At 43.4% G+C, this 71,584-nt stretch overlaps 2 protein-coding genes across 4 annotated transcripts; both read right to left on the reverse strand.

Moving 5' to 3' along the window:
- Positions 1–5,759: 5,759 nt before the first annotated feature.
- On the reverse strand, positions 5,760–25,527 carry CSRP3 (cysteine and glycine rich protein 3). Its single transcript, XM_084895508.1, has 6 exons — positions 25,425–25,527; positions 14,875–15,014; positions 10,393–10,561; positions 8,627–8,759; positions 7,436–7,529; positions 5,760–6,062 (listed from the first exon to the last, which is right to left on the reverse strand). Exons 2-6 carry the CDS (start codon positions 14,984–14,986, stop codon positions 5,986–5,988), a joined length of 585 nt encoding a protein of 194 aa, XP_084751634.1. The 5' UTR covers positions 14,987–15,014; positions 25,425–25,527; the 3' UTR covers positions 5,760–5,985.
- Positions 25,528–41,984: 16,457 nt separating this feature from the next.
- Positions 41,985–58,661, reverse strand: E2F8 (E2F transcription factor 8). Of its 3 annotated transcripts, none has more exons than XM_084895495.1 (13): positions 58,406–58,661; positions 57,089–57,217; positions 54,952–55,230; positions 54,413–54,569; positions 52,395–52,709; positions 52,037–52,198; positions 50,190–50,327; positions 48,401–48,598; positions 47,998–48,085; positions 47,234–47,750; positions 44,306–44,438; positions 43,154–43,548; positions 41,985–42,757 (listed from the first exon to the last, which is right to left on the reverse strand). In XM_084895495.1, the coding sequence occupies exons 2-13, from the start codon at positions 57,101–57,103 to the stop codon at positions 42,575–42,577; spliced, it is 2,580 nt and encodes an 859-aa protein (XP_084751621.1). In that variant the 5' UTR covers positions 57,104–57,217; positions 58,406–58,661; the 3' UTR covers positions 41,985–42,574. The 3 variants fall into 3 exon arrangements, with proteins under 3 accessions (XP_084751621.1, XP_084751620.1, XP_084751622.1); XM_084895494.1 differs by having other exon boundaries at positions 58,394–58,661; XM_084895496.1 differs by lacking the exon at positions 58,406–58,661 and adding an exon at positions 57,473–57,968.
- Between the last annotated feature and the right edge of the window lie 12,923 nt (positions 58,662–71,584).

Genomic DNA, 71,584 nt, shown 5'->3' on the forward strand with positions numbered 1-71,584 from the left:
CCTGAAAATATTAGACTGGTGTGATTATAATCGCTAATTTCCCTTGTTTTGGAGGAAATACTGACTTTAATTCTTGGTATTGTATGTAATATACCTTTGGGTATGCCACTTTCCTGCTGAAAACCCTGCCATAGGTTCCCATTGCCCTTAGGGTAAAAGCTAAAATCCTCATGTAACCTGTGAGGCTCTGAATAAACAACAGAACATTATTGTGTTTACCGTACTCACTCTGGACCAAGCTTTGTACTCTAACCAGATTCACTCTTTCTCCTACAGAGCCTTTGCAGGTAAGGAAATCAAAACCTAAAGAAGTTGCATCTTTTCCAAGGTTACATAGATAATAAGTGGGATGGCCACTAAAGTCCCGTCACTTAGAATACTGACAGACACATATGTGTTCAATAAATATTTGAGTTAATCTGTGGAATAAGCTTGTTGAATGAATTGAAGGATTTTTAAGCAGGACATGATGTGATCAATTCTCAATTTACCTTTTACCCCAAGAGCAATGGGAACCTATGGAAGGATTTTTTCAAGTTAAATTCTTCTCTTTTTCTCTTATCAGCCGCTGCCAGGTAAGTTTTCTCAACTTGTGGTCCAAAGACAGTTTACATTAGAATCATAGGCTGGGCATGGGTTGGGGTGTGGCATCCCGGATCAAGTGTTCAGAGTTTAAATTCCTCATCTCAGACCTCCCAAATTAGTGTTTGAGAAGTGAATTCTGGAATCCAAATTTTCTCAAAGTTCCTTTGTGGTTCTTATGTGCACATGCTGTAGTTTGAGAACTATTTTTACTTAAGGAATCTTACTTTCCACCATTCTATTTTGGCTTTTCCCTCAGGTACACAGTGTGAAAGTTAAAATATATATATATATGAATCAGTGTTTTATAGTTAGACACCTTGGGTTTGACTCCTAGATCTACTGGTTACAAGCTACTTGTACTCTGGGCAAATGACATAATATCCTCGTGCCGTGGTATCTTCGTGTGTATTATGTGGATACTAATAGTATATACCTCTAAATGTGGTTAAGAGGATTAAATACATGTAAAGTGGTTGGAATTGTAACAGGCACATAGTAAATGATCAATAAATGCTGGCTACTTAGAAATATTTGGGAAATAGACTGGAGAGAGAGATAGAGAGAAGGGAGAGAGCGGGAGGGGAGAGTACGGGGGGTGGGGGTGGGGGGGGGGGATGAGCCAGCTATTCCTCTCAGTGTTATTTGAAAAATGGCTCTTCACCCTAGTGATAGTGACAGCTGAAAATCAGTGTCTAGCTTTGCTCTCCAAAACAGACCCATTATATCTCTTAGAAGCACCAGCAGTAACCAGGCAAGGCTCTCTCCTCAGAGGTCTGACTTCTAGTCCCTGGGGGACTTCTCCTTGAGGCATCCAAACTAGGATTCCTTCACCTGTTTTTTGTCTCCCCACTCCAGAGGTGGTAGCTGCTTTCTATTGATAGTTTATCTCTGTGTTAAGTCAATGTGTTCCTCCTTACATTTTAAAAAATATTAGCTGCTATTTAGCCAATTCCCTCTATTATTTTCTTTCTCTTAAAAAACAACAACAACTGGTGTGGTTTCTGTTTTTCTGACTGGACTCAAACCAAAAGTGTCTGATAAGCTTTTAATAATGGATCCAGGCTAGAAGTAATAAAGGCACAGAAGCAACCGGCAGACCCAGATTACTGAGTGAATGTTGGGGAGAGGGGAAGGAATCACAGGTGACTGAGGTGTTGAACCCAGTGAATGAGAGGCTGGCAGTCGTATGCTAAGAGGCAAGGAAAACAGATGGAGAGACAGGGGAAGAGTTTGGTGGTTGGTGCCTGCTGTTTGAGATACTTGCTGGCTAACCAGTAGAAAAGTCTAGAAGGCAGCCAGAAAGAGACCAGCATCATCTGCACAGTTGATAAGATTGTCACAGGGAGAAGTGAGAACATCGATTTGAAAAGGAGACCAAAGGTGACAATGCAAACAAACAAAATGTGTGAGAGAGAAGGGCAGGAATGGGACCTTATGGAAGAATATGGATTATGGAGGCCATAATTTGGAGGTGGATAAGAAAGGTTTTGTTTTAATTTTTTTTTTTTTTAGCTAAGAAATTTGATCATGTTATTTGGAGCCTGAGGAATGTGACTGTTATATTATTTTGCCCCAACTTCATTTCTTTTCCCAAAAGTCTGTATAGCCACATCAGAAATAGCACATTTGAATCAGCTTCACAAATATTGGGCAAAATCCTGACGCTGCTCCCTGTGATTTAAATGGACAGGATGGACATGGAGCAGTGAGATATACACATCTCAGGTGTAAAACATCCAATGTTTGAGGTGGGTATTGGTCAAGGTAGTTAATGCTGTAATATATATCCCCTAAATCTCAGTGGCTTAATACAACAAGGCATATTTCTCCCTTTCACATCAGTCCATTTAGCTGTTAGCAGGTGTTCTTCCTTGCAGGGACCTAGGCTCCTTCCCAACCTATTGGCTCCACCCTTGCCCAGGGCCTCAGTGCCCACTGGCCTTCTACATCTACAGGATGGAGAGAATGGAGACTCCCCCAGAGGTTTTGGAGGTTAGACCTCCATTGGCCAACTGAGCCCCAAGTCCCATTTTCTGGCAGGGGACCATGGGAGACGTAATAGAACAGTGTGCCCTAAGGCAGAGGAGAAATAGGAAGACTGCTGATCCACAATAATGTTCTCATTGTTTTGTTTTGTTTTCCAATACCAAGGCCCTTTACTCTAGTACAGTGTTTTTCAACCTTTTTTGGGCAAAGGCACACTTGTTTCATGAAAAAAATCACGAGGCACACCACCATTAGAAAATGTTAAAAAATTTAACTCTGTGCCTATATTGACTATATATAAAGTAATTCTCTTGAATAGGAATCAAATAAACACAAAGTATTTTATAATTACTTTATTATGAAATATTAAGTAAACAAAATAGTGAAAAATTATAAAATTCTTGTCTTGTCTGCACCGCGGAACAGCGGTTGAAAAACGCTGCTCTAGTAGATAGTACTAGTAAACTCTTTTGAAATTCTTGCAGCATTTGCATTTAGTCTAGCCTGCACTCTTCCATTTCACTCACTCAACAAATGTTTGTTAAGTGCCTGCTATTTGTCAAGCACTGTGAAGGCAAGCCTGCCACATTCTAACAAGAAGACAGGTCAGAATTCAGGGTTTCAAGTGCCAGATTATATCTGGCTGTGAAAACAGCTGGATTAATTCTCAAGTAGTTTAGCAGAGGTTTTGCAGAGGAAATGGCACTGGACCTGTGATTTGGAGTTCACCAGGCTCAGGAGTTGGGTGAGGGGGTAAAGATGGGAGGGAGTTCCATCTTCCAGACATTCCAGGCAACAGGAATAGCATTGGCAAAAGCATTTTGGCATGAGGCTATTTGGCATATTTGGAAAGCTTCAAGTCTTCAAGTACAGGTGGAGCTTCCTTACATGGAACAGATTGTCTAAAGTAAGTTGAGGAGGTAAGTGCAAGGCCAATTCATGAAAATCCTTATATGACATGCTGTTATGGTCCAAATTGTACCCATCCGCTCAAATTTATATGTTGAAGTTCCATCTCCTCCTTGCTCCTTCCTTGCTGACACCACTCTTCAGAATGTGATTATGCTTGGATATAGGGTCTTTACAGAGGTAATTATATTAAAATGAGGTCATTCAAGTTCTCCCCAATCCTACCTGACTGGTGTTCTCAGAAGAATATATCAGGACACACATGCACACAAGACTACAGGGAGAAGGTAGTCATTTACAAGCCAAGGAGAGAGGCCTCGGAAGAAATCAGCTCTGCCGACACCTTGGTCTCAGACTTCTAGCTGCTAAAACTAAAAAATGTCATTTCTGTTGTGTAAGTCACCCAATCCATGGTACTTTGGTATGTATATTAGCCTAGCAGACTAAAACACATACCAAAGAATAGGAATGGAGGGGTATGTTCTAGAGATGTTTTGGAGTCAGAATCAGGGAGGCTTAGAGAATGAGGCAAGGAAGGATGAAGGTGAGAGCAATGCTAAGGGTGACAGAAGTTTTCAGCCTCAGCCTGCAAGTCTCCAATGTGGGGACTTCCTCCTGAAGGGCCAGGGTAGCGTACTGCTTTCAAAGTCAGCCAGGTTAAAGGGAACTGGATTTAGTTCAATTAATCGCTGATATTACTAATTATTTATTGACAGTGATGGAAATATATAATAATGAAAGGGTAATATGCTAATTAGACCAGACAGCTGAAAGACCTCTGGACATCCTTCTGGAAATCCTTCCGGATGAGGCCCGGGCTGCGAGGGCCGAGCCCCTTGCACAAATTTTGTGCATCGAGCCTTTAGTCTCTCATAAAGCTCTGGCAAAAAAAGGTTAACAAATTAACACTACATGGTCCTGTACTTGTTTCTGAAGAGAATGTAAAATGTATATATATCCTCAGGCTGTTTTGATGGAATTCAGTGGCTAAATGACCCCAGTGAGAGTTCCTGGACAAGTGAAGCGTACATCAATGTGAGAGAGTTATCGATAGTTTTTGTCTCCTGAATACACCCTAACCAGGGATCTAACCCACAACCTAGGCATGTGCCCTGACTGGGCATTGTACTCATGAACTTTCGGTTTATGGGCCAACGCTGCAACTAATGGAGCCACACTGGCTAGGGTTGCGTTTTCTCTTTGAAAGTGGAATGGGAAACAACCTCTGCTAGCTATTTTTTCTTCCTATTAATGCCATTCTATTAATGCCAATCAATTGCAGAAAGTGATCAAGTAATTGCATTTTAAGCATCAAAAAGTAAGTAAGTAATAAATGCAGTGCAGGGCCTTGACCATGACAACACATAAGTAGCCCTGAATAACTGCTCATTTTAAAGAAAGCATTCTTGGAATTTGAGCATAGAAAAGCCCATTGTTTAGTTGAGTGCTTCATAATTTTTATAAATTTTTAAAATAAGTTATTAATTTGAGAGAGAGAGAAATGGAGAGGGAGAGAGAGAAATATCTATAGGGTGCCTCCTGCACACCCCTTACTGGGGATCAAGCCCTCAATCTGGGCATGTCCTTGACTAGGGATCAAACTGGTGACCATTTGGTGCATGGGATGACACTCAACCAGCTATAGCCAGAGCTATCCACATATTTTTATTTGTTTCCATTTACTCAAATAATTCAGAATTGCATGGTGGTGGGGGTAAAGCTTTGGTGGTTAAAAGTGGAGGTTGAAGACACATACTTGAGCCACAGAGAACTTGCTGAGGAGGCAGACAGACATTTTTAATTGTCTGCATTTCATTCGCAGGGCTGGCAATTTGATGTAAGGGATGTTTTAAGAAATTGCTAAACCCTCAGGAATTGTGCCAGAATAAAAGAAAATCATCCTCATATCATTTATGACGCAGATGCCAATGCCACATTTCATTCCTTTTCTGAGTTTTCACAAAATGTAACGTTGTCAAGCCTATGATGGGACAAAAGGACCTCCTCTTCAGCAGTTTTGTTAGTCATGATTCCCTTTTCAAATCTGCTGTCGAGCTGTCTGTTTTTTTGTGGGGACCCTGTTTTCTTCTCCGTTAGCTGAGACTACGGGAAGCTCAGCTGAAGATTCTGGAAGACTGCTCTCCTCTGGCCTGTGTGCCCTCCTCCTCACTCCTTCCACATGGACACCGACATGTATTATGTTCTTTGCAGCTAGTTTGTCCAGCTACCTCTCTTTTTAAAAACTCCCCTCTATTTGAAAGAAAAGATCCAGAGACATATAAGTTACCGATAAAGTATTTATTGCCTTTCCCATCCCAGGAGTCAGATTAAACTTAATAATTTGCTTCCAAAAGTCTCTTCTAACTTTGGGTGAAGACTATGATCACTTCTGAAGAGAAGTCCTGCCTACTACCGATGAGAGGATATTTGGGGAGGGTGTCCATCTGGACAAGATCACTGGGAAATGTTTCAGGCCGATGAAAGATCTGAGAATGGGTACACTTTTCACTCCTTCTTTTCCACTTGTTGTGTGAGACCTCCAAACCCAATACCTGTTGGGCCAAAATTTTTGGCATAGCAAACTGGGAACGAAAACAGGGTGGGGGAGAGAGAAGGGTTGGTTAGCACCATTATTTCAGTTACTTGTCTGCCTACAGTTTTCACCCGTAAGAAGCATCCTTTTAATAAATTCTTTTGTAAGATAATTTGTAAGTAAAATGAACACTTTAGATCTTATAATAAAAAATGCTTATACTTCTTTGAGCTTCTCTATGTTCACAGACATTTTCTCATTGGAGTTGACACAGTCTGGCCCCTGGCTGCTTACCCAGCCCTGTCCCCCGCTGCTTCCTGCCTTCCCAGGCACATAGAACGATGCCCCAAGCTTGGGGCCTTTGACTCACTGCTTCCTGTGCCTGGAATGCCCCTTCTCAAACCCACACTCATCCTTCAAGACCAGAGGAAACTTGTCCTCTAAGAAGTATCCCTAACATCCCACACTGACCACTAGCCTCTCTGTATGTCACTGCCTTGTGTCGGTCTCTGCTGTTAGAGCTTTTTTCACTTGCACATGCAATTATTTGTCTGCATGTTGATCTCCCTGCTGCTCACAGCACCATGTTAGGGTTTTATGGCTTATGAATGCTGAGGACACTATCCTCTACTGCCAGGAGAAGCCCACCATTGTGTCTCATGGGAAAAGCCTTGGCAACCTACAAATCTTGATTAGTAATGTCCTCCCTCTGTCCCCCTCTCAGTGTTCTCTCTCTCAATGTTCCCCTCACCCAACTCCAGCACAGCTCCTGGGGTCTAGGAAAGGTTGAGGATGCATTACCTTGGCCCTAATGCAGCCCTCTCCTTTTGTAGCATCAGGGAAGAGCTATGCCTCTATTACCTCTGTGCAAGACAAAGGGATCATGGAGGCAGCTAGGGGCAGAGCTGCGAGGATCAGAAGGAAAACCCACTTGTCAGTTTTATCTCTTCTATTAGTAAAGTGGTGTGCAACATCAATAATAGTAATGTCAGGAAGGAAAGAGGGAAAGAGCAATGGAGGGATGGAGGAAAGGGGGGAAGAAGGAAGAGAGGGAGAGGAAGGGAGGGAGGGAAAGATATGTCTTGATGAACTGAAGAGAGGATAAACTGAGTTCATCCTCCCCAGTCACTCAGGTGCACAGAGGGCTTTTGGGTTTTTAGAAGAGAATGTGATGCTATTTGTCTAGGCCTGTGGTTTCTTCCTTCTCATCTTTTCTCCTCTGGGCACCACCCCTGAGCATTTGCAAGCATCATCTCCTATATGCTCCAATGGAGAGGACCAGAGCTAGGTTAGGCAGATTTCTTTTTTAGGTGGTCTTCCCATCCTGAGATCCCAAACCCTGCTCAGGCTGAGCAGCCGTGCATCCTACAGACACAACTCTCCTCAGGAAAACATCTCAGGAGAGTCTCCGGAACCACTCACCTTTGCAATAAAGTTCTCCATCTTTGTCGGTGACGTTTGTGGACTCCAGGCTCTTCCCACAGATGGCGCAGCGAAAACATGTCTTGTGCCAAGGCTGAGGAGCACAGGAGAGTTACATACTTAATGCAGTGGGCAGCGCATTCTGCTTCCGTGTTCACTACCCTGACCAGCACATCTAAAGAAGTGCCACTGCCTTAACCATTCCTGTACCTAATCAGCCTCTGAAACAAATTTTCCAGGGATTTGAAGAAAATGAGATGTTATGGACTTGGCCAGCAATTCTCAGAGCCCCTAAAAAATAAACTTATCATTGTGATTTCCATGTGTATCCCTTCAGAACAGGCTAGAAGACCAAGAAACTGGAGAGGGGAGCTTGGATTTGGGACAGTGGATAACATTTACATGGAATATAAAGTTAAAAAAGAAAAGAGAATAAGACAATTATCCAGGTAACTCAACCTCATTTAACTCTGTATTTCCGGTCAGGAGAGTGCATGGCTTGGGTCATCCAGATCACCTGCCTTCTGCACATCCGCATGTCTACCAGGCATCGGCCAGGGGTTCTCATGTGTCTTCAAATGGCCACTCTGGGGTGGACATCTGGGGTGCCCTGATATTTGAAGTCAGTCACTGCTCTCCATGGCCCTTCCACCCCTCAGTTAGTGTAAGCAGGATGTTTTCCTTTTGTCCGGCCCAGATCCTTTGGTGAGGAGCCTGTGGTCAGGCCTGAAATAGGAGCTTGTAGAGCGAGTGTGTGTTGCTGTCTCAGACATTTAATCACTCTCCCGATTGCCAGGACATTTGAAGGAGGTTGTGTCTTGCTGCTGTGAGATGTTTGCTCTGCCAGCCGCAGACTAGATTATATAGTGGTGGCACCTCTAGAAGCACTGTGGACCCTGAAGGGCAGCAAGGCTTGAACATCTTTATCTCTGGAGCTTCTACTGAGTACCTCACAGCTAGTGGGCTAATACTTGTTGCACTGGAGTCACCAATTCTGGTTTCCAAGGGCACTGCAGGGGACAGCCTCAGTGTGGGAAAGCGGGTGAGGATGGATGGCTCCTAAAGTGGTCCCTCAGAGCTAAAGGGGAAGAAGGGTCTGGCTCCCACCACAGTTCTACTTGCTTCTCTCATTCCTCCCAGCTGATCAGTGGAGATAAGCAGCTCCCACTTGGCTCATATAGAAGTCCTTACCTTGCCCCCTGCCATCACCTTCTCAGCAGCATAGACTGACTTTCCGCATCGAGGGCACTTCTCTGATTCTCCAAACTTGGCAGTGAACTTGGAAGGGTTGCTAGTGGTGGCTGGTCGTGCTTGCTTTGGGGACCTGATAGAAATAGACAGGTGAGTGAAACCTATCCACCTCCCTTGCTCTGTGACCTTGAGCAAGTTAGTTAATTTCTCTGTGCCTCAGACTCCTTATCTAGAAAATGGGGACAGTCATAGAGCCTTCCTCACAGAGTTGTTGAGAGGGTTAAATGAGGTGACATGCACAAAACTTTTAGAACAGTGCCTGCCTGGTACAAATAAAGGCTCTTAAATGTCAGCTATGATTAGTTTAAACCTTTCCTTTCTATGGTAAAGCACTTCAGAAATGTTCCATGTATGTTAGCTTTTATTAATGTCATTTTGTTACAGTGTTGTTATTATTGCTGTGACTGTAGAGATTTTTCTGTTCCATCTGGAAGCCCATTGGTCTACTTTCCAAAATGAGTTGTGAAAATATTATAGGGCAAGATGGGATCTTTATGGTTAATATAATACTAAACAAACCATAGTCCATTCCTTGTCCGCATGAGAACAACGTACAAAACAGAGGCACAACAACCACCCCCGTGTTGTCGTATCTTTTGGTGTTTTCTTGTCCACTCATCCCTTAGTCTCACCATAACTTCTAAAGAAGGCAGGGCTAGTTGGAGGAAAGTGAGGGTGGAGGGGCCACTCATGAGCAATGGAGATCATAAGCAGTGGGACAAAGTCTCCAGACTCTTGTCCCTCTTTGTGCAGTATCATAAGATAATCCTAACATAGAAGGAAGAGCCTTGGGAAGTGTATGGCAGAGAATCCAGTTGTTATCATCTTTAAATATAGTGTCTGGTTGGGATTGAGTAATGAGAAAAATTAAAATTAATCACACATCCTTGGCGCTGGCTCAGGCTCTGCCGTGGGCTCTTTTCTTTGGAAGGGATCAGGTGACTCTTCTGATGGTCTGACTGTTCTGTGGGGCAGTCCCTCCCTGGGACATTGCCTTTCTACCCAGTCCCGCCTCAGCGCCGAGCCCAGCCACCAGCTGGCCAGACAGCAGCTGCAGGTGTGTGGCTGCCAGTCCAAGCTCAGTTCTGGGCTGGAGGTCAGCGAGGTCAAGACAGACTGGCAGACTGAAGAGGCACAGTGTGAAGTCCCAGCTCCCGTAGGATAATGTTGGGGAAAACCTCAGCACTGTGTTGGCAACACGCAGCAGGGGGCACCCACGGGATAGTTGTAATTGATTGTTTACTCCTGAGGCACAGCCCCACCCCGCAGAACCACTCCTCCTGTGAACATTAGTTATCTTACAACCCAAGCGAGGAAATCTTTTAGTGACACACACACAGCAAACGGCCATTGCTTCCCTGCCATATTTATGTGATTTACACAGAAAAGCTCAAAGGGAAGAAATGAGACTCCATGCAGTTTTATAAAAGTCAAACAAAGGAACATCTATACTTTGTGGGTTTTCTCTTGACATAAGAACCAAGAGCCATGGTGCAAAAGTAATTGCCCTTTAGAAAAGCAGATAATTTAAAGAGACTTTGGGGAGATGGCCCATTAGTAACACTTGGCCAAACTGAGGATTCCTATGGTTGGCAAGTCAACAATGGTTCATTCTCCCACTTCCAGGAAATGTTGCTATGGGAACAGAAAGAACTGTCCTGACAACTGGGGCTGTGCAGGCCGGGAGAAGCAGGACAGTCACTCACTCTTGGAACTGGAGGCCCAGGTGTTCGCCTGTGTCGGTGCTGAGGCAGCCGGCGCCTTGTCCAAACCCGATCCCCTTGGGGCCATACTTGCGCCCATAGCAGGCCTTACAGTAGATCTCCGACTCGTGAGCTGCGACCGTGGTGCTGTCCAGAGCCTTCCTACAGGCCACTGCCAAAGAGAGGAAGGTCATGAGGTTGGGGTTAGACTCCTCCCCACTTCCCTGCACCTCCAAAGCCATGCTTGGGGCCAAGAGACCGAGCAGAGGGGCCCTCGGCCAAGAACACTTTGATTCCTGACTGGTGCACCTGTCCTGGGGCACAGAGAGGGTAGCAATGTATTCAGTGGTGCCCAGCAAGAAAGAGGTGGAAGTGGAAACAAGAATATTGTCCCTGAATCAGAAGAACCTGAATTACAGAGTGACTTCCTAAATGACATCAGGGTAGTGCGTGTGTGTGTGTGTGTGTGTGTGTGTGTGTGTCTGTGTGTGTGTAAGTAGAAAGAAGGTAAGGGGCTGAGGCAGGAAAGGAACTTATTTTTTCTTAATCAGATAAAAATTAGGATTGAACAGTTTCTCTACTTATCATGGCCTTAGGAGGGCACTGTGACATTCAAGGAGACAGTTACCATGGAGGCTTTTTCTGATCCAGTCTGGAAGCCTAGAGGAGGTGAGGAGGGCAGACCTGCTTGAGACCCTTAGGGCTTATCTTGGCTCAAGCCCCCTGGTCACTGTATGTTACTTAATGTAACCCATAATAAAAAGTGTACAATGCAAACCCCCATTTTCCCAGAGAGAGGATTTATAGGAAGATTTATTTTTCCAATTTAAAAGAAAAACTTTTAAGATATGAATGAAAGCGTCAAATCCCTACTTTATAGTATTTTATTTAATGACATAATTCAATCACATATTGATTTGGAGATGTTATTTTTCTTTTCCTAATTGCACACAAATTCAGGAAACAATGGCAGCCAGATTGTTTCTCTGCAGCAGCAGTGTCTCTGAGACACCTGGCCCAGCCTCTGGGCAGCTCTTCTCCACTCTCTGCAGCCCCATTTGCACCTGGTGGGAGGCTGTCACCTGGAAATTGTGACTCAATCAGAAGTACCTATTAACATGACATTAGGGCAGCTTTTAAAAATATGTAGGATCTCCACAAAGTAACAACGGGCTCAATTGTTTTGTAGCAGTGATTCTTCAAGGTTGTTCATGGTGGTGCTCAGTGATTATTAGAGGGAGCTCACAGCCCCAGGAATAAGAATACACATATATTCAGTTTACTTGCCTCCTTTTTTATTTTTAAAGCAGTTCCATCAAATGTCCTCTGTAAGCAATTCAGCATTGAATGAGGTTGTTTCAGGCTCAATGCCTTCCTCAAATGGTATTTTATTTTTAAAAATGAAGTAACTGAATAAAAGTGTGTGTAGAGTCTACACTGTAGACGATAAAGATGTAGATGAGGTAGGACTGGCCAGAGGCTGGTGGCTGTGTGATTGGGGAAAGAGAAGTTTATGAAACAATTATGTCAACGTTATGGGTATTAAAAATTCTGTTAAAAACTTAAAAAAATGAATAATAAAATAATTGAGAGTGTCTTATGGCATGGGAGACTTTATAAAGCTTTGAAAACAAGGGAAACCCTTATGAAGGATAATTTTGGGAGGAAAATGCTTTATGTTTGTACACATAAGGTGTATGTATATCTGTCTCTGCCCTTGTTGCTCTCAGTTACCAATTAAAACAATTTTTAAAATATTGATAGATGTTCTAGATTCTGACTTCCTTAAGGGCAAGACTTTCATGTTAATATCACCAGGACATAGCATGGAGTCTGGCCCAGAATTAGTCCTCTGTAAACATTTGTTGAATGGGAAGATGGATGGATAGATAGGTGGATGAATAAGTGGATGAATGGATGCATGCATGCGTGAATGAAGACGAGCAACTTGTCCATGATTATACAACTGAGCCATGCCTGGTTTCAGAGATTTGACTCCTCCATTGCTCATTCCTGTCACTGCAGGACTGGTGATACACTGGCATACCCTGGCCCATTCGATACCACTCCCGTGCTTGACCCACTCTCAAGCATAGACACAGTGAGCTGTGCTGTCCAATACCCCAGACACTCGCCTGCCATGTGAAATACTGTAACTGAAAAGTGTGCACTGAATTTTAAAAACTCAATACAGACAAAATAAGAATATAAAAATAATTTGTTCATAATTTGTGTATTGATTACACATAAATTATAATCCTATATAGTAAAAGGCTAATATGCAAATCAACTGAACAGCTCACTGACTGGTCGCTATGATGCGACACAGGATGCTCAAAACAGGAGATGCCCCCTGATGGACAGTGTACTCCTCCAGGGGAGTGGGCCTAAGATGTCAGTCAGACATCCCCCATGAGCTCCCAGACTACAGGTCAGGCTGAGGGACCCGCCCCCTCACTGCTGAGTGCATAAATTTTGTGCACTGGGCCTCTAGTTTTATATATATTATGTTAACTAAAGTGTTTTACAATTCATTTCACCTGCTTCTTTGTATCTTTTAAAAATATAAATTTAAACTAGAAAACTTAAATTTAATATGTGACTTATATGTCTTTTGGACAGCACTGGTATAGAAGATTGATTTGTCTAGAAGTTGGCAAACACTGGTGGGGACAGGCTTAGGTAGACTGTGCTTCTCTGAACCCTATTTCCAGGGATTATAGGGTTGCCTGTGGACAGGCAAGTCTTTCAAAGTGTGCTTCTCTCTAGGACCTTTCTGTTTACCACTTTAGGAACATATACTGCTCAGATCCTCATCCATCCCACCTACAAGTTCCAAGGAAAACATCAAGGGTGGAAAGGAATGCACTGCCACATGCTCATATCCCTTCTGCCACAGCTCCGTTGAACAGGGGCATCCTCCTGCTGATTGGGAAACACAAGACACCCTACCACGGAGAGCGTCACTACCATTTTCCATCCCCACTCAGGTATCAAAGTTGATAAAAGGAGAATAAAGGCCCAGAAAGCTGAATTTCCATATCAAGAACTCCAGCTTCCTTCTTACAACAACCTGTACGGTAGGTATGACCATCTCCATTTATAGATGGGAGACTGAGGCCTGATGGAGAAATGACTTGCCCAAGGTCTCACAGTATATGGCAGAACCCAGTCTCAAACTCTTATCATTTTTACTCCAATGCCAGTGTCCTTTCCAATATACCCCACTCCCGCTCTTTATTAAGAGCATGAGCTGTGTTTAGACAAAAGCCAGAGGGTTATGGGATAAACTCTCTTGAGCAACGACTTTTGGATAACTGTAATAATAATAATGAATCTGATGGAGTTGTCCGATGACTTAAAAGAATTACCCATTGTTAAAAACTCAAAGCACCAATAAATCTGCCAACCCAATCACTCAGATCGGTATTTCCCCCTGTTCTTAGGCGATATTTATGTTTGCTGCGGGAGGTTAGAGATAATGGAAACGCCTGCAGCAGATAAAACGTTACTGTTTCTGGCAGTTTAAGGATGGAATGTCTCCTGCCGCAACAGATGGAACCCACCCCTTGAAGTTCTGTTTGAAACAGTGTGAAGCCTTGGACAGGGAGGTGGGGTGGGGGGTTGTGGGGGGAGGGGAACCTGCCAAATGTCCAGTAAAGCTGACCCTTAAGTCAGATCTCCTGGAGGGAAGCAAAGAAGGAAAGTGGCCAAAACAGACTGTTCTCCCAAAACAGGGCTAGCTACTAAGAAATTCCAGAATGCATGCATGTCAAAGTGTTCATTTGTCTAGAGAGAGTCAAAGATGCAGGTGCTATTCCCGGCTCTGCTTTGGATGCCTACAGCCTGGCTCACGGGTGAGAAATGACTTGTCCAAAGCCACAGGAGTCCGGCAGAGCCAGACTCCCAGGTGGACCACGAGGTCTTAAAATTGCCCCAGCTTCAACATTTGTGAACCTGCGTCTGGCAGGTGATGCTAAAAATTCCCTTTGTCAAGTGACTGGTGCCTAGGCCCAGAACCACTTCCTTTTCTGACTCTAAAACAGAACTGGCACGTGTTCCCCTGTCTGACACAAGTTCTTTCTTAGGAAAAGTCAGTTGCAGCTGACTTCAGTGACAGCTGGCCAGTGGGAAAGACACCTAGCACCAAATCCATCCTACCCAGATAACTAATGGCCGTGTTTCTCTGCCAAGTCACACCTTGCAAATGTCACGCCTGGGTTAAAGCTTTCGTCACTGAGGCCAGCTTGCTCTGACTTTGAGCTGCAGGGAAATGGCCTCTGAGCTGGACAAGTGGTTGGAGAGAGAGAGTGCTCAGGAGAGCACTGACCCTTCCTAAGGTGGGAGCCACCAATTCCCAAGTGATGCTGATGTGGCTGGTCCCAGGACCACTCTGAGAACCACGGATATGTACTGGCAGCTAAATGTGAGCTTTGAAACGGCCCCTGGATGCTGAGGGGCCCTTGTGGTGTTCACCCAACTCACTGCAGAGGAAACAGGTCTTGTGAAAACTCCTTCCATTGCACTGGATTTCTTCCGCGTGATAGACGGTCTTTTCACAGGCTCCACATTTTGCACCACCACCCAAGTTCGGCATCTTGAAGACTTTCTGACCAAGGTCAAGTCTAACAAGATATAAAGCAAATACCCCAAATTAGGCAGCTTTGAGAGTGAACCATCATTGACAGTGCAATAGTCTGAAGACCAGGATTCTGCCCCATTTTGTTTGGTGGTTCATTCATTCATTCATTCATTCATTCATTCATTCATTCGTTGCTGTATGCAAGTCATTGACTAAGGCTTCGAGCAAGTCACTTCACTACATTGGGGCTCAGTTTCCTCTTCTGTTAAATTTCAAAAGCACCTGCGCCTAGGGACCTCTCAGTATTCTTGGAGGGAATGAATGAGCTAATTTTGTGTCTATAAAATTATATATAAATATTAAGTGTCATCATATTTTCCATCTAGGGTTTTAAGAAATAATCCATCAGAAGTGGCAATTCAAAAGAAGATGTGGCAATAACCTATTAAAGTGGCATTATCTTCTGATCTAGTCCAGTGCTTCTCCATTTACCTTGGATCTTGCTAATAATATGCAGATTCTGGGAGACACAGGAAATTCTGCATTTCTAAGAATCCAGGCAGTGCTGATACTACTAGTAATGGACCACCCTCTGGGTAGCAAAGCCTTAGCTAGTCTTGCTGGGGGATAAAAGTATATACTCTATAAAATATCCTGTTCAGATTTATTCCTCCTATTCATTAATTCCTTTTTAAGGAAACATCCCAGCCCAGGCAATAAGCTATACTGGCACTATCCTAGGTCAGTGGGCTGGAAACCTACCTTCTGCTTTTGGGGCTACCCACACCTCGCTGTGGCAATCAAGATGAACAACTGCGTAGCTTTTCTTACATCTGTCTTCTGGCTATGCTAAAAAGAGAGTTATTCTTTTCCTTGCTGCTTCACAGTGTTGTTTAGAGAACCAAGTGATATGATGTGCAAGAAGGTACGTGACAGAATTCCCAGTGCCAGGTGTGGTCACAAGAGCCAGTGAGGATGCTGTGTGTCTACCCACACCCTTTGAGCATATCCTGCTGCAAGGAGCTGCTGATACCCACAGCCCTGGGCCATCATTGTCTCCTCACTAAGAGATACTAGACAGCCCTAGACGGTTTGGTTCAATGGATAGAGCGCTGGCCTGCTGACTGAAGGGTGCCCAGGTTTGATTCCGGTCAGGCGCATGTACCTCAGTTGCAGGCTCCTCCCTGGATGGAGCCCTGGTCAGGAGGCAATCAATGTGTTTCTCTTACATTAATATTTCTCTCTGTCTTTCTCTCTCTCGCCCACTGTCTTTAAAAAATCAATGGGAAAATATCCTCAGGTGAGGATTTAAAGAGAGAGAGAGAGAGAGAGAGAGAGAGAGAGAGAGAGAGAGAGAGAGAGAGAAAGAGAGAGAGAGAGAGAGAGAGAGAGAGAGGGGGAGAGAGAGAGAGAGAGAGAGGGAGAGAGAGAGAGAGAGAGAGACACTAGGTAAGGAGGAGCATCAGAAAAATTGTTTTTCTTTCTGTGTCTGTGCATAAGTATGAATCCAGTTTTCAGTTTCTCCAGAGCAAAACTAAAATAAATCACCAATACTCAGTGAAATTTCTGAAATCCTGCCAGACCCACGGGCCTGAATTTTATTGGGATCCTTTGGTTTGTCAAAGCCTGGTGTGTCATCTTGTCATCGACACCAAACACTATCAGCTCATTCCAAGTGGCTGCTTCTGACCTTCTCTTTCCCTCCTGGGAAGCTAGTCACCTTCTTATAATAGTTGGCCATTGCCACTAAGCCCTCCTGGAATGTGTCTCCCAGGATCATGGCAAGGACAGGTTTTGCTAAGAAACAGAAGGTAAATAGCAAACAGAACACTGAACCTGATACTCAGACCAAAGGGAACATCCCTACCTGAATGTCCCTGCAAGGAGCTTTTTCCACTTACAAAAACAGTGTGAGGTTAGCCAGGAGCATCCTATCCTTCCTCTTGTAGAAGCAGGCTCTTTAATTCAGTATAATTTAGAAAAGCTTTTTTTTTTTTTCTTCTTAAAGGAAACATTTAATGCTTCTATTTCTAAAGTTCAAGTTGTTTGGTTAGTGGAAAGAAGAGTGAATTTTGAGTCAAAAGGCTTGGGAATCACGTCTTCATTCATTGATTCATTGATTCATTCATTCATTCATTTATTCGCTGACTATGCATTTACTACCTATCATGTGTCAAGCACTGCATCAGGTACTGGTGAGGGACCCAAGGGAGGAAAACATAAAAATAATAAATGAATTGTGTCCCCCAGATTTGGGAAGTCCACATTCTATTGAGGAAGACAGGCAGCAGAGAAGAGTCTTGTGAGAGATGTCATGCAAACTCAGAGGAAATGGCTACCCATGTTTAGATTAGAAATGAAAGCAGAGGTGTTGAAGGATCATAGAAGATGGCACATCCACGTGGGGTTTTGAAGGGTGACTTCAGAGAAAGAGGAAGAACACTTCAGGCAGAGAAAAGAGCACCCAGAAAGGCATAGAAGCCTTAATATTCCCCCAGAAAGTTTATTTACTTTACTCCATTAAAATTTTAGGATTTTTATGATTAGAATAGATTTTTCACAATTCACCAATCCCTTCATTTATAAACAAGGTGAGGCATAAGTAAACACTTAGTGTAGTAATTTCTTAGCTAACCTCCTTTTCTTAGAGCCATCTTTCCCTAATTAAAGATGATATATTATTTGGAAAAAGAATAGAATCACATAATTTTGCCCATGTTCATTTTGATCTGGAATTTCAATATGATATAAAATAAAGAAGAAATGTAATATATCTCCAGGAATATGACAGTGATACTTGTGAAATTAATGATGTGGAAATTTTCAAGGAAAAATACCTGAGGTCAAATTTCTCACTTCAGATCTCCATTGGAGATTTCATTGGCATGTACTGCAAGTTAATGGGAGAGAGATATGCCTCTTGGATGTGTGTGTGTGTGTGTGTGTGTGTGCAGCAATCGCCTACACAGGATACTTTTCAAAGAGGATAAGATTATAGATAATAACTCCTTCACAAAGTAACCTAGCCTAGTACAGGTTTTTAAAAAGAGATCATAAATATCTGACATATATATGTCAGGATTTAAAACCCAAAATAAAAATCCGTAAAGGTTCTATCAAACAGGTGCCCAGTTTTATTTCTAAAGATGGAATTGTAGAGCAGTGGAGGCCAAACACAGCAAACACCTCAGATTTTTTTTTTTTCCTTTCAATGCTTAAAGTCCCAAAGATAAGGGTGTTGGAAAGCATCCTGAATTGGAAGGCATGGATTCTATTCTTGACCTTGTGACCTTGAACTTGGGTGAAACATGGCGATAATACTATCTCCTGCACTTTCCTCGCAGGACTACTGTGAAGGTCATGGACAGACGGAATTTACAGGAGTGCAGTAGCATCCCTGGAGGGATATGCTCTAAGACCAGGCATCAATCATAGTGAACCCTATGCATACGGCTTCATTCACAGGAACCGCTTCACGGCTTCTCTTGGGCATATCTGCATCGCCAGCATTGCTATTCCTGCAGTTTGGGGCCATTATTAAGTAAAATGAGGGTGACTTGAGCACAGCCCTGGGACAGCACAGGAGTTGACCTGAAAACCAACCCGGCTACAAAGTTGACGGGCGGGGGCAGGAACCCGAGATTCACGTCTTGGGTGACGCATCGCGAGATTTCATCTCTACGTAGACCTGCGCCGTTTCATCACACGGCACAGAACGGCGTGCAATTTAAAACACGAGTTGTGTACTTCTTGGAATTTTCCATTTAATATTTTTGGACCGAGGCTGACCACTGGTAACTGGAACCGCGGGAAATCAGAACCTCGGGTAAGGGGGACTTTATTGAGAAACTATTGAAAGGCAACGGATATGCAAACAGCACCAGTTGGCCCAGTAAGTCGCTATGGGCTGGAAGCACATCTAGGCCCTGGCTTCCATGCCTAACCTCTTTAGCCTCCTGCATTACTGTGGAATTCCTGTGTCTCCACACTCCGCTGGCCAGGCCCACAGTGTGAGTTCACGCTGGCAAGACACCACGGGATGGGCCATTTGTTTATCAGTGTTGCCCGGCACAGGCGAGGGCCATTAGAGGTGGGACACCAAATATAGGCTTGCCTGTCACTCAGCCCCATTTGTCCCCTGGGTCACAATCTCCGTCCCATGTCCTGGGCCTGGTGCAGAGATGGCTGTGTTGTCCCTGAGGAAGTTGCTCAGGATTGAAATGGGGGGCGGTCTGGGATTTATGGGGATGAGACAGAAGGCAGGGCCCTGCTACGTCAGCGGGTGAGAGGGGGACTGCAGACTTCTGGATACCAGGTCCCAGTGAGGGACAACTTGTTCAACTTCTGCATGAATAATGCTGTGGCAGAGATCACACTGGGAAGGTGCCGCAGTGGGGGCTGGGAAAGCCTGGTGAAATGCAGATCAGAGTCCCAGTTCTGTCTTGCCTCTTCAAATTATATGATCGGGGGAAAAGCCTTTAGCGCTCTGAACCTCAATATTCTCTCTAAAACGGGCATCATAATCCTGTCTGTTTCACTATTGCTGGGAGGACTGTAGCAGTTCAAGTATGTCAAATAGCTTTGTCAACTGTAGCGTATTATAAAATGTAAGAGCCCATTAGTTCAGTACTAACTCAAAGTGGCCATGCATCAACTGAATTTTTAAAAATATATATATATTTTATTGATTTTAAAAAATATATATTTTATTGATTTTTTACAGAGAGGAAGAGAGAGGGATAGAGAGCTAGAAATGTCGATGAGAGAGAAACATCGACCAGCTGCCTCCTGCACACCCCCTACCGGGGATGTGCCTGCAACCAACGTACATGTCCTTGACCGGAATCGAATCTGGGACCTTTCAGTCCGCAGACCGACGCTCTACCACTGAGCCAAACCAGTTTCTGCTATTTTGATTTTTTACAGAGAGGAAGAGGGAGGGATAGAGAGCTAGAAACATCAATGAGAGAGAATCATCGATCAGCTGCCTCTTGCACACTCCCTACTGGGGATGTGCCCGCAACCAAGGTACATGCCCTTGACCGGAATCGAACCCCGGACCTTTCAGTCCGCAGGCCAACGCTCTATCCACTGAGCCAAACTGGTTTTGGCTCAACTGAATTTTTAAAAGAAAAACCAACTGTGTATCTTAGGCACATTCTTCCTAATCCAACACTTTGTTTCTTTGGTTTTTAAATACCAACTATGGAGTGGAAAGGTGATATACCCTAGGGCAACAGTGAGTGGGGTGAATAAAATGGGCACTGAGTGATTCAGTTTCCTCTTTGTCCATTAAAGTACCTGGGAAGGAATCTTAGGCCCTGACGGAGCAGAGACCTCAATCGAAAATGCCATTTTTAGCTCAGTGTTGGTTCATTTAGTCATCCTTTTAGAAGCCTGATAATCTTACAGGTAGTTAAATTGTCTGCACTGGCTGAGACAAAGATTTTGGATCTTAAAAACTTTTATCTGGAACCTAAGAGATAATAATTGTTGCAAATATAATAACACTAGAGGTCTGATGCATGAAATTCATGCACTGGTAGGTTCCCTAGTGGCTGCCAGCTGCCAGCTGGGTTCTCCCTCTCTTCCCCTGGTCGCCTGCTGCTACCGCTGGCTGGGGCCTCCCTCCCTTCTCCCAGCTGGCCCTTCCCCCTGGTCAAACTCCCAGACAACTCTTGGTGGAGGGGACAATTTGCATACTACGTTTTTATTATATAGGGTTATTATTGAAGCTAATGTGTGTCTGAGGACCTGCCCTTGGGCCTGTGTCATATCTCATTTAATCTTTACAGCAACCCTTCAAGCTAGGTAATATTATAAAATTTAGAGATGGGGAAATGGAGTCTGAGGGAAATTACATTGCCCAAGGTCACATGGCTACCTGGAACTTGGGTTTCTCTGACCCCAAAGCTGTGTTTTTATATTAACGTTAACTATTACTTATTGTTAACCATGCATCAGCTGCCTTTATATAAACTATTTTTAGTGTAACAGTCCTATCGAGCTAAGTTTGTTATTCCCATTTTGCAGATAAATAAAACAGACTTAGAGCTTAAGTGACTTGTCTGAGGTCACATGGCTGGTAAATGGCAGAGCTTCAATTGAAACCTCAGTTAAGCTGGTTCTGTGTCCCATGTCCCTGCTCACAACCCACTGGAGAGGGGTCAAGACTCAGCACCTCCATTAACCAAACGCCCCAGACAATCTAGTTAACCCATTGTCTCTCCGTGGGACAGAGTACTCATGGGTGGGAATAACAGGGAGACTGTATTCAATTCAGTAACATAAAGGACTTTCTAAGGCCAGTGCTATTCAAACAGAAAGGACTCCTTTGGAGCTGAAGAGTTCTCTCTCACTATTGATTTTACCTCCAATGGGGATGGATGTCCAAGTGATGCAATGTTGTGAGGCTCCTTCAAGGGTCCTCCAAGCCCTGAGACAGGTTTAGGGATCTGAATGGCAGCTGGAGCCTCATCTTACAGAAATGCTGCCCCAGTTGCATCCCTCTCAAACACTGCCTCCTCTCTAGGCTCTTAATCCAGGTAACAGAAATGATGTGGCATAGTGGACACTCAGGCTTTGGAAAGAATGGCTGGAGTTCAAATGACATAATCAGTGGCTTATCACTCAACATCGAATTGCTAATTGCTCAACATCTTTGAGCCCAGTGTCCTCATGCAGAGACAGGATGGGGAGGCTTGAATTAGAAGGTTGTTTTAGGTTAAATAAGATAATAATAATAGCAAAGATACTATATATAGATCCTTAATACATAGCAGGTGTTTAATAATTTGTGTTGCTATTATTATTTTACCACTATTTTAAAGTACATTTTATTTTTAAATTTTTATTTATTGATTTTTAGAGAGAGAGAGAGAGAAACATTGACTTATTGTTTCACTTATTTATGCATTCACTGGTTGTTTCTTTACATGCCCTGACTGGAAATTGAACCCACAACTTTGGTGTATCAGGATGATGCTCTAACCAACTGAGCTATCCAGCCAGGGTCTAAATCCATTTTCTTAAAACAAGCAAATTTCTCCTTATTTCTGCTCTGTGGCCCTTCTGGTCCAGACTGTGAAGCAATTTTGTTTCTCAGCCTTCAGCGTGTGCTGCACCCAGGAAGAGACACAGCCAGGCAAGGGAGAGAGGCAACCCCTTGGGGCAGGGGTCCTCAAACTTTTTAAAGTGGGGGCCAGATCACGGTCCCTCAGAGAGCTGGAGGGCCGGACTATATGAACTACTAATTCCTACTGTAACACCTTGGCTGCGCTCACTGCCCAAAAAACCTGGCGGGCAGGATCAGACTCCCCTGGGGGCTGCATGTGGCCCGCGGGCCGTAGTTTGAAGACCCCTGCCTTGGGGGATCAGGGTGCCTGGTGTCCCAGGGCAGCCACTTCCTTGCTTTGGCAGCTCTGTTGGCTAACACCAGCTGACTTCTCTGGTGGCCTGTGCTTTGAAAGGAAACAGCAGAGTCCTTCCCTGTGGCTCAGGGAGACAGTGCCCTTCAGTTCCCACATGTAGGACACTCAAGGTCAATAGCTTTCTCCTAAGCTTCTTCCCTGTGAAGAGGCCCTTTAAAACTTAGACACAGTACACACGCCTGCCCATTACTCTTAGGCTGTAACATGGGGGTCATATTACATCTTTTCTGACATTATCTCTGAAGGAGGGCCAACTTTCACTCTCAGAAACTCACTTTATTCTACTTTGACCTTTGTAATAAAAAAAAATGCTTTTATTAATTTTAGAAGCAGAGGAAGGGAGAGAGAGATAGAAGCATCAATGGGAGTGAATCAACATTGATCAGCTGCCTCCTGCATGCCCCCCAATAGGGATCAAGTCTGTAATCTGGGCATGTGCCCTGACTGGGAATCAAACCAGTGACCTTCTGGTTCATGGGATGACACTCAACCACTGAGCCACACCTGCTGGGCTGTGATTTGTTTTTAAAAACCATGTAGCACTGGCTCTGTCATTTTCTAGCCATGTAATTCTGTAATGACTTTGCTTCCTTAAACTTGTTTTCCTTCTTGAAGAATGACTTCTTGCAGGACTTGTTGTGCCAGTTCAAGAAGCTACTATTGTCTCCCCTTCCTACACCCCCTTACCCCCCCCCCCCAAATAAACAACCAGCAAATCATGACCAACCCTTTCCCGTGATGAGAATCTTATTGAGACTCAGAAGAGTCTCCCATCCTCTGTGGCCCTTAAGACAATCCAATCATAGTCTTCCTCCTTCTCTTTACTGCGATTGAGATCTAGTTTTTTATATTTAAAAGCATCACATTTCTCCTTGGCCATGAAGCCCCACCCTGGACACAGTATGCCAGATATCCGAGCCCTACGCTTGTAACTGGATGTCTGCCTGCTCAGGGTTGTATTTCCTGTGTGTTATATTCCTATCCCGGGTCCATCCTCTTGTAAAATAAATCAATCATCTTCTAACTCCCGCTCAGCTTATCATTCACGTTGACCTCTGGACTTTTGTCATCACACTTGCACTTAGCAGGAAATCCTCCTGCAGCCCATGGGGTTTGGCCCTGCGCCTTTTGAGAAAGGTCTCGAGTATTGTGCAGCTTTATTAAGCTTTGTAGACTACTCTCCTATACTTCATCTCATTGGAATCTAGCAAATCCCTTTGGCCTCACCTTAATTTTCCTGCTCAGAAAATGGAAACTCAGAGAAGTGATGTTCAGGCTGCCTCCCCGTTCTCTGATGAATGGCTTGCCCATGTGGGCTGCAGAGCAGCTGTCTGCTTGGGCTGGAGAGGATGCCAAGCCCTGAGGGCCAGCTGCACTCCCTGTCAACAGTCAGGGCTCATTTTAATGACTAAGTTGATCAAAATGGAACCAAAGGCCTAGCCAGGGTGGCTCAGTGGTTGGGTGTCTACCTATGAACCAGGAGGTCAAGGTTGCGGCGGGCTCAATCCCCAGCAGGGGGTGTGCAGGAGGCAGCCGATCAATGATTCTCTTTCATTATTGATGTTTCTATCTTTCTCTCCCTCTCACTTACTCTCTGAAATCAATAAAAATACTTTTTTTTTTTTTAAATGGAACCAAAGCCAAACCAGAGAATCCCTTACATTTTCTGGGTCATAAAGCAGTTTTACATACACTGTGATGAATTGGATATAACCAACCTTGAGATTCAGCCCCAAAAGTAAACTGAGGACACAGGCTCTTCCTACTTCGCCCTTTCTGCTGTTCCATCCCACCCTTCCCTGCATTAGTGCTTCCTCTACCTCCCCAGCCCTAGAACAGGACTTGATCAATATAAGCTCATTAAGTTTGCATTGAATTGCACTGCAGAGAGACAAAGTTTCTCCTACCAGTTCACCAACTACTCCTCTTTGGAGGAGTCAGAGTCCCAGCTCAGGGATGGGAACAGAAATTAGAGGTGGCAGCTTTGTTCTTTGTTTAGCGTCTCCACTCAGACCATTGCTTAAAACCACTCCTCATTCTCAGTCACACTCATGCCTGTCATTCACTGGGATGTAAAAAAAAAAAGGAGAGGGTAGAAGTAGGGAGAGGAGAAGAAAATAAAACATTCTTGACAGAAGCCTAGAGGAAACACTGGGAATCACCCCCTCACTCCTGGTTAGGAATTATCCTCCTACTAAATAGAGCCCTCAATGGATTTTCAACATAGCAATACCTTTTCCAGATACTGTTGTGGTTAATTTAAAATTATTAAAAGCAAGCCTGTTGCTAAACATCCTTGGGATAGGAAAATCTATTTTAAACTAACAAATGTCACCAAGTATTTCCTATATGCAAGACAGGGTTTGGTGAAGAATAAAAATCTCAATCACTCACCCCTTAGGAATACCACAATTCCTTGTATTTGGAGCACTGGAAAGTTGGTTTCTGCTCTACTATTCCTATCACACCAGTTTATAACTGTGCAGAATTTTACAGTCTAGAAAATGTCACTACATCCATACTGATCCTTGCAGAGAAGACCTGAGGGCAGGAGCTTCTCAAAGCCACACATCCATTCATTATGTGGTTCTCGGACTGGAATTCAGGTCTTTAGACTAAGGCAGTGGTCGGCAAACTCATTAGCCAACAGCACGGCAAACCATGAGCCACATGTGGCTCGCGAGCCGCAGTTTGCCCACCACTGGGCTAAGACAATAGGAAACATTATTCCACCATGAAAATAGTTTTAGACCAAAAATAACACCTTATTCATTTATCTGTCTGTAAGGTTCTCTTAGGCCCCCAAATGTTAATCGCCCTTTTTAGGAATTTTCTGAACAACTGTTAGGTCCACACCAGAGTCGAGCATAAATAACGGAATCTCCTGACACAGGACCACCAGAGTGGCTGCTCCTACTTGGGATGTGAAACACATCCTTACTCTGTGGGACTTTCCATAGTCCCAACCAGCCACCGAGCGGGGAGCCCACCTCCAGCCCAAACACTTGCTTTTCTCTACTCACCTGCCTGTTCGGTCTCTGTCAGCTCTACTGAGTAAGGAGGGGCTAACGTCCTTTTAAATATATGGAGGCCTTCACCAGCCTTGGCCTTCAGAGGGAAGGGCGGGAGGGAGGCCGAGGGGAGACATGAGTAACACAACTGCTATCAGAGGCTGAAAATAGCCTGTGACCACAGCCCTGCGTTTTGTTTCCCCCACACCAGCTGTGGGGCCCTGGAAGAACGATATTGTGCTTCTGTTTTCATTGCCAGTTGCCTATAGCACCTAAGGGATCAATTTGTGGAGTGTAAAATTCTGATCAATTGGTTGGACCAGGAGCAAAAGCAAAGAAGGAATTTTATGTCCAAAATCATTTTTCCAGGCTTCTTCTCCTCTGACCTTTCTGGAAATCAATGCGAGGTACCTGCAAATGAATCATGAGCCATATCTGGGAGCCCTCTTGAACTCCAAGGCACAGGTCGGTACACTCGTGAAGAGAACTCAGAGCTAAAAATAGGAGTGATGGGTGTCTGTAACGATCCTTAGACACACTCTTCAAAGAAACTTGTGGGGGAAGCTCAGTCATCATCAGGGTCCTGTCCCTCCATGGCCCACCATTCTAGAAAAAAAGTTTTCTCTCAAAAATGTTGAGTTACTTTGTGCACCATCCCTTCTACTTAAGAATTTAACCCGACAGGCATCATATTTATGACCCAGTTTTTATAAGTCTCTGTAAATCCAAATTTTCATTGGAGGTTTAATTTCTTTTTGCCTGGTATGTACATATTTTTACTTTGATCAAGCCTCAAGGACTCACATGAATTGTAGAATTTGATAGCTGACATGAAGTTTAGAGTCTTAATAAACTAATTTTTCATATTGTATCTGAGGTAACTGAGGAAACTACTTCCTCAAGGCCAGACGATGAGCCATTGGCAGGTTCCATATTGCAATTCAGGTCATTTGTCTCTCAGGTGAAGGCACTTTCCACTAATGTTGACCGGGATGTTGAGATTAGATGTAGGTAGTTCCTAACAGAAAGGTGTATGTATACTAGTATAATTCATATTAGTTCACATCAGTCATGTTAGCCCTTTAGTTAAAAGCCCACACGCACAAAAAAAAATTGGTTGAGTGATAGAATATTTCACTGTAAAAATGTTGTGTTAATTTCCTTGGCTTATAGACGATCATATTCTCCATATGTTTTCATAAGGTCTTCCTTCGTGTGTGTCTATGTCCTAATCACCTCTTCTTATAAGGACACCAGTCATGTTGGATTGTGACCCACTCATATGACTTCATTTTATTTTAAAAAGGACTGTCTTCAAATATTGTACAATCACATTCTGAGGTATTGAGGGCAGGACTTCAACATATGAATTTTGGGGAAATACAATTCAGTCGATAACAGCCTTAATTTTGCCTTATACTTGGATGTTAGTTCAACAGTCTCTAGAGTTGTTCTGTTCAATAAAACAGCCAGTAGTCATGTGTGGCTATTTACATAGAAATTATTTAAAACTTTAAAAAATAAAAAAATTCAGTTTCCAGTCACAGTAGCTGTATTCCAAGTGTTTAATGCCCACACTTGGCTAGTGCCTACAAATTGAACAGCCTAGATAGAGCATGTTTCCATTATTGCAGACATTCCCTTGAACAGAACTGCTGAGCATCTTCATCTGACAAATGAAGCAAATCCCTTTGGATTCTATGAGGAGCAGATAATAGTAAGCACGTGTTAGATACATAGCAGAGTGCTCAATCAATAGTAGCTGAATGTTGATTCAGCAGTAAGTGAATGGTAAGATTAGGACTATAACCCACTCTTCTCTGTCCCATTGTTTCCCCAGAACAACCATAAATGAGTAAGCCATTGAGAAATGTAGGACGTGAAGAAGATCAGGCAAAAGGGTGAGGTGGGACAATGAGGACAATCTTAAGTACATGCCTTAAAGCATGACTTTTATACCCCAAGTCAGAATAAACATTCTTCTATTTAACCCTCATGAAACTTTGTAAAGAAGGTATTATACCCATTGTCTGAATGATAAATAAAATAAATGCAGCTCTGGAGGGCTAAGTAACTTCTCCAAGGCCACACAGTGAGTAAACAGTAAGCTAGTGGCAATGTCAGGCCTCAGATCCACTTCTTTCGCTTCATTCCCCTAAAATCACTAAAAACTGGTAATCATTTGGAAACAGATCACTAAGGAGACAGAGAAATTTAAACTCAGATAGAACCCCTTCTGCAACAGAGGTTCCCCAAATTGTTTGATCATGGTCCCCTCAGTTTACATGTTTGAACAATACACACACATACATGAATATGTACATACTAGTATGTGTACATATATTTATAAATTATAAAAGTTACTGTAATATCATATATAATAAAAGGCCAGAGGTGCCAGGACCGGTTTGGCTCAGTGGCTAGAGTGTCAGCCTGCGGACTGAGAGGTCCCGAGTTCGATTCTGGGCAAGGGCATGTACCTTGGTTGCGGACACATTCCCAGTGGGGGGGGGTGCAAGAGGCAGCTGGTCGATGATTCTCTCTCATCGATGTTTCTAGCTATCCTTCTCTCTTCCTCTCTGTGAAAAATCAATAAAATATATTTAAAAAAAAAATAAAGTAGGGTGGTGACTTCACCTTTTTTTTTTTTAAAAAAAAAAAGGCCAGAGGCATCACGACCAAAACAACCAGAGACCAGACCACCATGGCCCTTTGTGGGCTGGCCCCACGCCCAAGCAAGTGGTTAGGGGCAATCAGGCAGGCAGTGTCATTAGGGGTGATCAGGTAGGCAGACCAATTGTTAGGGTGATCAGGTAGGCAGGTAAGTAGTTAGGGATGATCAGGTAGGCAGGCCAGCAGTTAGGGGTAATCAAGTAGGCAGGTAAGCAGTTAGGGGCGATCAGGTAGGCTTTGATCAGATCTGTCTCTGTCGGCTCAACTGAGTAATGGCCCCTTGCCAGGCTGGCCCTGCCCTCAAGCCAGCAGTTAGGGACAATCAGGCAGGCAGGTAGAGTGGTTAGGGGTGATCAGGTAGGCAGGCAAGTGGTTAGGGGCAGTCAGGTAGGCAGATGAAAGAAGGAGGTTCAGGCCAGCCAAGCCATAAAGCCCTGATAGGCCCTGATCTCAGGCCAGGCCTAGGGACCTTACCTGAGGGGTCCTGGATTGTGAGAGGGTGCAGGCCAGGCTGAGGGACACCCCGCCCCCCATCCCGAGTGCATGAATTTTTGCACACTGGGCCTCTAGTTTTATATATATATAATAAAACACACTCAAAAGGAAATACTAAAAATATAGAAATAATTATAATAAAAATTTCAATTTATTTTCTCATACTCCAGTATTGTTTCACATGCTCCTTCAGGTGCTGGTCCTCTTACACTTTGGAAACCACTGCTGTAAACCATGCTATACAAAGAAGGAACAGGCTGTCGGTCACAGAGGCCTGAAAATCTCAGCTTCTATCTGCTCATCCAAACCACTCTGAAAGGAAACAGGATTGGATCTTAATGTATTCAACATCAGCCACATTCTTAGTGTTACTAGCGCTTTTCAGTATTTCTGTGCACCATGAGTATGATATTTGCCACTGGTTCTTATTGCAAAGTCAACATTAATTTAAAACTATCATTCCAAGTTTGCTCCTGGCCCTGTGTCCCATCCATGAAAGGCAGAAAAATGGGTAAAGCAACACCTAAACGTATTAAGATGATCCCCCCCCCCCCAAGAGATAAAAATAAATATTGCCATCTTCACTAAAATGAAGTGAGGACTTGATGAAACAAATAGCTGAGTTTACATGCATCATCCAGATTTTTAAAGTTTTTCTTGTGGTTTTTTTTTTTTTTTTTTTTAATGGCCATTCATCACTTGCTGATTATAGTGATAACGCGTTCTTTCATAATGCTTTCGGCTTAAAAGCATGACCATGTGTTTCCTCCTCAGGTGTGATTTCTTTCCTTTCTCTGTCCAAGTCCGTTTCTGTTTTTCTCTCAAGCAGGGGAGGACATAGGTGTTATTAGTCCCTTTTTATAGATAGAGAACCTGACTTTAGAGGGCAGGTTACACAGCTAGTGAAGTTGGGGGTTGAACCAGGTTCTCTGCTCCAGAGGCACTATTATGAGGGCAATTCTAACAGACCTGGTTGGCATCAGGAGAGAGGACAGTGTAGATCTCAGAACCACTGTGGGTATGAGCACCGCCATAGCCAAAGTTCAACCTGAACTGAGAGATTGGCAGAGCTGTACATCGGTGGTCCCATGGGTTCAGTAGAGACTATTCTTACATTTGTTATTTGGCCGGTACATAGCGTTTAGGAGAAGCCCGAAGCAGTTCAAGCCCCTGACCCGTGCAAGGCCAGCAAATTGACAAATGCAGTGAACTCACAGAGGTTCAGAAGTGGATCAATGAGATTGTTTTCTTAGAAGGTCTTTCCATGGGTTGAGTAGAGTCCATGACAGTTCACCTGTGTCAGCAACAGATACTTCAACAGTTCTTCGAATCCAGCCCTTCTTTTTAGTCTTGTTCCTCTTATTGCTCTGGCTCGAATATCTGCCTAGACGTTTTCTGGAGCCTCCTGTGCAGTTTTCCCCACCTCCCTCCGTGTCTTATGCTTCTACCAGAGACCACATTCCAAACACAGGTCTGATGATGGCACCCTTCAGCTTGAAGAGCACTGTTGACACCCCATTACTATGAGATCAGATTAAAAATCTTTGATACAGGCCAGGCCGGAGTGGTTCAGTTGCTTGGATCATCGTCCTGTACACGGAAAGGTTGCAGAGGCAACCAACTGATCAATGTTTTTCTCTTTGTATCTATGTCCCCCCCTCCCCTCTCTCCAATAAAAACGTATCTTTGGATGAGGATTAAAAACAAAAAACATTTCACTTGGTATTCAAATTTCTTCATCTTTCCCCAAATTAACTTTCCAACGTTTTCTCTCAGCACCCCACTTTCCCTTATCCTATCTTTCAGCCTCTCCAGTCTAATCACTGTTCTCTAAAAATAGCGAGCTGCTCATGCCTCTCTGCTTTGCTCATGATCCATCCTCTGCCTGGAATGTCCTTTGCCTCCTGAACCAGCCCCCTCTGGTGGAATCTTCTTCATCCTTCCACGAGCAGCTCAGATGCTGCCTCTTCAGCGCAGACCTTCACCCCCACCCCCACTAGGTAGAATGTGCCACTCTCTGTGCCAGGCCCCCAAGCGCTCCCTTCACACTTCACATCACAAGAAACTGTGGCTGGTTGTTCACATGCTATTTTGGCTCACGAGATGGTGAACGCTTAGGGAACAGAGAGCACCTGGATTATCTTTGTCTTTGGAGTTGGCACCTGGTTGGCAAGCTGAAAATTTTGGGTTGAATTTATTAATATGTCCGAGAGGTCTTGAAATACTAAATTCCTACTAGATCTGAGTTAAGCAGCAAAAGAGAAAGCACAAACTTAGCAAGAAAGAAATTATTTAAGCATATAGTCACTCTACCTAAACTGTTAAAGTAAGAATTGGGTGCATTTTTTGAACAGTTAGAAGACTTTTTATTGGCTCCCCCCAAAAGTCTGTGCTGTGGCTAAAGCAGAAAGAGCACCAGGTTGGAATGGACAGATGTGGGTTACTTTTAGCTCTGTTGTTAGCTTAGCTGTGCGCCTTTGACATGTCGGCTCCCCTTTCTGTTTTGTATTTAAAAACGTTCACGCTGGGTAAAATGACTTTTAAGTTGTCTTCTAATTCTAAAATTTGATGATTCTTCTTTTCTAGTTAGAAATGCTAAGGGTATTTTTCTTTGAGTGTGATGACCCCTTAGTAATAAGAGCAGACATTCTATCTTGTCATAAAAGCACCTTTGTCCTACCATGGCCCCATTACATAAAATCTGAGTATTAGAAAGAGTACAACATATTTTATGAAATGAGAGTTCATTAGAGAGGGAAACAAGCAAACAAACAAATTGACAAAAACAAACAAACAAACAAAAAAACTCCTTACTATCAAAACATCAGGGCCCTGTTCCTTTAAAATTGAAAGGCTATGTATTAGGCAAGCAATAACCTCAACAATAATAGTTGCTTCATTGGGTTCATAAAGATAAAGGAGAGAATAAAGTGGAAAGGTCATACATGAAAACAGTTTGGAGAGGAAGGAGAGATGCTTGGCTGTTGAGTTTTAAGCTCAGGATGTTAGGGAAGGCATTCTTACAATATGTCACGGATACAAAGGAAACTGGGAATCCTCAAGACGGTGAGTGGACCTGTGTCACTGGCTCGTGCTGGATGCTGTGGCAGTTTCCTTTTGCACAACGAGAAAGCATCCTCCACCCTCCAATATTCTGAAATGCTGTTTTATCCATTTAAAAAAGCTTTATTTTTTAGAGCAATTTCAGGTTCACAGCAACATTAATGTGATATTTGCCCTCAGTATATCTTCTTCGGTGAGGTGTCTTTTCAGGACTTTTTCCCATTAAATAATATTTTTAACTAATTTTAAAGAAAGAGGAAGGAGGAAAGAGAGAGAGAAAAAGAGAGAGTTGGCTGACTCCTACATGCCCCCTATTGGAGATCAAGCCTGCAACCCTGACTGGGAATTGAACCAGTGACCTTTTGGTGCACAGGATGACGCCCAACCAACGTAGCCACACCAGCCAGGGCTTGCTCATTTTTTAATTGAGTTGTTTATTTTCTTGTTGAGTTTTAAAAGTTCTTTGTATATTTTAGATAACAGTCCTTTATCAGATACCAAATTTTACAAATAATTTCTCCCAGGCTGTGGTTTGCCTTCTCATTCTTTTGTCAGTGTCTTTTCGCAGAGCTGTTCTTATTTTTAATAGAACCATTCCAGCAAATTTCTACTTTTGAATTGCTTTAGCGGAAATTCCACTTATCCAGAAATTTCTTTCTAGCCTGTAGAAACAGGCTTTGTTCCATTCGTATTTCCTTGACCTAGGAATTAATAGAAAGAAATAGAAGTAAGAAAAATCATCTGTGGTCAAATCCGAGTTATAACTTGCAATGTGTGCTTCAAATATCCATTGAGGGAATGTCTTGGGTTGGCTGACTTCAACCCAATTTCTTTTCCTTTTTTGTAACCCAATTTGTTAAAAGTACTTTTGCTACATCTGAAGTCATAGACCAAGGGGTTCCAACTAATGTTTCATAAACTTGCAGGAGATAAAATTTATTTCTTGCTGAGTATACATACTATGATGACAATGTCTGTCCACTGGAATGTGAACTAAGTAGATGGCAAGATGCTTTGTGATTGACAAACAATCTCCTGAGAGGATTAGCTGGAACCTAAGAAAGGTCTCCTGTTTACTGGAATATAGGAGGACCTTGCCTCATGAGTATTTAAGTGGTCAGTGTAGTAAGGAGCTCTAGTTACAGAATGCCATAGTGGTGGAGGGTAGCCAAATGTATGGTATGACAGCTGTGGATATTTTTATAGATGTGGATCCTTTTATAGATGCTGAGGATGGTATTGGTGGTTGTGTTACAGTTATCGTTGACTTTGTTTGGTGATGTTTCAAGTATATGAATTCCTTCTTCTAGTGAGTTCTCCCGAAATACTAGAACTTGAAAGTGTTGCAAGAACTCTCAGTGGCTATAGAGCCAGTATAGTTAGATTACAAAACTTGATAGTCATGAGACCCTGTAAGTTTTTCAGTCTGCAAAAGAAGATTGCATTATGCCTTCTCTCCTATGTGTGTGAAGGCAGATATCATGGGACTGACTTCGGTAAACAAAAATTTTTTCTTATAGATCCTATGCTAATTGAAACTTAAACATCATGTTTTATTTGGGAGATTGGGAAGGAATATTGACAATGAAGATCCTGTTCTGGGAAATGATGAGTCATAAAAACATGCCATGTGAGGAATAGCCCAAGGAACCAGACACATTCACTCAGAGAAAAAATGGGTATGTTGGGAATATGAAAATGTATAGCAAATCTCCAAATATCTGATGAACTGTTATATATATAAGGAGTGAGAAAATTGGTTCCAGGACATGGACAACCTTGGCCCAATGAGGATTGTTGCTGTAGATAGGCTGATATTGTTTCAATATAGAAGAAAATCTTTGAACTATTAATAACATAGTGAATCCCTTTTCACTTTGTGGCAATAGATAAAAATTACAAAATTTTTAGAGCTCATCATGGAAAAGATTAGTCCAATGACTCCCGACTGCCAGAGGGCTGAGATGTTTAATATCATGGCAACCTGTAGCCCATTCACAGCATTAGGAAGCTATGTATTCATGGGACCAGTGGCCTCTGAAAAGATTAATTCCCCATCACAGAAAATCTTCAAGCAGAGTTTGGAAACAACTCACATGAGATGTTGTAATGGCAATTAAAATTTTAAATTTATGTACTTTTTTTGTATAGTTTTATGAATTGTGAGAAATGCATGAACTCACATAACCACCTCCACCACAATCAAGATACAGAACAATTCCACCATCTTCTCCAAATTACTTTGTATTAACCCTTTGTAGTCAAATCCATTCAAATCTCTAACTTTAACCATTGATCTGTACTCTAACCCTATAGTTTTGCCTTTTCCATAATGTTATATAAATGGAATCACACAGTGTCCAGCCCTTTGAACCAAGTTTCTTTCACTTAGCATAGTGTATTTGAGATTCATCCATGTGGTGAATTATCTTCTATTGTATACATTTACCATACTTGAGGGGCTTTTAGTTTCCATTCTGGCATGTAAGGACCTTGGAGGTCATTATTCAATTCTAACAAGTAAAAGCTAAAGAAATACAATACCAACAACTTTTCTTAGAGCCATCAGAAAATTGAGATCACAGGATAAACAACTGCTCCCCACATTGGAGAGACAAGCAAGTGGATACAAAGAATCACGATTTAGGAGCAGAAACTCCCAAGTATAAACCTCCATGGGAACCAGTACCAGGTTTCTTTACTCAGTACATCATGTCCAACAAGGTTATTAGAATTATCCGTCCAGGAATTTAAAATAGCTTTCATTAATATGCTACTTTTTCCTTTAATAGGGAAAAAGTAGACAGCATGCAATAACAGATAGGTAATGTAAGCAGAGAAATAGAAATTCTAAAAAAGAATCACAAAGAGATGTTAGAATTCTTTAGTTATCTCTTTCCCCCACCCACCTCCCACCCCTCTTCTGTTGTTAGTCAGTCTATTGTATGCTTTGGATCTAGTTGGTTCATCAGTTTATTTTGTTCATTAGATTCCACATAACAGTGAAATCATGTGACACTTGTCTTTCTCTTATTGGCTTATTTTGCTTACTGTAATACTCTCCAGGCCCCTCCATGCTGTCTCTAAGGGAAAGAGATTCCTGCTCTTCCTCCTCCTCCTCTTCTTCCTCCTCCTCCTTTTCCTCTTCCTCCTCTTCTCCTCATCTACCTACTGTTACCTCTTTTTCTTCTCCTCTTCTTCTATTTGTTAATCTTCACCTGAGCCATTGATTTTTAGAGACAGTGGAAGGGAAGGAGAGAGAAAAACATCCATGTGAGAGATATTGTTTGATTGCTTCCCTCACATGTTCAGGGCCAGGGACCAAGCCTCCAACCAAGGTATGTGCTCTTAACCGGAATCGAACCTGAAACCCTTCAGCCAATCTGGCACTAGCTTGAAGGCCCAAAGTCGGTAAACCACAGCTCACGAACTACATGCGGCTTTTTGGTTCCTTGAGTGTGGCTCTTCCACAAAATACCACGTGCACAAGTGAAACTTCATGGCCCATGGGCAGAAGTCGGTTTTCGGGCTGGGCGAGTCTATTTTGAAGAAGTGTTTCTAACGCCGGGCCACACTCAAGTGACCTAAGAGCCGCATGTGGCTCGAGAACCTCGGTTTGCCGACCACTTACATAGGTCATCTCAAATATTGTAACAGAACAGCAAAAAGAAAATAGAGACTGGTAGAAAAAAGCCAAGATATTAAAATCAACAGGAGAATAAGTGAACTCACAACCTGTAAAATTAGTTTTGTGGAAATTACAACTTCTTGCAATAATAACAGCAATAGATTCTAAATCTGCTTTATGTGGTGTTAGCCAGGAGGAATGCCATGGAGGCTCAAGTCTGAGGATTAGTGGTTTCATTAAGAGCCTCCTTTCTTCCGTAGGATTAGCCCTTTCCATATATTTGACAAAATTCTTTTGGTTGAATGCAGTTTCTGCTTATATGCTAGGAATTAATAGTGAGTTTAAATTTACTTTGTCATAAAAGTTTATTTCTAAGGGACCTCAGAAATTATTTGAGCTCTTTTCTATAACGATAGGAGAAGAAAACAGCCCTGCGAGGTTAAGTGCCTTATATGGGGGTCAGAACTAGGATGAACAGCTAGCCTTTGACTCCCGGGCCATGCATTTTCTAGCTGAGCTGAGCCAGGAGGGATCTGGGGTGCAGGGTCTTCTGGCCTGGTCACTGAGCTGGGTCAGATAGCTGTGGTGGAATGTGGCTGAGTTCCATGCAATACATTTGTAAAGGGCACTCTGACTTAAAAAGGTTTTTTTTTTTTAAAAAAAAAAATAAAATATATATATATATATATATATATATATATATATATATATTATTGATTTTTTTTACAGAGAGGAAGGGAGAGAGATAGCCAGAAACGTCGATGAGAGAGAAACATCGACCAGCTGCCTCCTGCATATCCCCTACTGGGGATGTGCCCACAACCAATGTACATGCCCTTGACCGGAATCGAACTTGGGACTTTTCAGTCCACAGACCGACGCTCTACCACTGAGCCAAACCGGTTTCGGCTTAAAAAGGTTTTTAGCTCTTGGATTTTCGGCTATAAAAATATTGGCAACCAAAATGGCCCCTAGTTTATAAAGTTCGAACTGGCTGACACATCCTGTTCCCTGGACACTGGGCAGTAGATAGCCCCTGCCACCACTGGAACTGCCCCACTCCATTTGTTTACAAAAGTGCCACATGGTATTCTATAGTCAGTTTTTAACCATGATGAGTTATGAATAAGGAATCTGTTTGTTTTGTTAATTCTCACCCAGGGATATTTTTCCATTGATTTCCAGAGAGAGTGGAAGGGAGAGGTAGAGACGAGATAGAGAAACATCAATGTGAGAGAGACACATGATTGGGTGCCTCCCACTCATACCCCAACCAGGGCCAGGCATCGAGCCTGCAACTGAGGCATATGCCCATGGCTGGAAACAAACCTGGGACCCTTCAGTCCTTGGGCCAATGCTCTGTATTCACTGAGCCAAACCCTAGGGCAAAAGGGATTTCTAATAGAAAATGAGACCTTGTGCGATTGATTGTAGGAGGAGCTGTGGAAGTGAAAGTTAGGAAGGTTGAATTGGAGAATCGGAGCTGTCACCAACCAATCAGTCAATCCAAAAGGCCAAGCATTCTTCTTTTGGGCTAACTCAAAAGCACAGCCACACATGAAGGGGTTTAAGGAGTGTAAATCATTCTAGGCAGCCAGCCTGAAATAAAAATAGCTGTCCCGCCTTGGGAGTAATGCTCTCAAAGCCCTGTTCTCATTAGTCATCAACAGTCTGGCGTCAGCCTGTTTCACCCATCTGGAAACACGTGACTGCTGTCATGTGATGAAGCTCTGGAGTGCGGTGATCTGGAACCAGTATCGGCTTTGTCACCAGACATACCGACAAGTACATGCTGGCTTTGCACACATACTGTGTGACTGCAACATGCTCCTTTTGCCCCTTGTAAAATGGGGCCACTAGTAACGGCCTCATAGTATTGTTTTAAAGTAGGTATAATGATAGGTGCTCAATAAAAATTACTCTTTTCATAACTTAAGTCTCACCTTTCTCCCTAATAGATCTAGGATGCATCCTGTTTCTTAGGATATCTCCATGAAGAAATGCTCTTATTGGCTGAGTGTTGGATTTTGATAATGAATACAGGTGTATAATTTATATTCAGCATCCCTGGCATCTCATCAGGTTCCAGATTCCTAGGATCAACAAGATTGGATGCCTGTGGACCATGAGAAAGACCACTGATTGGCAAGGGAAACACCTGGGAAGAAGCTCATTGCTTTCACCCCACAGGGGAGAAACAGAGCATTTCTTTAGTTACAACTGTTGACTTGGAATGGTGTATGGAATGGTGCCTGCAGTTCCTCTGGAATCCTGCAGTTTTCCTGGGTCAGGAGACAAGAGATTAATCATGAAAGTAGAGAGAAGAGGAAAGTTGAAGCTTATAAAGAAGTTGGAGACACCCCTAGCTGGTTTAGCTCAGTGGATAGAGCATCAACCCATGGACTGAAGGTTCCTGGGTTTGATTCTGGTCATGTGCATGTACCTCAGTTGCAGGCTTGATCCCTGGCCCTGGTCAGGGCGTGTGTGGGAGGCAACCAATGGATGTGTATGTTTCTGTCTCTCCTCTCTCCCATTCTCTCTAAAAAATCAATGGAAAAATATCTTCGGGTAAAGATAACAAACACACAAAAAGATAGAGACAAAGAACCATAGAACCAGAACTTGAAAAGTATATTCTAGAGCCATTCATTTCAGGAGGATGTAGATCTACACATTTAATAGCCCCCAAAGCATGATTCTATCATAGATGGCCTAAATTGTTTATTGAGTTTAATAAAACGATAGTGCTCATTTATTTCTTAAACATGAAAGAAAAGTTAAATTATATTCAAGGAACTCTATTTAGGAATCTGGGGAGCTTATTTTATCATTTTAGAAAGATTTTAATGAATAGTCTCTAAAATAAAAATGTTTTCATTTAAGATAAACTTCTAGAAGATTCATATACAGAGAATCTTTTATTATTCAAAGTAGGGTAACAGGCATGATTTTGCATAATACAGTGCAGAGCATAGGTTAATAATTGAATAAATATTTTAAAAATATAATTCAGTATTTACAGGACAAACCAGACTCTGAGCCTAGTGCATGATCTATGGAAGATTCTCTTGCAACCTTTCAAAATGCAGTTAATTACTTGACTGTTGGAGGACACTGATAATATATTCCCTATGTATAATTTTCTGCAAAATGTTGACAATCATGACAAGTCCACATTTAGTTATCCGACTAAGTAAATAATTGACCTGAATGCATAGGAAATTGAGATGTAAAACCACTTATTTAAAAGTTAAATAAAATCTGGATGGAATTGGAGAAGATCAAGCTGAGTGAAAAAAGCCAGTCAATGAAAGAGAAACACCACATGACCTCACTCATTTATGGATAATAAAGAACATTATAAACTGATGAACCAAAAGATAGATATAGAGACAGTAAAGCAACAAGCAGACTGTCAAATTACAGTAGGGAGGCTAGGGAGATCTGGGGGAGATAATAGATCAACAGAAGGACTCATATACATGCATATAAGTACAACCAATGGACACATAACTCTGGGGAGGGAAGGTATGTATGGGAGGGGGGAATGTTAAAATATGTACACAGATGATAATTTAATAAAAAATGGTTTAAAAAAAAGTTAAATAAAAGGTTATACTCTTTTTTTTTTTTTTTTTTTTAATGTACAACAATGACACGTTTTCTTCCAGTTTATCTCCTAATTTAGGCCCTCAAGTATTGAAAACTACCAAGTGGTGATAAGTACTGTAAAGAATCTACAGTCCACCCATAGTTTTCTATATTATTAATAGGATTGCTCAGACAGCTTATATGCTTAAGTTTTGGAAATCTCCTTATCCTTTATCTGTAGGAATACTAATCACTTGAAAAGGACAAGGCTGAGGAAATGTGTTTTAAATCTGGGTTTAATATATATATATTTCCTTCGTCAAATTCTGTTGCTCTAGTTTCCTAGATTCATTGTGCCTTTTATTTAAACTATTTTCCTTCCAGGTATTTAAAATGACACTTTGCATTCATTTGAACATAGGTGAGTTGCTTGCATTTTCTGGTGAGATAAGCATATCTGAAGGCTTTTTCTATTCACTTGTTGGCCCGGGAACAGAGAACTAACTGGTATGGGGATTGGGAAGCTTTGGCTTTGGGTTTCCCTCTGTGATTTGTAAAAGTCCTTTGGTTACTAGGCCCACAAATGATGGGCAACTTCAAGCAAAGGAAATTTATTGGGAGGATACAAAGGCCTACAGAATGGATGGAGGGCTGAAAATCAGGCTTGAATGTGGGCAGGTGCCAAGGCCTTTCCAGAGGCTGGAAAGCAGGAACTACAGCAGCAAACTTTCAGGGGGACCAAAAAGGTGAGATCATTGCTAGGATGAAATGAAACATCAAATTCCAGGGAGGCTGGCCTAGCCTGGATGACAAGCCCATCCTTGGTATAGAGATGAGGGGCCTCCAGTTACAGCCCACTGTAATTCCTTAACTGGAAATCAGAAGGCAGTTTAAAGACAGAAATTGCATTCCGGGCCAATAACTTTGTCCACTACTGTGTTATTTGGCATCTTTAAGGTTGCTTCCAGCTTTAAACATGGGCATGCTTCTCCCATGAGAGCCTTTGGGGTTATCATGTCCCCCTGATGTTTGCATCTATGAATGCCTATGAAACCAATGAACAATAAGACAAATTGGAAGAAGACAGTTATGAGCACTAGTGTGTTGTGTTAGTTCTCTATTGCTGCATAACAGCATTACCACAAACTTAGCATCTTAAAGCAGCACATATTTATTAAATTACACTTCCCATGTGTCAAGAGTCCGGGACAGCTTAGCTGGGTTCTCTGCTTAGGATCCCATCAGGCTATAGTGAAGGTGTCAGGGTTGTGATCTCATCTGAGGCCTGACTGGAGAAAGAACCACTGGCAAGCTCACTCCGGCTGTTGGTAAAATTCAGTTCCTTGTAACTGTAGGTAGGACCGAGGATTTCAGTTTTTGCTGCTTGTTAGCTGCAGGCCACCCTCAGCTCAAAGAGGCTGCATATAGCTAGTTCCCTGCTATGTTGGGTTCCCCAACGTGGCCACTTGGATTCCTCAAAGCCAGCAAGGGAGAGACTCCAAGACAGGCACTACAATCTTATGGAAGCACATAATTGTGTGCGTGTAATCATGCCATCCCATCCATCACCTTTACCGTGTCTGTTGGTTAGAACGGATTCATAGGTCCCACATATACTCAAGGGGAGGGAGTTGCATAGGGACATGAATACCAGGAGGTGGGTGTTGGAGCAAACCCATGAATCTGTCAGAGTGGCAGAACTGAGTGGGATAATCCCCAGAGCTGCCATGGAGTCTAACATGCCTCTTTCTGTGCATCTGGTTTCCCTAAATGTCAATCCTGGGGAGGTATTTCATGTGGAAAACTGAGGGAGTGCAGAACAGCACCCAGGCCTCCAACCTCTCCAGCTCCGTGATAGGGAAGGGGAGGGATGTAAAGAGCTTCTAGTTGGTGTTTCCCTCAAAGTTGTCCATACAGTAGCCTCCAGTGAACTATATCTTTTGTATTTACCATTTGGTAATTTTTTTTTTTTATTGCATGAAAATTCTTTCATTTATTCACACATATGTATTGTCTCCCTCAACTATACATGGGTGAGCAAAAGTAAGTTTACAATTGTGAGTACACTAAAGTTTATTCTTATAAACTTATTATGACAACTCTAAACCTTTTTTTGCCCACCCCTTGTATTGTATAAATAAGCACCTAAAAGCAGGAGCCATTTCTTCTATCAGGAACCATTCACATGTCTTTCAAGTAGTGTAAAAGGCAGAGGCACTTTGGAATAGCTTGTATTGGTTTTCTAGTGGTGAAAAGGAAGAGGGGATAATGTGAAAATCTCTCCCCTTTTAGCTGTACTTGGTTATGTAAAAAAAAAAAAAAAAAAAAGTATATTTGAAAGGGGTGACCTTATAAATGCTCAGATTTTCCTGATACAATGTGCTTGGTTTCTACCAGTTGCTAGGCTTGCATATGGAGGCAGGTGGGTAATGGACAAAGAGGGTGTGACTCTGGACTTATTGCTTTTTTGAGAGCCTCAGTGACCTCATAGTCCCAGTTTATAGAGGGAGTAGCTTTAAAAACCGAGTAACACAGTGCCCGGCATACAGAAAACAAGTGGGAAATAGATATGATGATGATCCTTTAACACGTGTCAATTCTCAAGTTGCAATTCATCCCATAACAAAGGAAGGGCAAGGAGATGTGCACTCAGCACATTGTAACTCATGTCTTCTCTTGGAGCTCGAGGGATTTAGTGTGGAGAAAATTAGAAACCGCTACTTTCCCTCCCTGGAGCTGGGTCATTTGGAAAGTGTGGTAAGAGGTCCATATCACAGCTCCTCCCATGTAGACAGCAGGAGGCCTGGGGTAGATGCTGGTGGTGTCAGGGCAGGGTAGTGAGCACCCCAGATCCCCCTTTCATTTCTAACCTCCCTAGGTATGAAGGGAAACACATGAGACTTAGCTTGGTGACCTTGACCGAGCAGCAGAATCTCTGAAGCCATTTTCATTTCTATAAAAATGAAGCCAATGGAAGATCACACGAGAGACAGAATGTAGGAACATTTGGTAAACTTTGAGTGTCTAAGGGGACTCAGGAGGAATGATGCTCCACACCAAGAATTTGCCCTTGAGGTCAGTTAGATGAGTTTTCATTTTCTTCCCACAGTGCCCTAATTGGCCAAATGAAAATGTTAAATACATTTTAGAAAAGTTTTAATTTCAACAATTTATGATTAAAAGTACATTTATAAATAATTTTTCCATAGACTTGATTGAGGATTGTTGCAAACTTTACAAAGACAGACTGCAACAAAATCAGATTAAAATTACAGAAAAATATAGCTATAGTCCTATTTAAAAATACATTATACATCACAGCTTTTTCTTTGTGCAAAGTTTAAGAGAATGCTGTGTTAGGCATGTCACATATTCACTCAATGGGAAGTAAACTTTAATACAGTTACTTTTCATAATGGTATAGGCACAGGTGAAATAATTCATTCTTTTTCCCTAGAAGTTAATATACCTTGGTTCAACATTTTACTTTTATTTTTTAGGATTACTTATGAATTTAGCTTAATACAAATATATATATATATATATATATATATATATATATATGCGTAAGAAAATAAGTGTTTGTTTTGAAATTAAGTAAACCCTCAACATATTTACAGTATTTTCAGGGAATGTGTTCTCCAAATGAGTCTGAATACATCTTCTCTATTAAACAACTCTTTAGGAAATTAAATGAAGCCAAATTTGTCAATTAATGGACATCTTCCGTTGAGACTTCCAGTTTCCGCTGTGGGACAAAGAGAGCTTCTATGGAGGTTTCATTAGCACCATCAAAATCCATGCCGGGTGAGCCCATCGATTTCACTGGTCCACCTGGGGTACGGAAGAAACTTTCGGCCACTAACTGTGACCCTTTGGGTGTTACTGGAACAGGCTGATCGGAAAGAGAGGAATGGAAAAAGGAAGTCAAACCCGCACCACAGACAGGTATGCTCTAACTCAAGTAGCATTTACGAGACTGGACTGGAAGGCCATGTCACATGTGGAAGCCCAGCATACTTTGAAATCGGCTAGGTAAGCCTGGATGAATTTTCCATTCTCAGCTATTTTTGTTAAGGCAAGAAAAGCTCACAGTAAAGCAGTAATATGGATTCCTTGTACACTTTTTCCAGGCTTGGAGAGCAGGCAGGCCTTCAGCCTCCTCACTCCCCCACCCTTTCCCTCTCCAAAGAAAAACAAAAGCAAGTCTGACATTTGGGACTTAATAACCAGGACACTGACATTTGGGACTTAATAACCCCAGGAAAAAAATAAGTGGAAATACTTTTACCTGCTGTGCCCCCATCACAGCAATGGACTGTCCATTCAGTTGGTTCTGGCCCAGGACCGGAGAGTTATACCGGGTGGCCCTTCCTTGCTGAGTGCCTGCATGTTCTGGTACGACACTAACAGCCTCTATTCTTGGAGACATGGGAAGAATTCCGGGCCCAGAGCTGGCAGCCACCTGCACACTGGGGGAGATGAGCCCCAAGTGCTGCAGGGTGAAGTTTACAATGGCCGAGTTTGGGTGCTGGACGGGAATGGGGTGGCTCGAAGTGAGAGCCGGGCTGTTCCCTACAGGTATGGCCGCCACGGAAGTTGGTGAGACCATTAGCTTCAAAGGTGTTACATGAAAAGAGGGAAAATTAACAGCAGTGAGTTCAGATGATGTCACTGGAATAACACCTGGGAAGAAAAGGAGGGAAAATATCTTAAAAGCACAGGCATTTGTCCAAGAAGCTTACAAGGCTTAAATGAACTTGAGACTGACCCATCTACATATATATAAAACCCTAATATGCAAGTAGATTGAATGGTGGAACAATTGAACAACTGGTTGCTATGATGTGCGCTGACACCAGGGGGGCGCATGCAGAACATGGCGGGAGTTGGCTGCGGCGGGATGGTGAAGCAGGTGAGCAGGGGTGCCAAACCAAGGTGGGGCACCGGTTGCTGTCATCGGGGAGAGTCTCTGGTGGTTACTGAAAATTCTTTGCTCCCGTGCACCTCGGTCCCACCCGGTGCTGGCACCTGCTGCCGGCAACAGCCCTGTTCACACCCACTGCCAGCCCTGATCGCCCCTGAGGGCTTCTCTACCCCCCAACCCCATCCTGAGGGGCAATCGGGGCAGCAACCACTGCTTGCACCTGCTGATGGCACTGGCCCTGCTCATACTGCTGGCACCAGCCCCAATCAATCACACTGTCAGCGGGTGCGAGCAGGGCTGGCACCATCAACGCATGGGAGCAGTGGAAGCGGGAGCCTGGCTGACAACAGAGAGGAGACTGGGGGCCACAGCAGGAGCCACTGGTAGGGGCTCAGAGGATGAGCCAAGACCTGCCCCTGTGCTCACTGCAGCCTCGTGGCCCATTGTTCTTTTCAAGGTGCACAAATTTATGCACCGGGCCCCTAGTGTTTGAATAAATGCTTGATGTACACTCACCTGCAATCGGGGAGCTGTAGATCCTGTGGTTTGGGGAAAATGTACCTGAGTTGTCTTTACTAGGCAAAAGGGACTCTGCCCCCAGGTTTGCGCACTGGGTAAGAGGGATTAGGTATCCTGATGGGAACAGTGTCTAGAAAAAGAGGAGGAAGGGTTTATTTTACACACAAATACTAGAAGAAAAACGGCCCTGTGTCTCTTCCAGGACTACCCTGTTTCCCCGAAAATAAGACAGTGTCTTATATTAATTTTTTCTCCCAAAGTTGCCCTAGGTCTTATTTTCAGGGGATGTCTTATCTTTCCATGCGCTAGGTTTTATTTTCGGAGAATGCCTTATTTTCGGGGAAACACGGTAATGTACCTTGTGATTGTCTCATTAGACTGATGCTTCCAAACAGTAGGGCTACAGGCAGGACAGCTATACAACCCCCTGAAGACAATATCCCTCCCTCCCATTCCAACACTTGTCCTGAGTCATACAAACCATGAATATTTTTTCATCGATTTTTAAAGACTGGAAGGGAGGCAGGGGAAGGAGAGAGAGAAACATCAATGTGAGAGAGACATATTGATTGGTTGCCTCCCGCATCAGCTTTAACAAGGGCCGGGGATTGAACCTGCAACCCAGGCATGTCCTTGACCAGGAATTGAACTTGTGATCCTTCAGTGTGTAGATTAGTGATCTAACTATGGAGCACACCAACCAGGGCACAAATCAAGTGTTTCTTAAATGCCCTCAGTGGTCTTAAGAAGTGTCCTAATGCTACCATTGGGTCTGCTTAGAGTAGTAGTCACCCAGCAGATCCCTTTCATACTGACATCCTAATTCCTGCTCAGACTCCTTGGTATGATGTGGTGCTAACTGTGGGAACCAAGTTAATGCAGTTGGACACCATAGTGGCACTGTTATGTTATTATAGATTGTTCTTGAATTACATAGAATGGTATTTCCCAGAGTATTCTGAGGTACCCTAGTTTCAGGGGATGCAAGCAGGCACCGCTTGAAGCATGCTCAAGTATGTTTGGGAATTCAACACAGGAAAATGGTGTTTTAATTAGAGAATTTCTTTAATAGTGGCATGCATTGTAAATCTCCAAGGGGGAGCCTCCAGCATGTAGCATTTCCCAGGCTATCTGGCAACTAAATTTTTGGTTGTATTGGAATTCAGAGAAAACACATTTTAAGAAATGTTGATTTAGAGAAGGGGGTTGCCAAACCATGGGCCAAAAGCCAGCCTCCTGTCTATTTTTGTAAGTAAAATTGCATCGGAACACAGCCATGTCTATTCATTTATGTACTGTCTCTAGCTGATTTCCCATTTTCTTTTTACCATGGCAGAGTGGAATAGGTACAATGGAGACATATGGTCTACAAAGTAAAAAATATTTACTATCTGGTCTTTTACAGAATGATGTTTACTGATCCCTGATTTAGAACAAAGGAGTTATACAAATACAGATTTGTTTCTAATACTTGAGGTTCTAATGATTATCAAGAAACATGCAATACTATTACAGACTAAAGGGCATGGCACCAAAATTCAAAAACTAAGGTGAAAAAAGAGAACGGATTAGTTCACATGAGACTCAACTATCATGGAGCAAAAGCTTTTAGACAATAACATTATAGACCAAATGGAAACGGCCCAAGTGTTAGGCTGTGCACATTTTCCCCGTGCCTGCCAGATCACGGTACCTGACCAGACAGAGAAAGCCCAAGAAGCCTGCTTCGGCCTTACCCTGAGCAGGACTGACAGCAGCTCTTGTAAACGTGTGTGTCCAGATCTTTCTTCTGGACATTGTTAAAACAACAGTCTACACTTTGATCTAGCTGTTAATAGGTCCTGTCTTTTCCTTGGGAACCAGTAAGTTCAGAACCCACAATGCTAAAAGTGGACCACAAAATTTAAAATTTAGTTTCTTAGATGCTTGGCACTGTTCATTCTCTTTACTGGTTAGGTTCCTTGAAAGCTGCAGGGATAGAAATTATTAACGAGTGAATTTAGGGATTTTACAAATCCTCTTTGCTATTTTGCTATTGTTAATCATGCTCTCATGGCACAAGTTGCTGGTTTAATTCTTTCAAGTCTTTAGCAAAACCTGTAGTACTCCACTAGTAGTTATTTTTCAGTTTTCTACAAACTACATTCATCACAACATCTTTTAGCCTACAATGCCAATTCCCTTTTTGAAAAAACACAAAGAATTATTAAATAAGGAGGATGAATGAATTTGACATATTTCTATTTGCACGTTATGATCTCATCTAGCCTACATTAGCCATTTTACCCCCTCTTCCTATTAGTACACATCCTATGTTATTTTCACTGTAATTCTTATTATTTATTGATGTTTGTGTTATTTGTATACTGTCCTCTTTTTACCCTCAGAAGTGTAGATTCTCAGTAAAGGTTTGCTGAATTAATTAATATACAAATTAACATATTTTCTTTGTTCTGCTCAGTTCATGCTAAAAAGAAATGGTCAAAATGAAGTTACAGAGATGAAAAAAGAAGCAGGGGGACATGGAAAATCTATACACTGAAAACCCTAAAAGTAGGAGTCACCGGGACCCCACGTATCCAGCCATTCACTGGGGGTTACATCTGCTTGTAAATTATTTAAGATTTTCATGACAGGTGTTTGCATTCCAATGTGTGGTGGAGAAATGGACTAAGGACAACCACCCGTGGCGCTTTAAAAAAGACAGCCAATAATCCCTTCCTCCAGAGGCTAAAAATGTCCCTGCCATCGTCCCAGCCAGCGGATTAGCTGTTTGGGGCTTTGTTTGCATTACGGATGCTAAGGAACAGTTCCTTGTCTTCTGAGAGACTGCTCTTTGCTCTGGTGGATTTCACAAGCCACCAAATCCTCCTCTAATCAATTTGGGAGTTCCTAACACTTTGCACATTGCAAGGGTGTACTTACAGTGGAGACATTTTCAAATCCTGTTAGGTTCTCTTTAAATTTCTTTTTGGAAGCACTGTCTTCGAGCAGGCTTGCCCTCTTTGGGCCTCTCTCTCCAGCAGGTTCTGTGTCTCCATTCTGTGCACCGTGTCTCTCCGGCATGGGCCTGATGGAGACATTGGGCTTGGTGGCATCATTGGCTGCTTTCTCGGTGGTGCCATTTGTGCAATCTTTTGATCTTGTAGCTTTAGAAGAGGGGTTAGGGCAGACTGTCGGGCTCAGGCCTTGGGGCGGCGTCATGGTGTGGGTAGGGGCAGGCTGCAAGTAGATGGCATAGGACGGGCCCGGAGGCGCTTGAGGTAGGATTACGGGCACCGCCGATGACAGTGGGCTGGGGAACAAAGGGACCACCCCCAGAGGCTGCATGAGGGGCGGTGAGGGGAGCTCCGGCTCAGCATTCACTGAGGAGTCCAGAGGGGCCACTGGCTTGCAGGGCCCAGATCCTGCCAGCTGTGATTTTGCTTTCTTTCCGGATTCACTAAAAGACAAGATTTAAAACATGACGTAAACACATTTTCTCTAAAACATTCTACCACTCTAGACTGTCCCAGATTGAAAGCCTTGCTTTTATGAAACCAGCAGATGGTTTCTGTAATATTTTGCTATGAGTTTCAGAAAAGGCTATCTCCCCAGTTTCCAAGGCTAGCGCCCTTTCTTACATAAAGTAAGTAATCCTAATGATGCAGCTATGGCATTCATCCCGCCTACCTTGATTGCTAACCTACCTTGATTGCTCTTCTAACTGCATTTTGCAAATTGCTGCGAGCTGAGCCATTTTACTTGGGAAGGGTTCAGAATTCTGAGAACTGTCAGCTGGTAAAATAGAAAGAAGGGGTGTGGGTGTTGGTCAAAGCGAAAGAATAAATGCTCACACAGATGACAGATCACCGAAGCCCAATGAACACAAAAAAAATGCATCTCCTTCCAAAGCACACAGCAGTTAAACAAAACCCCCCACAAACTACTTATCCTCTAGTAATGAGTCTAATTCATGCATAAATTAGGCTTCAAGGAGGGTTAAGCATATGGACATGGAAACAATTCTCCTACAAGTCCCATAGGGATCTAAAAAAAGTCAGATAACAAGGAATTCTTCAGAGCAGAGCCCTGACATGATTGAAAACACACCTTTGTTGATAGGGCTACTGGGAGCAGAACTGATCTTTCTCCGGTCACTTTCTATGGTCTTTACCAGTTTGATAAGAGATGGGTGCCGTGTAAAGTTTGGCTTCCGGTGTGTGGCAAAGAGGTTTTTGGCACAGTTCTCTATTGAAGACTGCCTCACTTCCATGCCCGAGGTGGGGAAAGAAATGATGGAGTTCACACCTAAAAGAGAAAAGGGCAGGTGTTCAAATGTGGGCGATTCATCTTCCTTTTGGGATGTAAGGTCAAAGTGCAGTTTTAACATGATTTTAGGAATTAAGTGGAAGCATTTGTAGATCACCAATCACATGCTAGACACTGTGTTATGGGCTTTTATCTAAATAAGACATTGAATTCTGAGATAAGATTTCGCACTTAGAATTTCAAAAACCCATTGTAAGTTATAACCAGTGGTGTGGTGTGGCATAATTATCAGGTGTTTTTTAAAAAATTTTTATGGATATATAAAAAATTGTGCATCTTAATTTTAATCCTCACCCCAGGATATGTTTTTCATTGATTCTAGGGAGGAAGGGAGAGGGAGAGAAACATTGATGGGTTGCCTCCCATATGAACCCAACTGGGGATTGAACCCACAATCGGAATATGTGCCCTGACTGGGAATCGAAACCACGACCCTTCGGTGTATGAGAGGATGCTCCAGGCTACTGAGCAACATTGGCTGGAGCCATCCCGTAGAGTCTTAATCTGCTGAAATACAGTGACCCTCACTGCTGTGGACTGAATATGTGCTCCCCCACCCGCCAATTCATGTCAAAACCTAATGCTCAATATAATATTATGAAGTGGGGCCTGTGGGAGGTGCTAAGGTCATGAGGGCAGAGCCTTCTTGAACAGGAGCTCCTCTTCCCTCACACGAGCTTACAACGAGAACTTTGATCTTAGGACTTCCAAAACTGTGAGAAACAAATTTCTGTTGTTTATAAGCCACTCAGCCTATGGAATTCTGTTATAGCAGCCTGAACACACTAAGCAAGACACTCTCAACCACTCCACGGGGGAGGTAGTTCTCAGGAAATGCACCCCCATTCAGACCTTAACCAACTGAGGCATGGCCTCTCAGCTGGTGGAATGTGGGTCTGGGATATGAACTCCACCAGGGTGGCCCCAGAGCCTGCACTACAAATCCCTGTGGCAAAGGACCTCTCTGAGATTACATCCCACCTCACAATAACCTCACAAAGGCACCACGGTTCTCCCATTTTGCAGGTGAGGAAACCCAGCCTTGCAGGAATAACATGCCCAAGGCCACACATCTAGTAAGTGGCAGAGCTGATACTGGACACCAAGTCTCCCTCTGCCTCGATGGCCCATGTTCTCGCCACTTTCTAACACTTCTGTGCTGGAGCTTTGGCGGAATGGAGTGTCAGAATCCCAGAGTTGAAACAGAGACTAGGACACTGACCTAGGAATGAATTCATTTCATATTCTCCATGTGGACAGGCTCTGTCATGGTCACTGAGAAGCATAAGAATGATAACAATAGTATCTTATGTTTTGTGGTGCTTTCAACTTTTCCAAATCCTTTCCCATTCAGATTCTACCTCCTGGGCACCGTGTGGGAGGTGGGTATAAACCTTGGGTTGATGCTGGAGCCAGCAGCCAGACCTTCCTTATTGCACTCATCTTTTCATTTATCTCATATATGTTCTTTCCATGTGGAGTGTGGGCCGGCAGGGGAAGGGAGAACAATCTCTAATTATGCGTTAATTCAAAACAATGAAGCAAAGAATTTAAGAAAACAGATACATACCAATGGGATTAGAACCGATTTCTGGGCCTGTCCATTTAAAAGCTGGTTTTCGGCCTCTTTCTTCAGTAACATGAACTTTCTTGATGAGATCCAGGCTACTCAGAACATTAGCTATATCATACAACCTCCTAATTTTTGCTGGGGAGAAAAAAAATTCATATACACAACTTAATGGAATAATGAAAGATCAAAGGACGTTGCTTCTTAAGGATTTCATATATTCAAAAAGCCATCCGATCTTAACCGTCAATGTCAGGCAGAGAAAAATGTGATTCTTTTAAAGTTAGCCTAGTGATATTGCTTTAGTTAAAAAGTAATTTTAAATATTGAAAAGACTCAGTGACTGCTGGTACTGAATTGTGAAATGACAGAAGCCTGTGTTGAAAAAGGAAAACGACTGAATGAGATCACCCTGTCAGGAACATGTCACAGATTTTTTTGACAAAAAGTCACCATTACTAGGTCATCTTCTACTGAGGATTCAGAAGAATTTTATGAACAGGAGAAATAAAGCATTAATAATAAATGCATTGCTTTCCTGCTTGTGAGAATTTATAACAATAAGACTGATTTAATATCATAAGTGTGGAAAGTTCCATAGCCCATCAGAATTTATAAATTGTTAAGACTGTCCTTATATAATATGCAAAGACTAGATTTATTAATTCTACAGATCTTATATATTTGAACAAGTTTTGTTAGAGATAGTCTGCTTTAACCTCCAGCTTGGTAGTACAATATTATAAATCGAGCCCTTCTTCCTAGGCACGCCAGAAGATTCTGAGTTCCCTGGGGATTCAGCAAATTACACACCTCTAGTTCCTGGAATGGTTTCCAAGGCTGTGACTAACCAAGGAAACGGAGAGCTAAAAACGGGTGACTCAGAAAAGCAGGCAGCTCATTTGTAGTATCAGGACGTGTTTTCTGAAATTGCAGATCTCCCAAGCCAATTGTTGGCATTATTGCCTTTTTCTCTACTTAGTTTTATCCTGATAGAGCCACTATCAACCCTCAGATGTCTGAATATCCTTTCATGAGACCAGTACAGCTCTTCAGGGATGGGAAGGGGTGTGTGTGACAGCCCCAGGTGTTCCCATAGCCTCTGCTGTTGCTTGAGGTGGCTCTTCCCCACCGTACAGCTGGGTCCCCAAAGTGTCGCATGCCCAGGCTAGCCTCATTCCCTACTTAGTGGTTTGCTAATGCCTCCTGGCGAGATGGGCATGCAGCACACCCCTCCCTGTCCGCTAAGCACTTCCTCCCCCACACACACCCTCTCTCTCCCTTCATGGAGGATCCTACAAAGTCTGTTATAGATGTGACGACAGAACTCTGTGCTAGGAATCCAAGCTATAATCCTATTCCAACTTTGAACAAATCTTTTGGCCAAAACCATTCTTTCAAACTGGCAAACCGACTGTACTGCAGGTCACTTCTGGAGACAATTTTAGAGGAGTTATTTGTACTCTGACATATGAGAGACTGAAGATAGCAGAGACCTGGGTTCCAGTCCCACTTTACAGTTTACTGCTCATTTAGACTTCAGGCAACTACAGATTGTATACTAGTAAAATGCGACAATTGCTACAGTAGCAAACCAGGTAACTTTTAAGAAACTGTTTATAAGTCAAAGTGTCAGACAAATAAGAGGAGTCAGTTATAGGCCTATCTTTTGGATCATATGCATTAGTTAAAGTAGGATGGCCATGGCTTCTGGGGAGAAGGGAAGATACAAAAGCATAATTAGAGAAGACCTGTTTACATAGCAAATATATTTGGAAATCAGCTTATAACAGAGATTTTGTTTTATTAAGACTAGGTCCAAAAGTCCACGGAGTCATGGCACTTACTTTTAAATTTGCTTTTATCCAAATCTTCCACGTGGTCCTCCCCAATTAAAATCTTGGCAGCAGTTTCTAGGCTCACTATCTGAGGCGTGGACACCAGAAACAGCATCACAAATTTCTGGCTCATCACTCTTAAAGACTTGTCTTTGCGGCTGTTTACAGAGGCTTTGAAGAAGGATGAGGATTAGAGAATTAAAATGCATGAAGGGACAAGTGACTTCTAAAGTAACAAGGCTAAAAATACCACCGCCTGACCACACAGTTGACAACTGCGGCATTTTAACATGAAAAGCAGCAGCAGCTTTAGAGCAGTGTTTCCTAAGGATCCTTCTCTTTAGACCTTTTGAACATCAGCTCTCACCTGCCCGAAATTCCACTCCAGGGAGTTCGACAAAACTCATGTCTGCATGCCCGTTTTGGCCTGTGTTTGCCTTGGTGACATGATCCTCTATACTGCAACTCTTACTGAAGTCAAACTCTTGTTCATATTCCTTCTTCTTGATCATCATGATTAGCTCGGCGTATTTGTTTTCCACCCCGATGATTTTCAGAGCCTCCAGGGTTTTGATGAGATTATGCCGCCCGTGCCAAGTGTACCTGTTTTTGGCCAGGCGGCTCACCATGTGTAAACTCTCTAGGACATTCACGATATCGTAGATGCGTCGACGCTCAACATCTACAAAGAACGAGCAGCTGCATGTTACAAGGATCAGATTTTGGAATGTGTACAGAATTTAATAACTTTTTTTCTTCCATGGTTATTTGTCAGTAGGTTCTGGATGTTACAACTTATTTACACTCAACGAGGGTGAAGATTAGAAAGACATGTCTCTACTCTCAAAGGGTACAAATTAATTGACATGAATTAGAAATGCCATTTATTGAGGGTCTGTTGTGTGCCATGCGGCTTTAAGAAATTTTTAGCTTAAACATGTGATGTAGGTATTATACTGCACACTTGAATGAGGAGGAAATAGAGGCTCAGGCTGGCTAAATGACTCACCCTAGGGCACAGAGCAAGTAAGTGGCAAAATCAAATCTTTAATATTCCAAATACCACACTTTGCAACCTGTTTTGTTTTTTTTTTCCTGTTACTCCCCAACTCTCTCTCTCTCTCTCTCTCTCTCTCTCTCTCTCTCTTACACACACACACACACAGACAGAGTTGTCATATGATAGCTATAAGGTATAAGGTCCTGAGATTTCTTACTGTTCCTGGAATTTGCCAGATATAGCTTTGCCTGAAGGCCTTGGTGCTGCGCTATTCCTCTGCCTGGAATCCCTCTCCCAGATGTCCTCATGGCTCCCCACCCCAGTTCTTTCAAGTCCTCGCTCAGATGTCACCTTGTCAAACTGAGGCCTGACCTGACTGCTTACTTTAAAATTGCAAAACACGTCCTTTTATCCCGGTCCACATTTTCTTTTTTCCATAGCATGTATGACCTTCTAACTAACACATGTTATAATTCTCATTATGTCCTTTGAATAGTGTCTATTGCTCCCACTAGAATGTTGATTCCATAGAAGCAGCCCCTTTTCCTTTTTGTTCACTGAAGTTATTACAAGTGGCTACAACACTGCCTGGCTCATAGTAGGCGATCAATAGATGCCTGCTGAGTTACAGAGTACATCTGACATAGCTACAATGATGTAGGTGAATCGATGACTATCACATATTTTTAAAATGTGAAGTAAAATTAACCTTTAAAAATAGCTATATATAACCTTTATATAGCTATTACGCCAAAATTTTATGGTGTAATACCGTAGCCATATATAAAAATATTCTGCATATCTCTTTAAAGTTTAAGATACTTTCATGATTGAAAGGGTGCCCCAAATCTGCCTTAGACTTCTTCTTACCAATAACTAGATTTGAGTCTTTAAAGAAAGGAGTAAAAGGGGGCAATGGGGGACACAGTAATTTTGCCAAACGCTCAGAAAACGCATTGGTCCTCAGAATAGCATTGAGCGGCAGGGAGCGCTAAAGCCATGCTCCTCCCCACTCAAGCTGATGCTCATCATAACCTGTGCAGACACCATCCCACAGCCTGGCCTTTCAACCACAGAGCCAAGAGAGAAGTTCCAAGCTGTTGCTGATATGAAACAAGTCATGAAACAATGCTGCCTTCCTTTAAAGCTGCAGAACTTTTGAAATGCAGTCCCAAGCAATCTCCATTTTGATCTTTTGCTTGTTTTAAGACTCACTGACATTGGAAACTATATGCCTTTATTCCTCAATAGGGCTTTCAAGATTCAGAATTCTCTATGGCCTTCTTTGTGTCACTACAAACACTGTCTAGAAGAGTGTGGGTCTGAAGGACTAAGTCCACGAAGTCACTTTAGTCACCATTTCAGTGAGCTGTTTGCATACTTACTGAGTTCCTCAGCTACTTCGTCAAGACAGATGTCATTATTCACAGCAGGGTTGGGATAGTCAGGATATCGTGCTAAGAATTTTTGACACAATAATCCTAAACTTTTCTCTTTTCGACTTGGTTGGGATTTCTCACATTCGTCTCCTGATAAGTGTTCCTACAAAGGAAGAGGTAAATAAGTCTTATTCTGAAATCAAGTTTGACAGATATATTAGGGGCATCTGCATTCTATGACTAACACTGGTACGAGTGCTGTTTAAAAAGCTGCAAAATTGGGGAATTGGGAAGGGGCCGGGGGAGAGGAATCGGGGAGTATAAGGTGTGGAGCCAGTATAGCTGTGTGGCAGATCTAAAAGGGAAACTTGAGCTGATGGTCCAACGTTCAGAATTCCCAGCGCTACAATGGATGGGGCCCAAATATTTCCCGTGCTTTGAAGGAGGCTAACAGTCTGGGGATGGGGATGCATTATATTGCTGGCATTTCTGCAATGGCTACTCTTCTCCTCCCCCCACATCCCTTCAGTCCTTTGCAAACCTACGTGTAAACAATCTTTGGGCTTAGGTAATCCATTTCTGTTGTTGAACAGCCCCCGTTTCTGATCTCTGTTGCGGATCTCGGGGCTCACGGCACTGATGAGCATTTTCAGGTTGGCTGTTGGTGTCCAGGGTTCTCCCTGGGAGATTTCCTTGGGCTTGGTGGGTGTGGTTAAAGGGCCAAAGTCAGGCTGGATCTCTGCCAACACTATATTTGCTGTAGTGGATTCTTTCAGAGGTGTTTTCATCTGTCCCCTTTTATGTGGCTCACAAAAGAGATTTTCCTGGTTTAAACAATAATTAAATTCACTGTAAAACAGGATTTATCAGATAGCTTTTGACTCTAGAAATTATACAATAGAATATTGCTATGGGAAAGAGTGTCAAAGGAGGTTGCAGAGCTGATTAAATTAGTAATGATATTGATACCTGTCCTTCTAAAACTAATGCTCCCATTTAAAAAAAAAAAATTTGCAACAAAGCATGGATTTAATTTTTTTTCATCTCTTGTTCCAAGGATTAAAAATTTTCAAAACTTACATATATTTAGCTTTTTATATTGAAATAATTTTAGCTTTAGAGTCAAGTTGCAAAGATAGCAGAGAGTTCCTATACCTATCCCTAACACAGTGGCCGGCAAACTGCGGCTCTCGAGCCACATGCGGCTCTTTGGCCCCTTGAGTGTGGCTCTTCCACAAAATATCATGTGCAGGCGCGCAGGTACAGTGTGATTGAAACTTCATGGCCCATGTGCAGAAGTCGGTTTTCGGCTCTCAAAAGAAATTTCAATCGTTGATATTTGGCTCTGTTGACTAATGAGTTTGCCGACCACTGCCCTAACACAACAAGTGAAGCTGTAATAAGTAAAGGTCTCCATTGCAGAAACAATGTCCCATTCATCTGTGTATCCAACACAATGACTGCATGCAGTAGGTGCTCAATAAAACACCACTGATATAGAAGAGTCAGAGAGCCAAGAAAAATGAGGATGAGGGCTAGCATGTGATCAGACCTGCTGGTAAAAATCCAGAGTGCCAAAGAGTAGGATTAGAGAAAAGGCTGCCCTTTGAATATCTACCCCTTCACTTTACTGATGGAGAATAAAATTAGTTCCTCAAAGTCACAAAGCTTCTCCCCGGCAGTAGGGGAACTGCTACTGAGACCCAAGAGGGTCTCAGTAGCAGTTCAGAAATAAGACTAATGGAGACCATGTTTCTTCTACTTTTGGACACTGGGGACCCCACACATCCTTCCAATCTATTTTTAAAGAAAATGCTTGGAATGACAATAAGTGAAAGAATAGAGACACACTAATTCCTCAGTGACTTTAGAAACAAAGATTAATGGGACTGTTTTGTATGCCTGTGACTGCTTAGGATTTATCAAGTGCTTTTCACCAAATCCTATAGTCCCATTCTGCAGAAGAGGACAGCCAGGCTTCGAGAAGTCACACCCGCCTTGAACCCTCAATCCAACTATGGCACTCTTACAAAAAAACAGGTACGGTTTCCAATGGGAAAGCCTCCTGAGCATGTGGACCCAGGAGGTGCTCACACAGGAAGGGATTTTTCTAAAGGCTACTCTCCTTAGCCTCAGGCTATCAAAGTAACCGCCAAACCCGCCATTTTCACAGTTGACAAATATATAAAACTTTTAGGAAATTTGCACATTTCTTTTTTTGTTAACTTAGCAATCAGTGAACACCAGTCAAGACAATTCTTTTGCAATTTCACAAAAAATTTTTTTTCCCTCAGAGTGTTTGCAGACCCTATAGTTACAGAAGCTGGTGATTCAGTAGACAATTATCTTGAAAAGAAATCCAAACTTAAATCATGTCAAATGCTCTAACTGAATTCCTTTTGTTCAGAAATTCTCAGAAATATCATAATGAAACTAACAAATTTTACTATTCTTAAAAATAACTTTTCTTTCTGCTTATCTCTTTGAGACTTAAGATTATTTTAACTCTGGGCAACTGTCTTCCTCTTCAAAAATTAAATTTCCCTTCCCTATGAGTTTTTATAGAAGCCAACTAAAAGAGGATACAAAATTATTAAGATATTGGATATTGAAAAATTATGAATTAAATCAGGATGATAATTTATTTAAAACAAAGGATAAATGCTGAAGTTAAAAAGGTACCTTTTCGGTCTCCATCCTGTAAATTTCTCATACTTTTAGAGGTGTTTTTTTTTTAATAAAAAATCTGAAGTCCCTCCAAATATCCTGATGGTTCAAGTGGTCCACACAATTCTATTAAAATGTAATATCCTAAAAGAAAAAAGGAAATAGCAAAATTAAAGTAAAAGCAGGAGATCCACTGAAAATTCCTTCACGGACACCATAGGCTACAGAAACACAGACTAACGAAAACTGACAATCTACATTTACATTCTATTCCAGACCAGAGATAGCCCCATTGGGTAAGGAACTACATCAAACACCCGTAAATTCTTTCAGCAAACGGATCCGCTGTAATGAGACTTCAAGCAACCCACAGAATTCCCAGGGACAGCCCTCTCTCACCTTTGGAGAAGTCTGGCCACTCTTGGAAGCCCTCCGAACGGACTGGAGCGGAGCTCAGGCACCCACCTAGCCACAGGTCAGGGCTCAAGACAGCTCGCGAGCCTAGGTTCCGCTGTAGTGACGCGACCCTGAGTATCTCGTTAAAAGTCTGAATTTCGATGCTTGAATTTCTCCCCTGACACACACACGTGCATAGGCTCAGCAGTAAAGTCTTGGAAAATAGCTTGATAGGCAAGTTCCAAATTCAGTTCTTACGCTCCAAACACACTCCGGGCATTTAAAGAACGCCTTATGAGTCAAGTTCTTATAAAGATTTCCCTAAAGATGCAAAGCGCTATGCGCTAGCTATTCGGGGGGGGCAATTCGCTTCACGTTGTTGAACCCCGCCCTGGAAGACTGCCCGCGCCCTGTAAGGTAACCAGGTACGGCCCCGCGGGCGCCACACGCTTCGCACGCAGCGATCTCTCCCCTCCGCCAGGTCAATTGCCCCCTCCCCCCCCCGGCCGGGTTCGCGCGCCGCCCGCGGGGCAGTTTCCGGACAGCATCCTCGCGGTTTCCAGGGCAACGGTTTCCGACCACTCAGAGAGCCACCCGAGGGCCTCTGATTGGCTGGCGATGCCATGGGCGGGCCCGGACCTTCCGCCCTCGATTTAAAAATTTGGCGCGGAAAGCCGGACTGTGGCCGGCGCCGCCCCTTAGCAGCGCGGGGCTGGAGCGCGGGCAAACCCGCGCCCGGAACCTCGGCACCCCGCCCCTCCCCCTCGCCCGCCCCCTCCCCTCTGCGCGGGAGCCCAGCTCCTCCCTCCGCGCCCCCGGCGGAGCGAGAGGCGGGAAACGGCCGCCGCCGCCGCCGCAGCCCTCCCCACCTCTCCCCCCGGAGCCCGGCGGGCCGGGCGCTGCTCCCCTCGGCGCCCCGCTGACCTGTCAGTTCACCTCACGGTGGGAGCGGGCGGGATCTGAGCAGGGGAGTCCCCGGCACTCTTCCCCACTCGGGCTCCGGAGCCCCGCGAGTCGGGCGGTCAGTCGGTCCTTGTGCCGCGCCGAGGTGGGTGCCAGGAGGGAACGCCGGGAGCGGGCCTGGCGGGCCGGCGGGAGAGCAGTGGTAGCGTGACCGTCCAGGAGCAGTCAAGCCCCCGATTTGAAATTAACCCGCTCCCCGCGCGAGCCCATCCCGCGGGCAGGGCGGGCCGCTCCCCTCCCCCACGCCCACTCTTCCCGGCCCCGGGCATCGCGCGCCAATCCGAGCCTCCGGACCCGAACCGGCCGCGAATCGCCGTGCAGGCGCCGCCCCCCGGGCCCGCCTCTACGACGGTGTTGGGGGAAAAGTTCAGCAACTTTTTTTTTTCCTTTTAATTTGCAAGCACCCCCCTCCTCTGACTCAAAGGTGGGGAATGAAGTTTGGCCCTCCGGGGGCCGCCGGACTGGGACGCGCGCGCTCCGCGACCCCATGCCCAGCCCCAGATCCATCCACCTACCCTCCGGACCCTAGCCGGGACCATTCCCCCTGCCATCCCGGGCATGCATTATTGTGCCGATCACCATCTGCCCCGTGGCTCCGAGAGGAAATTGGTGTGTGGAGGGAGAGGCTTGGCCAACTGGTGCCAAACTGGATGGGCGCGGGGTGTTGGCGGAGACCCGGGAGCTCAGGTGTGTGGAGAGGAGGGTTAGGGTTGAATACCGCCAGGCTTGTTGGGCGTCCGCCGCCGTTCCCTCTCCCGATCTCCCACCGGCTCCTCCCTTCCCCTCATTTTCCTATTTCCAAGCCTCGGGAAGCTGCAACGTGAAATATTACATAGTTGTAGATTGATAGTGGGATTGGGCGAAGCTTCGTTTTGCAGACAGGGAAACCGAAGCCCGGGCGGCCGCGCCGCCCTGCCTGCGCCCTGGTCGTCTTGCTCCTGTTATTTGCCTTAAAACGTTTCCCCTTTTATGGGGATCTGCGTTGGAGTTCCGGGACCGCACGTATTGCCCAACCACACCTAGATCAGGGCGCCCATCTCTCCGCTGTTCGGTGTGAGCGCTTCCTCCTTTTTATTTTATTTTTTTGTAATTTCGTGTGTCAACTACAGCGAGTCCTGGGCTACGATTCCCCGGTCCCATCTCCCACTTTTGTGGCTATGAATCACCCGGTGCCGAGTTGCGGCGCGGGACATTTTTACATTCCCGGATGCGATATAAGGGTCTGGACACTGTGATACTGAGGCTGCGGTCACCGTGCTGCAGCGACCGGCCGCAGGCCCAGAGGTCGGGCGACAAGCAGTGGCTCGTCCCCCAGCAGAACACAGGGTGATCGCCCCGAAAGGTGCCTCTGTCTACCCTTCGCTGCCAGCCTAGCACGGGCCATCCTTGCTCCTGGCAAGTGTTGCTCAAGAAAGCGCTTGGACCTGAAAGTGGGCCCTTGGTGAGATGCCTATAGCTCTCGGATTTAAAATAAAGCGAGGGTCCCAGGCAGGGCTCCACCGCCAACAGCACTGAGCGGCGGTTTGCTGAGCCCTCGTACACCTTTTCTGGAGCAAGGTGGGCAGTTGGCGCTTCTGCTTTAACCACACTATGTTTCACAAATTGTTTTGCCCCTCCTCCCTCCTGGTACCCATAGAAGTGCTCCTGTTCAGTTCTGCCCTTACTCCCTTAAGTTTTTACGGCCCAGGAATCTTCTTTAAAGAGATGCTTTTCAGAAGCAGCCGATCTGTTCAGAGACGGTGGCTAATGCGCTCGCATCTGTGGTCTACAGGACTATTCGTGTCTGAGTGCCAAATACTTGTAGGGCAGATCGTGCAAGGAACAACCATCTCTGGTGACACTGCACGAAGGGCATCTCATTTAATTCTCAGCACAGATGTTAACCATGGGTTAGGATCCAGAAAGAGAAGCAGAGCATTATTTTTAAAAATATATATATTTTATTGTGTTTTTTTTTTTTTACAGAGAAGAAGGGAAAGGGATAGAGAGTTAGAAACATCAATGCGAAAGAAACATCGATCAGCTGCCTCCTGCACACCTCCTTCTGGCAATGTGCCGGCAACCAAGGTACATGCCCTTGACTGGAATAGAACCTGGAACCTTTCAGTTCTCAGGCCGAGGCTCTATCCACTGAGCCACACTGGTTAGGGCCAGAGTATTAAGTAACAAAGGCAAGGACTCAGAATAAGTGACAGCATGGGATTTGAAGCTACTGTGTTTGTTCCCATGTTTGTTTGTTTTTTTACTGAGAGTCATGTTCTTCACTATGCTGATCTTTACTTCCTTTGCAGGATAGTTGTACCCATTTTATAGAGAAGAAAATAGAGGACAAAAAGATTTCAGTGATGGCCAAGTCAGCTATAGAGTCAGAATCGTTAAAATACAGGTCAACCTGCTCCCAGTTCACAACCTCTGAAAGTTCCCATAAAAGCAGTCTTGGTGACATCTTAGACCAGCCCTTAACAATCTAACCGTCCCCCAACATATCAAAATATAGAAGAATGGATATGTAAATTTTATTTAATGACAATTACCATGCATTATTGAAGCATGTGAAGTTATAAACCCACTCACTATGATGAAAAGTGGTTCTATTAAGTGTGAAATGATATAGTTTTGAAATCTTAACCCTTTCAGGTAAAGGTAATGAAAACAGCAAGCCAGCTGAAATAATTCCACTCAACACTACACAGTGTGTTGATTAGAGATTCAGCATGAGTATACGAGAAAGGTATAAATCTATTGAAAACTTTTAGGTTTACTGCCCAGCCAAGAAAGAAGCAGCCCATCTGTTCAGAGAGGACAGGTTGAAATCTGTTTTCTTATTTTTCCCATCAAATGTGTTTTCCAGTTATTAGTCACATCATCCATGGGGACATTCATGCATTTGTTTCTGGTCTTTTGTTCATCGTGCTGTGTCATGTGTGTGTCACTGAAGTTAGACCAGTTTTTCAACTGTACTGCCATACTTACAGCTTGTGGAACGTGGAGGGCTGAGATGTTATGTAACACGTTCAGCATTAAACAATGAAAAAAGATATCAGAGGTAAAGGGGGGGATGGACATCATCTGAGGTGTCTGGATTCGAAGGTACCTTTCAGGATTTCTAAATCATGCCCATTTTCATCATCACCAGAGCCTCACACACCGTGTGTGAAAAGATCAGGCCCCTCTCCCACTGACAGGGTGGCTGAGGGGCTAAGGAAGGAGTTGCTCTATCTAGCTAGTGGGCTCCTAACTTTTCCTTCTTGCCCTCTTGCCACCGCCATCCTCTCCCCCCCCCTCGACCCCCCGACCTCCAGTGATTCTATCACCAGCTCTATTTTCTGACCCAGTCAGTGGGGCAATGCGGGAGTACATGTGGGCACAATCATCACAAAACAGCTGTCTAGCTTTAAATTTCACAAATTCCAACGTGCTGGGTTATATCACAGGTGCTCACGACCATATCTCAGCCCTCCGCAGTCCTTTTGCCTCGTTGGCTATTCTGCTCAAAAATGAATTGAGTTGGGTCAAATCCCGGCAGAGTTTAAAGAAGGTTGATGTGACAAGGGATGCAGGAGATGGGAGTGCCCGGGAGCTGGCTCCGGCTGACTGGGCGCTGACTTGGTCAGAGCCTGCCGATGGCTGCAGCTGGGCTGCGGGTCAAGTTCGCTCCAACTCTCCTCTGACTTCCCGTCGGGAAATCCACTCAACTTGATGAGCCCTGGGTGGTTATTTTCAGCCCTGGATTTAGTGGCGGCAGCAGTTACAGTTGCTGTCATTTATTAAGTAATTACTGTATCTAAGTGTTGAAAATGCTTTGGAAATCAGAACACAAAATACTAAGGACCCTTTTATAGAATTAGATTCTGAATTCTGTCCTCATTGTCTTACTGCAGCATCTGACCTTAAAATTGTCAAAGAGTTGAGGATCATGTAGGCACTTATCAGTAGATTGGAAGAACCCATTTTTCCAGGTTCCAGAATAATAAAAAAAAGTATACACACAGGGAATGGGGGCAGGGACTTATGACATGAAAAGTCCCAGTCAATGCTGGGATCCCATAACCTCCGTGATCAGTGATTGCTATCCTTTGGCTATAATTCTTTGAAGCATCACTGTACTGACCCCCTGCAGGCAGATCCCCAGGTTCTGTCCTAACCCTGTAAGTGCATCTCTGTTACAGACGCCTCTCCTGCACCACTGTGTGATCCTGGAGGGCAGGGAGAGGAACGTCTTTATTTCTCTTACTCCTCACCCCACCCCAGTGTCCAACTGGGTGTCTGGTGCAGAGCAGGGGCTTGATAAATGTTATTTGATTGAATAAGGCTCTAGTGAGTGCCATATCACCAAGCCCAGAAGATACCTTGTCTTTTTTTTTTTTAAATTAATTTCACTTATTTTTAAAAAATAAATATTATTGAAAGTATTATATATGTTCCTTTTCCCCCTCATTGACCCCCTCCAGGCCACCTCATGCCCCCCTCCTTCCTTCAGCACCCTATTGTCTGTGTCCATGGGTTATGCAGATACCTTGTCTTTTAACCTCTATCTTCAGGATCAAGTTCAATGTCTGGCCCATCCTTGGTACTCTATAGTGTCAGAAAAAAATGATCTCATCATTAACAACCCTATAAAATGTTTTTACTTTAGCAAAGTACTGTTTCCAACTTCCTTTTAGTCATGACTGTTTTATCTGTTCATTCACTTTAACATAGTACCCCGAATGCCTCCTATGTCCCCAAGCACTGAATTAGATGCTTAGTATATACGGGAAAGAGACCAAGTCCTTGCCCTTTTGGAGTTACAGTCAATCTGTGTCTGGTACAAAGTGTTACTTGCTATTATTATTATTATTACTGTTACCTTTCCTCCTGTAAATGTGAGACTCCTTTACCACTCAATTTAGCAAAAGTCTTTTTTAAAAAAAAAAAAATTTATGTATTTTTCTTCCCTAGAGATTTTCCTTCCTTCAGCCTAGGTGTATAGGTCACTTACTCTGAGCCTAGGGTATGTGCTGGGTACCAGCTACAGGACATGGGGGCTGCCCTGGGATCACTTACCATCATTCTCTCTCTCTCTCATTCTCCTCCCCCCCCCCCCCCCCCCCGCCCCCGTCAGAGACATGGACTTATTTGGACAAGTTGTCTACTTTTCTGTGTCTTTCAAACTGCTGCTTCAGAGTCCCTGGGGGCAGCCAGGTTTCTCCCAGAATGATCACTGACGTCAGCATCAGTGGGTTAGCTAAACCTCAGCCAGCTCTCAGTTGGAGTCGGGACCCAGGAAGACAGAACAGGCTCCGGATTAGCTAAATCGGGCTTGGGGGCGGGGGGGGGGGGGGGGGGGGGGGGCGGGGGGGGGGGGAGGAATCACCCCACAGGGTTACAGACCTTCACTAAGCACTCTAACAACCTACTTCTTCCTCAAACAGGTCTCTTCTAACTCCTTGGCACTTGAGAATTCCCTTAAAGTCATGGTCTCCAGGATCTGGTTCGACCTAATATACCTCATGATACCAGAGATATTATGGTCGCATTTAACTGTTCCCTCTACCACTTTACCATACCATACAGAGATTGAACAGGGCATACATAATTAATTTTGTTGGTAAAATAATTAGGATTGTCCCAAAGAAGTAGATAGCTCACAATTTTATTGTAAATGCTCACTTGATAAAGGCTCCCAGTGTTTTTCAATGTGGAAATGGGTTGGAGTAACTGCATTTGAATCTGCCTAGATTGGATAAGTTCTACATGTGGTTTTTAAACAGTGCTAAGGTTTGTTACAAATGCAATCTTTAAAGTATAAATTCAGAATTGTTTTCAAATTAGTTTGGATACTATGAAACAACATTACATTTTTATTAAAAAGGGAAAGACTTTTGTTAACCAATTTTTTTAGATGTTGGTTATCTTGGCAACACAAAGTCACATCTGTGTCATATCATAGATGGTTGCTTCTTAGAGAAACTTGGGTTCTAGTAATGGAGATGCATCTTCTAGTCAATTATCTTATTTGAAAGAGGATAGGATGTGGATAAAAGTTAAGACTTTGGAGTGAAATAGACCCTGGGTCAAAGCTCACCTCATCATCATGGCTCTGTGACCTTAGACAAATTAATTAACCTCTCTGAGTTCACTTTTTCCTTTTCACTAAAATGGGAATCAAAATACCCACCTGGAAGGTTTGTTGGAGGATAGGATGAGATAAATGGATGTAGAGTGCTTAGCAAAATGTTAGCACATTATGGTAAGTACTCAGTAGCAAGAATTATATCCTATATAATAAAAGGCTAATATGCAAATCGTCCCCTCAGAAGTTCGACCGACAGGGAATTCGACCACTTACTATGATGTGCAGTGACCATGAGGGGGCAGCACAGAATGAAGGAAGGCCTTTGCCCTGGCCAGCAGCAGGCAGCTGGGAGAAGGAAGGCCCTGATCAGCCAGGCCTAGGGTCCCTACCCATGCATGAATTTTGTATACTGAGCCTCTAGTATTATTATAATCCAGACAAATCAATATTCATTTTTCTTTTTCTCTTTTCTGGTTTTAATCACTCTGGAGAAAGAAATTCCCAGTAGTCAGATTGTTTGGCCAGGAAATTGCTCCTTCTGACCAACTGAGTCTTCTTCCTCTGCCTCTTCCCACCACTCCTGCTGCAGGTGTGGCTGTGCTCAGGGCTCAGCTGTGGGGGAAGATGACAAGTGTCTTTAGAAGCCTTATAACTGGAGGCTTGCTTTCTCTTTTTTTCTTTTATGATTTAATTTATAGAAATGCTCAGGAAAGATGCATTGAAGAGGAAAAACACTCTAAGATAACATGCTCCTATTCCTTAGTAGAATTAGTTAAGTGCATCATACTTTAAGGTTTCCCTGGTTAGTTTATTGGCTCTGTTGGCACACGTTGCCTCTCCTGCTCTTTGCTTTTTTGTCTCTGCTCCCAGCACACAAACATCTTAATTCCTCTAAGCACAGGCCTGGGTGTAGAATTCGATTCGGTTAATACTTGCCAAGTGGCTTAGAATCCAGGGACTCTGGCTTTAGCCTTGGCTGCCACCTAGGGTAAGCCGCCTACCTCTTTGAGCCTCGGTTTTGTCTTCTGTGAAAGGGGCTGCTGATGTCTGTGACATAAAGACTTCATTGATGGTACAGACATCAGTGGAGGCAGTGTATGCAAAAATGTTCGAAAATAATAATTGTTTTTTGAGTCTAAGGAAATCGTCTTATTAATATGATCAAATCTCTTCCCAGCTTATTGATTTCCACAGTAGAAACTGTCATTTGCTGTGTGATCTTAGACAAGTCATCCAACTCCTCTGAGCTGCAGTTGTCTCCCCTCTGGTGGTGCGGAGCAGACCTGATGACTTGAATCTCCCAACATTGTATGATTTTATGCTGATGCTGAGCTTCCCTTGGAAACTGGAAACAAGCACAGGCTTTGAAGTTGGACAGACTGTGGTCAGTCCCCCACTTCCCAGCATACTGTCCTTTTGTCCTTCTGGACCCGTTAAGTCTTGTCTCAGAGGGTTTGGGTATTTTTGAGAATTAAGAGCAGTTTGGCTGAAGGGTAACGTTTCCTGGAATAACTCAGTGATGAGTAGGATTCTGCAGTGTTGGCAAACAGATCAGACGAAGATTCAGGTCTGTGATTTCCAAACTCCAGTGGTCCATTTGATTTGCTTTTCCAGGTTGCATCTTTGTTGCCTAAATAACAGTGCCCCCAAAGCTGGGATGGTTTATTGTCTGCTGCTTTCAAGCATTTCAGACAGGCCTACCCCGCCCCTGGCCCAGGGCCGTGCAGCTGTGTCAACAGGCCTTTGAAGTTCACACATATCAGCTGTCTGGTCAGCAGCCCTGGGATCATCCCTACCACCTTTGTCACAGGAAAATCAGGAAAGACGTGTGGAAAGCTGGCTGTTGCCTGAGAAGTGGGGAGGAAAATGACGGGGCTCTTGATGAAATACAGGAGAAATGTACCCAAATTCATGGTCCAATTCCATCAGTAGGATCTGGGATTGTTCCTCATGGATTTCTCCCCTTCTGGCTCAAATCAATACAGTGAATTGGTTTGTCTTTAATTGGACCCAAATATGTGCCAAGCAGTGTTTCTGTGGGGCTTAGCACATCAACCTTATGCTGGTGATACTGGTCATTCTGTAAGATCTGGAAAGAGCTTCTGAATCATCAAAACATGAATAGACCATGTTTAGGAGAATGTGAGTGCAGTTTATTTATTTAGTATTCTCTCTTTGAGAGAATTGGTGTGTTTTAGCATTGGTGTGTTGTGTTTTTTTTGTTGTTGTTATTTGTTTGTTTTGTTTTTAGTATTTACTGAGACCTCCCTATGGTACAGGCATTTTGCCAGAGCTCTACATTATTATCAATGTTCTCTCATTTGATCTTCACCACATTCCTGAGAAGTATGTTTTTATCCCTGTTTTGCAAATGAGGAAAGCTCTGGGAGGTTAAAATGGGCTGAGGGTAACCCAGTTAGTAAATAGCATAGCAGGAACCCCTCACCGTCTGACACTCAAGCTCATATTCAGAACTTCTGCTCTGTGCTGCCTACAGGCAAGGCTTTGCCTGGGTAATGTGCTGGGGAACTAGGAATCAGATCTTTGGTTGACTAGCAAGCCTGTGCACATCCTCTTGGTTATTGAGTCCCATCAGTTTTTCCTTTCCAACGTCCCTTGCATTCTTTGCATTCTTACCCTTGTTACTGCACACTTGGACCATTGCAGTGGCCTTCTGCTCACATTGTCACCAGTCTTTTCCTTTTCCACTCTTTCTGCTTCCCCTGCCAGATCCATCATCCTTTAACACAGCTTTGTCCTAAAATGTTTGATTTAAGATGGTCTCTCTTCCTCCTCCTCCTCCTCCTCCTCCTCCTCCTCCTCCTCCTCCTTCCCCTCTCCTTCTCCTTCTTCTTTTTTTGGCTACCCGGTTTGCTTTTGGTTGTGAGCTGCATGTGGAATATCAGGCCAAGGCACCTATAATCACAGACCAAAGACATTCTAGAGCTGGAGGGACTGCTTCCTTAATTATAGGTCAAGAAATGAAGGCCCATGGAAGTGAAGGGACTCACCTCTCACCTATCCAAATGGCTCATCGAGTTCCTGAAGACCTGAAAGGATGAGTACATCTGCCAAGAATATCTCCCAAGCCATTCCAGTGTAGAAATTTCATGAGTAAGTCAAGCCTGTCTTGACAATTAGTCTGGAGCTTGAGTCTGGACTCAAGTTAGGCTGGACTTAAAAGAAATCAGGTTACAGGAAAGGAAGAATCTTGGGATGTTTCAAAGTTATAACTCTTAGCAGTGATTTACCAGCTTCAGGCTGCTTATTGTCAGCAGATGTTTAATGATAAGGAAGGCTGGCGAAACTATTTCCTTCTTTCTGCCTCTGTAAAATTCTTTATTCCTCTACAGAGCTAGGTTAGAAGAGAGTAGAAGGAATTAGGGATGAGCATAGAAAGAATCCGGATATTAAGAGGTAAATGGAACTCAAAAGATCTGCTCTACTCAGCTTGTTTTATAATGAAACATAGAGGGCCATATCTAAGGTCACAAAGTAGATTTGGTCACGGGTCTGGGACTTGATTCTGAGCCTTTCCTTGCAATCCAGGTTTTTCTTACTATAGTGCTCTGCTAATGAAGAGACCAAGAGGACACCGTGTGTGTTTTGACTCCTCACACTCCCTCCCTTGGCACCTCTATATAGAGTACTAAGTCAAGGGTGGAGAGAGGCAGAGCTCAGACCTTGATCTTGGCTGGGATGAAAGGGTGAGGGAAGGGGACCCACCCACATGAAGAGGACACCTGCTCCCCATTGTGGAGATTTTGAACTCAGAGAGAATTTAAGAGAAGGCAATGGAGCCCATCACAGTACTGGCCCACAGTAGAAACTCCACTGATATTTGAGGGATGAATGTGTGTGCTGGCAAGGGAATGAGGGTGGGGTGATGAGGTCAGACAGATAAGAGCCGGCCAACTGTTGCTACCTGCAGTTTCTTTGCTTGGAAGGCAGAGGAAATCATGAGACCTGTCACAATGGACTTTATCTTTTCATCTGCCCAGGAAGAAAGACCTCACCCAGTGCCATCAATGCGGAAGCACGAGGAAACATCGGGGCTGGAAAATATAGTCCAGTGGTATGTTCAAAGAGGAGGAGAATGGCTGTTAGCCTCCACCACATCTCTGGAGCTGGGAAATGTTCTTGCTGCTGCCGTCAGCATTAGGATTGCCCTGCTCTGAGCCCACAGCAGCCAGGGCAGACCTCCACAGTGGCACTGGCCACCCCCTTTCAGATATGCCCTCTGTATCTTCTAGCTCCTGACGCTGTATCTAGGGACTTGTTTGCTCATTAGTGTATAATGAATGAATAAATGGATGGATTGTACACTGTTGAAATGTATGGCTGACATCTAGTCGATAGGGAGAGAACAAATGGAATGGCCAAAGTAATGCTAAAATATTCTAATTGCCTATATAAATGGACCAGAGCGATAAGGTTAGACTTACCTAGTGCAAATATAACACAAAGTTGACATTTAGTTTTAAAAAATCAATTGCCCAAAGAGTGTGTGATACTTGAAGGGGTGCAGTCCATATATTTTTTCTAAAAGCCAGGAAGGGGTAGATGTCAGGGCCAGAAGTTCAATGTGAAGCTAAGATTGCAATGCAGCTGCTAAAATGGCGTTGGATTCCATAAGTAGAAGCCGGGTCCAGATCAGTGCAGATGACATTCCCTGTAGTGTTGGGGTTTGCTCAGGTCACAGCCAGGGCATGATGTTCATTTGGGGTTCTATTCATAGCCACACCTTAACTTGGGCCCAGTGCTTTAGTTTACAAAGTGTTTTCCCAGGCATTATCTTGTTACACTGCCCTAATAAGATGGTTTATATACTGGCAAGGGCAAGCCAACTTGCTTAAGGTCACCGAGCTGGCGAGTGGCAGAGCCCAGTCTTCTGACCCCTGTCTGTACTCTTTCTGCTGCATCATGTTCCTTTATGTGATCAGAGCCCCCTGCCATGCAGCCTCTAAAAGCAAGGCCAGCATGATTCTTGTCAAGTGCTGTCAACAGTGGACACGCTCAAATGGGCACCTCACCATCAGGCAGCCTGACAGCGATGCCTCAGAAACAACTTTTCCTAACTCAGGAGGGCTTTGACAGGCTGACTCACACCCGTACACACTATGACCCAGATCCAACACAGATTAAGATATATGTTACCCAGACTCCCCAAATTTCCCTCGTGCCAACACTAACAACAGAAAACATCAAACATCACATCCCTTCTGAGGGAGCCTAAGAAAGGACAAATCTCTATGCTCAGCTCCCGTGGAAAGGATTTGTGAACGGGAGTGTAAAGGAGGAAGAGGAAAGGGAAAATAGCTAACATCTGTCAGGTGCCTATTACGTGTCTGGCTCAAGTCAGGACACATTTATTTGACTTTCCTGTTCTTAACATGGTACCTGTCTGCAGCCTCACTGCTCAACTTGGTCACCATTTGGCTCCTCTCCTCCCGAGTGTTGGGTTATTATAATAATCCCTCACATGCATCTGGTCTCCCCCAATGGTTATCTTAGTCAATTAAAAAAAACAACATGTGAAGAAAGAAAAAAGACTGCATGATCTCACTTATACGTGGATTCTAAAAAAGGTCGAATACATAGAAGCAGAGTGTCAAACGGTGGTTACCAGGGGGAAATGGGAAGATGGTGGTCAAAGGGTACAAAGTTGTAATTGTGTAAGATGAATAAGTCTAGAGAATGATGGCTACTCTTAATAACACTACTGAATACTGGAAATATGCTAAGAGTAAAATGCAGGTGTTCTTGTCACAGAAAGGTAACTGTGAGGAGATGCTATGTTAATTAGCTTGATCAGTAACATTTTCACGGTGTGTATGTATATCAAATAATCATTTTTATTAAGAATGAAAAAAAAAGAGATGGGTAGGGCAGAGATTATTCTCTCATTTCATAATGACACACAAGAATGCCCTTCAATCCTTTTGTCCATTTATCCATTTATCCATTCATCCTTTCATTTGTTCATTCAATGACTTTGTTAACCTACCTATATGCTAGGATCTGTGTAATCCACTAGTGAAGCAGAAATGTCTGTGAAGCTCTTGAGAGGGAGAATATAAACTTATAATAAAAGGCGTTATCATATTTGTGCCTCATGTAGTAAAGCCACGCTCTTAAAGAGGGTGGTGGGTGTCATTGCATACCATGACCAGTAGGTGGTGGTCTGGACCCCAGGAGGCTCAAGAGCCCTTGTCAGCATTCCATGCCAAGCTTTAAATTTTATATTCATTACTGTACTTAAAATCAAATTCGAAGTCCTATCATTGAAAGGCTGTATTCAATTTGATTTTAATTCCATTTATTTGCCTTTAATTATACCATGTTCTTCTAAAAGTGGATAAATTAAATCTAGTTGTGTCAGGGCTTCCTGGGTAAGTGAAAGGCATGTCCAGGAAATTCAGACTCCAAGTAAATTAGCATCTCCAGTGATTGGTACTAGGTCCTGGATTCCTTTCTTAGGAAATGCTCATGAAAAGTGAATGCTATCGGGAAAAGATTTGGAAGGTTACACTTTAAGATGTTGGATATCTCCCAGTGGTGGGAATACAGATGGTTTATTTTCATGCTTGTCTGTATTTTATTTATTTTTTAAAATGAGCATGTATTAATTTTATTGTTTGTTTGTTTTTATTGAAGTATAACCTACAAATGGAGAAATAAGCAAATCTTAAGCAAACAACTTGGATTTATATATTTATACACATGTGTAACACAGATTTAGATATACATTACCACCCCCCCCCCCAAATTTCCCTTGTGTCCCTTCCCAGTAACTTCCCACCTCCCTCCACTGCCCCCCTAGGAACCACTATTCTAACACATAGATTACTTTTGCCTAGTTTTGAACTTCATATGCATGGGAATCATACAGGATATTCTCTTTTGTATCTGGACTCTTAGTAATTTAGTTTGCAGGCAGACGCTCTATCCACTAAGCCAAACCAGCCAGGGCGGACTCTTAGTAATTTAACTTGACATGTATCAATACATAAAAACTGACCAATCTGTCTTGTTGTTGTGTAGCAGAAGCTTGTTCTTTACTGGTGTATAGTATTCCATTCTGAATATATTGC

Source organism: Pipistrellus hanaki (assembly GCF_964339955.1).
Source record: "Pipistrellus hanaki genome assembly, chromosome: 9".
In the NCBI taxonomy this organism is placed as follows: Eukaryota; Metazoa; Chordata; class Mammalia; order Chiroptera; family Vespertilionidae; genus Pipistrellus; species Pipistrellus hanaki.

What these genes read in the sequence shown, in the direction of transcription:
- CSRP3 (XM_084895508.1), bottom strand. Translation starts at nt 14,986, where the DNA reads ATGCCGAACTTGGGTGGTGGTGCAAAATGTGGAGCCTGTGAAAAGACC. An exon ending in CAAGACCTGTTTCCTCTGCA is followed by an intron (nt 10,562 to 14,874) that starts GTGAGTTGGGTG and finishes TCTCTTTGGCAG; the next exon opens with TGGCCTGTAGGAAGGCTCTG. An exon ending in CTGGGCCTCCAGTTCCAAGA is followed by an intron (nt 8,760 to 10,392) that starts GTGAGTGACTGT and finishes TATTTCTATCAG; the next exon opens with GTCCCCAAAGCAAGCACGAC.
- E2F8 (XM_084895495.1), bottom strand. An exon ending in AGCCCAAAGATTGTTTACAC is followed by an intron (nt 54,570 to 54,951) that starts GTAGGTTTGCAA and finishes CTTCCTTTGTAG; the next exon opens with GAACACTTATCAGGAGACGA. An exon ending in CAGTTAGAAGAGCAATCAAG is followed by an intron (nt 47,751 to 47,997) that starts GTAGGTTAGCAA and finishes CTTGTCTTTTAG; the next exon opens with TGAATCCGGAAAGAAAGCAA.